The sequence below is a fragment of the Mus musculus genome, chromosome X (assembly GCF_000001635.26).
Source record: "Mus musculus strain C57BL/6J chromosome X, GRCm38.p6 C57BL/6J".
NCBI classification, from domain to species: Eukaryota; Metazoa; Chordata; class Mammalia; order Rodentia; family Muridae; genus Mus; species Mus musculus.
In genome coordinates, this window is record NC_000086.7 from 10,871,429 (window position 1) to 10,943,517 (window position 72,089).

The 72,089-nt window shown below is 40.5% G+C and overlaps 1 long non-coding RNA gene across 2 annotated transcripts; it reads left to right on the forward strand.

Annotated features, from left to right (window-relative positions):
* The first annotated feature begins 12,554 nt into the window (after positions 1–12,554).
* Gm33984 lies at positions 12,555–40,782 on the forward strand. Of its 2 annotated transcripts, XR_001782776.2 has the most exons (3): positions 12,555–12,761; positions 20,310–20,421; positions 40,372–40,782. It is a non-coding gene; the product is annotated as a predicted gene, 33984 (long non-coding RNA). The 2 variants fall into 2 exon arrangements; XR_386891.1 differs by lacking the exons at positions 12,555–12,761; positions 20,310–20,421 and adding an exon at positions 40,146–40,277.
* Positions 40,783–72,089: the final 31,307 nt, after the last annotated feature.

The following is a 72,089-nucleotide window of genomic DNA, read 5'->3' on the forward strand; positions in this document are numbered from 1 at the left end:
TGCTTGGGTTTCATATTCTTGCAAGAGACGTTTTGTATTCAGAACACTTAATACGTTAAGGCCTTTCGTGTCACAAAATGTGTAGCACGGAAGACAAGAACTCCTAGTTTGAAGTCAGAATATGTGAGTTCAAAAGCTCATTCTACCACTTATCAACAATATTTTATCTTGAGGACTGTCTTTCTCCCTTTTATTTCCTCAACCACAGTAAAAGACAATACTGATGATTTTATGAGCTTGTTAGAAGAGATGGAAGAATCCCTGCAAAACAGGTTAACATCATGCCTGACACGTGATAAATGCCTAGCAACAGTTTGATTTCCGCATTTGTATTATGCAACTGTGAGGTCAGCTTCCTTCCTCAACTGGAAAGGTTTCTCGTGCTATGAAGACAAACACTGGTGTCATCTTCCTGCCTGTGTCACTGCCACCCTGCAATCACCAGGCTTCACTCTGGGGAATGACAGGACTAGTCTATCAGGAACACCTTTGCTCCCAGTCATCTCCGTTCCCTGATCCCACAATTTGGAAATCAGTGGGGAGGTTAGGAAAGGTTTTCACTAGTCCATCTCTGTCCACTGATTGGACCAACAATACAATAATCAAGGCATGCAATCTCAACAGAAGCCAGATGAGAGGTCACCCCATTCCTTCTGGGACTTTTAGAGCTGCAAGGAACTCACTGAGATAGTGTCTTGTGCTATCTTAATATCTTTATCCCCCTCATTCCAGTGTTGAAATCCTGCCACTTCAAATGATCGAATTTAGGAGGTGGGAGTCTTAGAAGGATAGTGAGAGCATAAGGGTTAAGGCCTTTATCCATATTATTAATATTTTCAAGAAGCTACTCTATGCAGTTCAACTTGCAAAATATTTGTTCCAGCACAGTTAGGAATGCAGCCCAACAGGTTTGCAAATTGACGCCATATCACAATGACAGAAGGTTGGATAGCAGCAATCTTAGAGAGATCCACTTCCCTCTCCTCACTATGTTTGGATACAGCAAGAAAAGGGCATTTGGGATAGATATTAGGGTACCATCGTGTATCAAAGTGCCAGCATTGATCTTGAGCTTCCTATTCTCTTGAACTGTGAGATGTAAAGTACAGACCACCCAATATATAGGTTTTGTGGAGTCAGTTCCCTCCACCTGCTTTTATGTGTATTCTGGGGATCAAGCTCATTTTGGCAGGTTTGTATAGCCAGCACCTTTACCTGCTCAGCCATCCCACGGGACTTAACGGTTTTTTTTTTTTTTTATCATAACAGCCAGAGAAACTGACACTCAGCCATTGTTGAGGTACTGTTTTGTACACAAATGGAAGAAAGCAGGGGTTAGTGAGAAGTGTGAGGAGAGCTGGAAGGATGACCCCTTCCTAGGTGGACACTAGTGAACATCACCCTGAATCTACAGACCCAGATCTCATATCTACTCTGCTCTTCAGTTGAGGCACAGAGGGTTGTTTGTTTATTTTGTCCCATGTGCGATGTTAGATATACAAGGCAGGGGCAAGTCATGATTAAACACTGTCTCGAGCCCCAACGGGCCAGTGTGACCTAGAGACTAGGACCAACGTCCCTGCAGTGAACCCATGTAAGTAGCTGGAGTAAGCAAAAAGGGCAGGTGCAAAGAGCTCAAGGTGAATTTTATGGATAAAGTCTAGAAAGGAGTAGAAATGAAAAAGAAAATGGAAAATCTATAGTAGCTTATGCTAGCCCAGTCCTTAGACTGATCTAGACACCTGGAGGGATGAGGTGAAAGAGGGCGAGTGATGTGGTTGTTAAGTCACTTAAAGTTTTTGTGCCTCGGCATCGTCATTTCCAGGGTTGCTGGAAGGATCACAGAAGATTAGCTCTTGAGCTTTGCTGGCACTCAAGAAGAACATGCTCCTAGCTCAGAGCTTGCACTAATGTACAAATACTACCCTGCCATGACCTTACCAAGCTGTTGAGATGAAATTTCAGGAGCAAGCATGCCAGGCACTGTCCTTCCCTTTGAAACCTTTACTGAGTTGCTCACCAGAATTGATTAGAGGCCAGGGACCAAAGTAGCAGGTAGGTTCAGGGCATGCTGGAGGAGAAGGGAGACTAGTGCATGGAGGAATGAAGGTGATGGAGTATGAATGCCTCTCCGTTGAGGGGGAAAGAAGCCGAGCTTCACCAACAGGAGGATAGAATCCCCAGTCTTGATCTGGAGGTGAATGTAAAAGGCAATCTACTTTTGTAAGCTATAGTGGAAAGGCAAGTGTGTCAAACCAAAGCAGGCACTTGGCATAATGAATCATATGCCATTTTACGCTTTGAAATAACTTTCTATGACGTTAGTTGTGAGGTTGTTCAACAAACATTGAGTGTGTAGGTTGTGCTAGACACTCATTATGTTGGGTATTTGTCAATAGCACTCTTACCTCAGCTCTCCTCTGGGGATTCTACTTGTCTTTTACTAATGAGAATAATTAGGACTAACCCTAATTTCTTTTTCATTTCAGCCAGCCTTAGGAAACTTCCATTTGCATTCCTTCCCTTCAGTGTTGCCTGACTGGTTAGCTAGTTGTAGAGAGTCAATCCAGTTGGTTAATGGACTGAGCAAAGGGGTTAAGGTCATAGTGTTTATCCCCCGGAGCTGATTTACCTCACTGGTTGTAAACACTGCCTTTCTTTCTCCACCTCCAGTGTGGATGCTCTCTCCTCCCTTAGGGCCTTTGCACATTTTTTTTAAAACTTGACAATATGCCATCTTGCCCCTAGTTACTGAGATTCAATGTCAGTTTTCAGCCAAGCCTTCATCACCTTTACAACCTGGTCAAGCATTTTGCAGCCTGCTGAAACCTTATACTTTTCTAGACTGACACACTTTACTATTCATAATTGTATATTTATTCTTATTACTATTTGATAAGTCTCCTTTGCATTAGTTAAAGTAGGTTTAGGTTACATCTAATAAAATACCTGGCTGATTGCAGTTGAAGTTCAGCATATCTTGGGGCTCTATCCTGAAACACAGGGTTTGTTCTTCTTTTCTATCTCTGTCATCTATAGAAAATATACATAACCCTCATGATTACAAGATAACTTCTACTACTCCAGGTATTGTTTTTATATTCCAGTCAGAAAGAAGGAAGAGTAAAAATTAGTCCCAACTGATTATTGTTTATGTCTTGTTGGCCAGAACTGAGTCATTGGGACATGTCACCATTCCCCGTGGGAAAGGAGTTCAAAAATAAAATTGTTGGTGCTGGGGAGAGGCATGATGCCCAGAGAGGGGCTTCTGCTCTTCATAAAGAAAAGGAAGGTAGAATGGGGGAGGACTTGCATGAGGGGGGTACTGGGAAGGCTAATATTGGTCATAAAGTGAATAAATTTTAAGAAGTAAATAAATAAAATAAAATATTGTTGTTGTTGTTGTTGCTTCTGCCTTGTTATTATTTGAGTTCTATAACTTACATAGGAAAGGTAAGCCTGAGAGAGATGGTAAAGCAACTGAAGTAGACAAGCCCATAGTACTTTCCATATGTTCTTATCACTTCAAAGCCAAAGATGGTAGGAGCCATGTTTGTTTTCTTGACCTTGCACAATGTCTATTTTCTTGTAGGCATATTGTTGAATATAACACAACTAACTGTAAACAAATGAAGAAATGAATTCTTATGGAAAGTATTTTCCGCCTTGGATATGGTTGCACTTTGAGTATAAAGTGCTCTTTGTAGATTCATATGTTTGAATACTGTCTGCAGATGATGGACCTATTTTTGAAATATTATAGAACCCATGAGACATGGGACCTGTATGACAGAATTAGGTCACTATGGGCAGGTCTTAAAGGTAGTATCTGTTTACAGCCTGGTTTCTCTGGTTCTGTGTCCTCCATGACAGAGTGGCCTCTCCAATATATCCTTCTACCCAAGGACCACCAAGTCTACCTGACTATGATGGACTGAAATCCCCCTGAAAGTATGAGGCAAAACACACTGTTCCTTCATCTTGTTTCCGTTAGGTATATTATCCCAGAAAAAAAAAAAGGGAAACGTAACACAGATGTTAAGAGGGACCAGAAGAAAGCAGATAGCAGTGCCAAGAGTTTAATAGATACCACTGGGGACTAAACTAACTGGATATTGGTTTTGCATGAATCATGAGAGGGCACCCTTCCTTAGAACATGTTACTGCCATAGAATAGAAAACTGCCTTAATGAATGTCTAAATTTATAGTGCCTTTTATGTCAGTGATGTCCCTTCACATGCTATTAGGTCATTCACTCAGCATCCTACACAGCCCAATAAAACCACCCTGCTTCACAAGTAAGTTGGGTGGATGTAGCAGTGAAAGAGCTACCATACTTGACTTCCATAGTCTTGAAAGTATAAGTTTCCTAGGTTGTAATGCTAAGAGGGTACATGAGTGATGTACCTTTATAAATAGAGACTTAGTCTGAGGTACTAGGCATGTGCTAAGAAGACCAGACATTGCCTTGGGTCCCCACACTCCATTTGATAGGTGTACTGGCTGGTTTTGTATGTCAACTTGACACACAAGTTGCTGGAGTTAACATAGAGAAAGGAGCCTCCCTTGAGGAAATGCCTCCATGAGATCCAACTGTAAGGCCTTTTCTTAATTAGTGATCAAGTGGTGAGGGCCCATTGTGGGTGGTGCCATCTCTGGGCTGGTAGTCTTGAGTTCTATAAGAAAGCAAACTGAGCAAGCCAGGAGAAGCAAGCCAGTAAGTAACATCCCTCCATGGTCTCTGCATCAACTCTTGCTTCCTGACCTGCTTGAGTTCCAGTCCTGACTTCCTTTGGTGATGAACAACAATGTGGAAGTGTAAGCTGAATAAACCCTTTCTTCCCCAACTTGCTTCTTGGTCATGATGTGCATGAATAGAACACTAAGATAATCAATTAATGCTTCTAAATTTTAGTTTCCTAAGCTTTTAACCAGAAACGAAAGCTCCCGATCCATAGCTGTATTAAGAATGAAATACTTTAATTGTTCATAGTCTGCAGAGCATCAGGAAAGCACATGTGCTATGGTGTATGTGAAATGCTAACAGGAAATAGGTATCCAGTGGCTGATCACATCTTTTCTTTACCATTCTTTAAACATTGGTCTTGCTCATGTTATTTCGTTTCTATGGGGCTGAGTCTATGCAACAATACCTCTTTATACCTGTGCTTCTGACTATCCTTGCCACTGTGACAAAATGCCTGAAGAAACAAGATGAGAGAGGAGGGGTAGGTTCTGCCTCACAATTTTAGGAGGATTTCAGTCTGTCACTGTGAGTAAACCTGGTAGCAATAAGGTGGAAGGAATGTGTAGCTGAGGCTACTTTATCATGAAACACAAGGAAGGCGAGAAAGCATACTGGAAACAGCAAGCATAAACTTTAAGGTCTGCTCATAGTGACCTATTTTGGCAAGGCAGTCTCCATGTCCTACCACCTACTGCTCAGGAAAGCTGAGGAGTAAATGTCACAGTTGGTGTTCAGTGCATGTTAACCAGGAACTTTATAGCAGTTGGCCTCGTACTCTGCCTTTTGTCTTTGGGATTACACCAAAATATGTGTTTAGATCAAAGACATATATAAAACAAAGTGAGAGAAGGGTCTCTGGGTCTTTGTGAAGAGAATGGATAAAGGAAGAATGATTTGGCATATTTTCTTGACTTTCTTGTAACGTCTCTTCCCTTCTCTACCCCGTGTTCCCCTATAAACAGTCTTGGGTGAATTGCATACTTCACCTACAGGTTTCCAGCTGGTTTCTTACCAATTTGCCAAAGAATTGATTTCATAGAAAATCCCCATGATTGACAAGGTAGAAAGGAAGTCAAATGGAAGAAACAGCAAGGTACATTGGCAGATTGGAGTCAAGCAAACAAGAATCTTGGTTTGCACAGACTCTGCTTCTTGGCTCTTCTCCCTTCCTCCTCGGAATTAGGGGTCTGTGAATGCTGGACAAATCTGTTCTGATCCTGTAGCAGTGAGACAGGTGGACAGAGGAGTTAGGTGGAGCAAGCAACAGAATGTTTACTCTAGGGCAGTCTAATTGCCCACTTTCTCATCCACAGTCTCCCAGAGCTGCACTGATGTAACTGAGGAGTATCATTTGGTCCTATCCTTGTCAGCGTGTGCCTCCTCTTCCCTAGCATTGTGCGCCTCGCCTTAATCTCTTTGAGAGTTTTCAGGGAAACAAGATGCCTTTTTGCTTCATTTCTCACATCACATTTCTCTGGAGTAAAGAGCACTTCATTTTCCTTCCTTCGGTCCCACGAAGCCATTTAAGGAAACTGTGCTGAGGGCCCTGCATTGCTGGGCTGGCTCGCTGTGTGCCCGAAGCTGACATCTTTTGTGTGTGCGTCATGGTTTATGGTAGAGTGGTTACAAATCAGCTCCCATTCTGGTAACTAAATTTTATTGACTTTTTCCAGGGCCTGTGGTGGGACTGACATGTCCCCTATTTAATTACTTCCTCCTTCTTGACAGCAGATTGAGTTAAGCAGAGGATACACAGGTGGCTCCAGGGCCAGAGAACTTGGAGTGGCCTTGGCTGGGCCACTGACTGGGGCTGGAGCGAGCGCTGACTGGGGGGATGTAACAACCTGCTGGTGGTTATGCGCTCTGGTTTTATGGCTGCATTGGGGGCAATAACTGAACAGTGGGGCCTTTGGACTAATTTGAGGAATGCTTTGCATACATCCCAGCTGCTCGCCATATGTCTGACCCATGTAGATGGGAGGGGCTTTCCCTGAGCTCATGTTTCCTTCCCTGGAAGTCAAGACTAACGGAGCCTTTAAGTACCCAGCTGGGGGTGTTTTGGAGGAAGAGCATGGGCCACAAACGATTCAACTGATTTAATCATAACCCAAATACATTCTATGTTTTGCCAGATTTTTCCATTCCAATGACATTGTATCATTTTGTTCTAGCAAAACCCCCAATTGTAGGCTGAGGGGAGAATCCTCCATTAACAAGTGAAGAGAGTGAGATCCAGAGAGGCAATAACCAAAATAAAAGCAGATGTTGGGCTACTTCCTATGTATCAAACACTCTTCTAGACATTCGAACCATACTAATTTATATCATACTTTCATCAGTCCAACAAAACAGACACCATTATGATCCCCACTTCATTGTTGAAGATGAGCTCAGAGAAGTTGTTTAACTTGTCTGTGGTCACACAGCTAGTAAGCAGTGAAATAAAGATTCAAAGTCAAGCAGTCTGTCCTCAGAGACTGTGTTTCCTGCCACTATTCCTACTGCTAGCCAAGGTGACATTTATGCAACTGGAATTCACACCAATCACCTGGAATTTTCTCCTTATAGCCTTTTAGATTTGGACTTTTTTCTTCTGATGTGATAAAAGCTTTCATTTAAATTTATTTAATTAGCCCCACTCTCTCTACTCACCATGAAGTCAGAGGCCTTTCCATTCCAAAGGAGCTGTAAAGTCTTTGGAAATTACTCCCAATCCAGGGCTGTGAAAAATATAAGTATCTGTGGGTTAAAAGTTTCTAAATCCTGGCAGTCCAATGCCCAGGACACCTATTTTCTTCCGGCTGTTGCCTGAGAAGAAGGAGAGTGTTTCTCACTGGACTGCTTGCCTCCGTGAGCATGTGTACTCCCAAGTTTCACACATCCAGAGAATGGCCCTCTCCTGACTCTCTTGCCAATTGCAGGGCAACTCTTAGCTAAAGGGAACACTTAGCCTGTGCCAAGTGGAAGTGGATCACGTGAAGGGCAGGGAGCTGGATGAGGGTGAGAGGCTCTTTGGCTGCCCAGAATAAATATCTCACAAGAAACTAGCAAAGGCTTTATTCCACATTCATTGGTGTCCCGATGAAAACCCTTTGGTGTGTATAAATGACGGTCAAATTCAAATTAGAATTTATGATGATGGCCAAAGAACAGGGATATGACTCTCATTTTCTTTGTTTACAAATTAACTCCACAGTCAGGCATTGGGCACCATGAAAGAAGGAACACACTATCAATCTGACAGAGAACCCATAATAAGAATGTATGTATTAGAAGGATTGGGAGTATAAGAACTCTTTACTTGGGCAACTAGTTTTCAAGATTGGATATTCCACAGAAGTAGACCTTGTGTTAAGGATGTGAATGCAAGTAGTATGTTTGAGTGTTGATTCCAAAAATCTTGATACAGCTGTACTTGGAGTATGGCTCAGTGACAGAGTGCCTCCGTAGCACATATAGGCCCTATGTGGCATCCATAGAATCAAATGCATCATTAGAGATTGGATAAGTGACATAGGGAAGAAAAGAAAGTCAATTCATAGACTCTGATATGGGCTAAAATAGCAAGACCACTGTGCTGGGGACCTCAGGTAGGTAGTGTGGGAAATACTTTCAGATTCCCCGTGAGGGATAAAGAATGTAGGCTATCTAACCATTATCTCATTTGTAGTGAGAATTTTGGTTTCTTTAAAAACACAGAAATAGTATAAGAATATTTTAATCCCAGGTGTGGGATATGGGGCTGCTTCAGATTGTCCACAACAGCTGACTGTGATTTGCCTCATGCTCTAGCAGGGACATATTTTGCCAGCAGCAGATGATTTCTGCAATTGTGGGACATTTGGGATTTTGTGGACTTTTCAGGGGATATATAAATGCTAGTGTCATGAGAGGAGTAGGTTGGTGATTGGTGGTTAGTTGTGGTTCATCGTTTCAGAGGGTTGGTAGCTGTTAGCAGTAATGGTCAAAGAAGAAACAAGAAAAATAATTAGTTATCCTGATGGTGAACATCAAGTGTGTCCCAAAGAATTAGAAACCTCTAATCAGCAGAACGTAGTCTAATGATAGCATCACCCCCTTTCCCCTCTATCATTTTTTTTCTCTCCTGTCTAGTGTTATGGGGTTGAAAGGCTGGAAGAAAATGGGTAGAAATTGGTGAAAGAAAGAAGGACCCACATAGTAGCCAAAGTCTGGCCACATTCATTTTAGTCAATGGTTTGATGTTGCCCTTATGTGTCTTAACTTAACAGCACTCAGGTCTCTCCCACTTATTGGCTGAAAGGACTGTAGGGTAATAAGGTATAAAGATACATGGTAACAGTGAGTATCAAAGGTCGACGCACTGGTACCACCTGCTGCACACAGATAAACCAGTTCCTATGGAAGGAAGGAAAGGATGAGGAAAGACAACATTTTATAATTAGAACTCTGAGTTTCAAGTGATAAAATCCCAAATCAACATAGCCTGAAACAGCAAAAGTAATTTATGTGAGTCCCTAAAGAATTTGGGGGGGGGGAGTGGCCTTGGGCATAACTAGCTCTTGTTGGTCCTTAGTTTAGAGTTGCCCTTTATGCGTGTTCAGTCACTAGGACCCTGGCTTCTCCAATCTTCTAGTATAAAATAAATACAGCAAGAATGCTGTTTTGAGGCTCTACCTTCCATATACCTCTCACTCTGCATTCTTCTGTGCTGGTTTCCTTATCTGATGACCAAGAAGAACAGAAAAGATGGCACCTCGAGGCTTATGTGATTCTTAGTCCTTCTCTTCTCAGAGGAGAATAACACCTTCCCTGAGGGATGCTGCTTAAAAATGTTAGAGAACAAACGAAATGAAGGCAGTGTAATGAAGAGATACTCAGTTCTCAGGTTCATCTGAGTCCTGTTCACAATAGTTGGGACATGGAGACAACCTGCATAATAATCATCAGTGGATAAACTGCTAGATGGAAATTACAGTGCAGATGAACGTCACAATGCGATGCAGCTTTACAAAGAAGAAAATGAGTCCATTTCCAACAATCTGAACAGAACTATGGGGCATGAGCTTTAGTGAAAAGAAGTCAGGCACAGGAAGACAAATAGCATGTGATCTCACTTAAGTGTGGAATGTGCAAAGATTGACCTCACAGAGGCAGAGGATGAGAGCAGGAGCTGGCCAAGGAAAGGGCTGAGAAAATATTGGTCAAAAACCACAAAAGTTTTCTAGGAGTAATCAAATCTAAGAGACCTGTTGTAAACAGAGTAGTTACAGTTAATAGCAAGAGGTTCTGAAAACTGGTGAGTGGGTAGGTAGGAAGTATTCTTACAGAAAAAAAGGGACAAGGATGTGAGATAATGAATATGTTAATTAGCTTGATTTCCCTATTTCTATACTGCATGTTGTATATGATATTAAGTGTGCATAATTTAGCATATATATGTATATATATGTATATATGTATATATATTATATCCTGTGCCTTTAAAAAAGACTTTTGACTGTTTTAATGTTGGTCAGACTCTCATCCTTATTCAAACTGATATGACCAGAAAGAGAACTCTAACATGTGTTGTATTGAAGAGGATGGTTAGTCTACTCCAACATCCTACCAAGTAAGCTGAGTATCTACACTGGAAGGAAGATTCTTCTACTCCAACACCTAGTGGATGCCTGAAGCCATGGATAATACTAAACTTGGCTTTCTTTTGTTTGCTCTGTCTGCTCTGCTTTTTCTCAACAGTCTTATTATAAAATTTAAACTTTTTGGCCTTGTTTTTTTTTTCTTTCAAGACAGGGTTTTTCTGTGTAGCCCTGGCTGTCCTTGAACTCGCTTTGCAGACCAGGCTGGCCTCGAACTCAATGATCCATCTGCCTGTCTCTGCCTCCCGAGTGCTGGGATTAAAGGAATGAGCCACCATGCCTGGCTTTAATAAAGTTTAAGTTTTGAATTTGGCCTGGTAAGAGATTGACAACTAATAATAAAGGAGAATGACTGTAACAATATACTGTAGTGAAAGTAATATCTTACCTCACTTCCATATTTTCACTTAAATGAAGCGCTTTCCAGTATTTCTCTTTCCAAGTTAGAAACACCACTGAGATTTGGGGCCATTATTAAGTAAAATGAGGCTCACCATAAGCAGTATGCTACTGTGACAGTTGGCTTGATTACTAAGGTGGCTACTGATGACAGGGCCATGGCATATACTGTATGGTTTATGCTAGACAAAGGGATTGATCACGTCCTGAGTGGTACCTAGATTTTATCATGATATTCAGAATGTTATGCAACTAAAAACTTGTGAATTGTTTATTTGTTGGATTTTCCATGTTGTGTGCTGTGGTTTACTATATATAACAGAATCCATGGAAAGCAAACCTTTGGAGAACACAGAACTACTGTAGTTGCTGGAAAATGAGCTCTCAAAGAAATAAACAAATCAAAGCCCCGATTTGTAGCTTCTTATTTCCATGGTATAGATTTCAAGCAAGCAATGTGATGTCATAAAACATGGAATAAAAGGACATTTGCACATTCATCCCTTGGTAGCCAGGGCAACCTGGCTCCAGCATGCAACTGGCCAATTCTCCATAAAGATTGTCCCCAGGTGGACGGTGTGTATGATCCCTACACTTGGAGAAGAGCACAGTCTATCTTGTATAGCCTGTTCCCATGACGGCTCAGTTTAAGAACTTACAGAATAGGTTGTTTGGTCTGGCTTATAGGATGCTTGCTTGAACTGGTGTATTTACACAGTTATCTACTACCCCCTCCTACCCACTTTGCATGCACCTCTAACAAATACTTAGTTGACTATTTAATGGTGTAAAACGATGTTTAACAACATAGGTTCATCTACTATGTAAGTACTGTCAGGTTAGGGATCTCGCATTCAGTTTGGTGCCTTTTTTCCAGAGGCCAGAGGAGAGGAGAGTGCTTAAGAATATACACAGGCACTTCATACATATATGTGAACACTACTTGGTGTGTGGAATTAGAAGCCCCCCACATTATAAATACACCCATCTTGTAATCAAATCTGCCCCTCTTCTGTGTGATATTTAAGGTGTGAAGAACTCACTTTATAACTCGCCGTTGATGTCAGAGGCTCTCCGAACTTTCCCATGGTAACCCTTGAATGGATTTGTTGGTGATTAATATCTTCAATCCACAGGCTGCTAGGAAAATATAACATTGGGCCTTTTGTCCTGTCGTGGCTACATCATTCTATTGTTCCTTGGTTTCTCTGACTTGACGGTGTTTGTGGTTTTTGGTCAGAAGTGCTATCTCTCTTCACACCCCAGGGCTCAGCTCTTCCTAGGTATGAACAGACAAAGATGGCATCCTTTCATTAAGTCACCAGAGCCTGCTGTAGCTTGTCTGATTAGTTTCCTTACACACCAGTGCAGAGAACTTTCTGCCTTTGCAGTTCCTTTGTTTCAGGATTAAAAAAAAAAAAAAAAAAAAAAAAAAGAGCCCAGCTAGGAAGCTGCAAGGTTGGGAAGTTGTTAAACATACACACACAGTCACACCAAACCAGATTTGCTGATAACAGGAGTATGGGAAGGCCCGAAGCTGAGGGAGCGTTTCAAGGTCACAGGCAAGGAGGGGCCTGCAGTGGTGGCAATGGAAAAGATGAATAGACAACAGTCAAATGCATTATTTAGTGTGTTCCACATCGCAAAGCCAAGAATGGTGCCTTCGCACCAGAAGATTTGATGTATCAGGCTGGCTGGCTCCACAGAGGCCACCCCCCAGTCTCTTCGTGAGTTCATGGAGACATGGTTGTCTAGGTGACAACTGTCAGGCAAGAAGCTGCAAGCTGAAGAATAAAATCGCCTTAGCTAATAGAGCGGCATGCTATTATGTACCTGAAGGTTTAACTGCTATATTAGCCTGAAAGAATCATTTGAAGGGGCGGAAGGAGTTCGCTTTTCCCTGGGCTACATCAGTGAATTCAATTTCTATTGAAGAGAGACTAGCATTTTAAAAACCACTGTGTGTGGAGCTTCGAGTCCTTTTCTTCTTTCGGTGAGAAATGATTTAATAATGAAGTTACAACTGCAGGGCCTCTAGTCAGCTCCTTGGAGCCCTGCAAGAGGGAAGAGGCAGTGTGTAGGGGCTAGGGGCTGGACTGCTGAATCCTGTTCTGTCCTTCCTCAGGCCTGGGCTCTATGAGGTTAGCCCAGAGCAACTTGATTCCAACACATGTAGAGTCTGAGAGATAATTTTTCTCCCTCACAAGATTGCTGGGTGCCCCTAATTAAGGGTTGTGAGTTCCTTAGATGGGGCTGTTATCAGATGGAAAGGGGCTAATTGTACTGGTTACAATAGTTAACCTCTTCCAGAAGAAAGGGGAAGGGTATATGTGTGTGTGTGTGTGTGTGTGTTGTGTGTATGTGTGTATGTGTGTATCTGCACATATGTGCACGCACACATCTTGGTTCTTTCTGTAAATGAGGCAGAAAAGGTTGAGAATCATTGAAATTCTCTGGCATCAAGACACCAGAAAATGAAAGACTATATCCACTGAGACTTTTTCAGCAAGCCGAGTGGCCAGCATTTACTGGACCCTTTTTAGTGCTAAGTTCTTTACAGGTTTCATCATGTTTAACTCTTAGCTCTCCTGAGTCTTAAATGGGATAATTACTAGCCTTGGTCTAGAGACGGGAAGACAAAGGTTAAGTTAGGCAACTTACTTGCTTGAGATGGCATATTATTGGCATATCATTTTTCTTTTAATCTGAGTAAAAACCTTTGAAATTTGAAAGACCTTGCCACTGAGCTCAGAATAAGAAAAGTGACACTTCCTGCATTGAAAGGCAAGACGTAGAAGCTCTTCTGCTCTAATCTCAACAACTTGGCCAGAACTGTTCCATTCTCTGGGTATCAGAACAACATCCTGCCTTAACTTCTGCCACAATTCCTGGATCATCCCTCTGTTTTCGTTGGACCCTTTTTTGAACTACACACAATCTCTGCTCTGTTTTCTCATTACTCAAATAGCTTAAGTCCAAATTGCCTACATACCTTCGGAGGCAACTGGATGAAGATACGCCCATGCTGGGCTTCTTATTATGTCCTGGAATGTGATGGTGTCTGAAGCGACATTGGTTGGTGATATGAAAATACTCCTATGAAGAAATTTGGTATGGAGAGAGAATGAAATCAGCACAACATAATCAAAACTCTAAGGAAAATAGTAATAACTATTTTGAAGTTGTTCTCACGTGACAAGCCTACAACTAAGTGTTGTAAGTAAGTTCATGAAGAATGGACTATGATTATTTTCATTCTAGATATGGTAAAAGAGGAAAGCTAACATAGAGAAGGTTATAGCACCTGACCAAGGTTGTTCAAATAGTAACAGGCAGAGCAGGAATAGGAACTGAAGCAAACCGTCTTGAGCTTCAGTTCCAATGATGCTACTGACCACTATGCTCTATTGACCATATATAGACCAAATAGAAATATGCAAATATTATACTGAAAGCCCAGGTGAAGGGTCTTAAGGGCCTTTCTTTTTTTTTTCCATTTTTTATTAGGTATTTAACTCATTTACATTTCCAATGCTATACCAAAAGTCCCCCATATCCACCGACCCCCACTCCCCTGCCCACCCACTCCCCCTTTTTGGCCCTAGTGTTCCCCTGTACTGGGACATATAAAGTTTGCAAGTCCAATGGGCCTCTCTTTCCAGTGATGGCCGACTAGGCCATCTTTTGATATATATGCAGCTAGAGTCAAGAGCTCCGGGGTACTGGTTAGTTCATAATGTTGTTCCACCTATAGGGTTGCAGATCCCTTTAGCTCCTTGGCTACTTTCTCTAGCTCCTCCATTGGGAGCCCTATGATCCATCCATTAGCTGACTGTGAGCATCCACTTCTGTGTTTGCTAGGCCCCGGCATAGTCTCACAAGAGACAGCTACATCTGGGTCCTTTCGATAAAATCTTGCTAGTGTATGCAATGGTGTCAGCGTTTGGATGCTGATTATGGGGTGGATCCCTGGATATGGCAGTCTCTACATGGTCCATCCTTTCATCTCAGCTCCAAACTTTGTCTCTGTAACTCCTTCCATGGGTGTTTTGTTCCCAAATCTAAGGAGGGGCATAGTGTCCACACTTCAGTCTTCATTCTTCTTGAGTTTCATGTGTTTAGCAAATTATATCTTATATCTTGGGTATCCTAGGTTTGGGGCTAATATCCACTTATCAGTGAATACATATTGTGTGAGTTTCTTTGTGAATGTGTTACCTCACTCAGGATGATGCCCTCCAGGTCCATCCATTTGGCTAGGAATTTCATAAATTCATTCTTTTTAATAGCTGAGTAGTACTCCATTGTGTAAATGTACCACATTTTCTGTATCCATTCCTCTGTTGAGGGGCATCTAGGTTCTTTCCAGCTTCTGGCTATTATAAATAAGGCTGCTATGAACATAGTGGAGCATGTGTCCTTATTACCTGTTGGGGCATCTTCTGGATATATGCCCAGGAGAGGTATTGCTGGATCCTCCGGTAGTACTATGTCCAGTTTTCTGAGGAACCGCTTAAGGGCCTTTCTAAGTAGAGTGTTTCACAGGACTAGAGAGAGTCAAGGCATAAGAGGAGAAGGTTGGAAGTTACAAAACCAGAACATTAAGAATGCAGACTACCTCCCTGGTTTCTGATTTGAACCTTACAGCATATCTTAGATTATACAACCAATGACTTTAAAGCTTCCTGGCTTTCAGTGATACTGATTGTTGCTGACCATCTTTCATGGTTTCTGTAGTCTGGGAATTAAGGTGTGGCCCAGTTTGGTGTTTTGTGACTTGGATTCTCACATGGGATTTCAGTTCCTTGTCAGCTGTGGTTGTAGTCATCCAGTATGACATGCTCACATGATTGGTATGTTGGTGCTCACTATTGGCCAGGGGCTCTTCACAATGTGTACCTCATTCTAGAGGTATGTTTGAGTGTCCTCATATCATGGTAGCTGGTTTACCCAGAACTAAGGGTCCAAGTGATCAAAGGAGAAGATAGAGGATTTTCATGCCTTAAATGGAAAGCACTGTCATGACTTCCACACTCTACTGGACAGACACAGTAAACTCTGATTTAACCTGTGCTCAACCTTCCCATGCATTGAATATGATAAGCTATATAGATTTCCCTTAGGTTTATTTTTTCTAGTAGTAGGATTAAGGATCTTAGTATTTTATGGTATGATTATATGCCTGGACCTGATGATTTAGGTCACTCACTAAGAACACATGACAAGTAAGTATGAGGACTTGAATCCATTTCACTAACAATCATATAATAAGACAGAGTGATTGCATGGACCTGTAACCTCAACACTTGGAGTAGGCAAAGACAGGGAGATCATTTGAACTTCCTGTGAGTGAACCTAGTTCTGCCTTTAGTGAAGAGACTCACTTTCAAAGGAATAAGGTAGAGATTGACAGTGTGTGGTGGTTTGAATGAAAATGGCTGCTCGTATATTTGAATGTTTGGTCTCTGGTTAGTGGCTGTTTGGCGAAGATTAGGAGGTGAAGCCTTGCTGAAGCAAGTATGTCACTGGAGCAGGCTTTGAGGTTTCAAAATACTCAAGCAAATTTGAGTTTGCTGTCTGCTTCCAACTTGTGGATCAAGATGTGAGCTCTCAGCTGCTGCTCCATCTGTCTACCTCCATGCCCTTGCTCCACCATCATAAACTCTAAACCCTTGCAACTGTAAATCCAATTACACTCTTTATTTTGTAAGTTGCCTTGGTCATGATGTTTTATCACAGCAATAGAAAAGTAACTAAGACACAGCAGCATCAAGAAACAACCTCCTTTGGTCTCTGCATGTGTGGACACGGTTGAACAAACCTGTAGACACATGTGAATACAACACAAAAATGAGCTACACGCATATATACATACATGTCCACATACATGCATTCACATACACTTGCATGCATATATGCACACATGCATACATACATGCATACACATACATGTACACACACACACACACACACACACACACACACACGGGATAGTATGTTTGAAATCTTAGAAGTTCTATGGCTCTGTACCAAATAGCAGTTTTGAGGAGGAGGTAAGAAAGAAGAGAAGCTGGAACTGGGGATTCCTTTAAGACTCTTGGTATTTAAACCAAAGTACCAAACACCTTGGGGATCTTTGGCCAGGCATGTGCCTGGCCTGTGAATCATATGGATACCAAATATATCCCACTAGACTTTCTGGCTTCTGGCTCATGAGTAGGCCTGCTGATCACACTCAGAAGGAAGCTGCCAGCATCATTTTCAGCAGATGAACTCTGATCCTTGTACATTTCCTCTTACGTCCTTTCTGCTATGTGCATATGGAATATCAAAGCCAGTGATGAATAAGTTGCTTTTCAATGGCAATTTAAGATGTTTTGGCAGAAATAAGTGTAGATTAAAAAAAAAAACAATATTTTATGGCATCTTAATTTAACTGCATTGGATACCTTGCTAGAAACTGACAGAAAAATTATAAACCAGAGCTACATAGTTCCTGTTGTTACGGTGTTTATAGGAATCAGATATTAATCAAATAATAGTCCAGATTAATACATAATCACAAATTGATATGATTCTCATAGAGGAAAGGATGCAGCATTAGGACAGTAAAAACTGGAAGCAGTGAGGAAGTGGTACTTGGAGATCTGAAAGCTGAACGTCTTTAAAAAACACAAACAAAAGGAGGTATATTCTCAGGAGAGAGAACAGGGTTCTGTATCAGAAGGGACCTTAGGAAACTGAAGCAAAGGAAGGGAATAGTGAAGTATAGAGTGAGAGGAGAGGAGACAGCTTGCCAGCGACAAGATCATACAGTGCTCTATAGCCATATTAAATATGATAGTCATTGTTTTGAACAAGGAAAGGTCTTAGAAAGGTTTTAGAGAAACATGGGCACATCGTCAAACTGCTGCTTTGAAAACATCCACATCAGACATATGGATGCCATATTAGATCAGGAAAGACTCAAGGCAGGAAGCTTATCTAGGTAGGAGGAGGAGTGTTCAGAAGGGAGATGTTGCTTTGGACCACTGTGCTGGTAGTGAAAAAGAGTAAGAAGAGAGCACCCAGGAAATTGTCAAGTTATAATGAGCCTAAGGTAAAAAGCAAGAATCAAATCTCTGGCAGCAGGTAAAGGTGTAAGAAGAAACTCGGGTTTTTTGTTTTTGTTTTTTGTTTTTTTAAATGCAAGGGGGAGAAAATGATATGTGAAACACAGTTTGGGTAGAGGAAGTTAGGAGTCTGTCTTCAGAAGGAAAGCTGGTCAATATGTAGGGTATTTGAGCAGTGGTTGTTACTAAGAGGCATTGACTTTCCTCTGTAAGGTCATGCTGTATCAGGACCTTATGCACTTAACAAGTCTCAGGCAAGTATCCCTAACTCCATTTTATGTAAAAACCAAACAACAGCTCCAGCGATCAGAATTAGAAGTCTGTCAAACAATAACCATAGCATGTCCCTGAGTAAAATAATCCTTCAACCTTAGAAAGTACAGTTTGTAAAACAGTACATTGTGTCAAAGGTGTGTTTCCTCATGGGGACTTTAAGGGTAGCCAGTTCTCAAGAGTAACTCTAGGTTGCATATCTTAAATGCTATTTTCTTTTAAAAAATATATGGGTAGATGTCTGTGTCAGCTCTGGTTCTTATAATAGAATGCTGTGCGCTGAGTGGCTTAACACGGTTTATTTCTCACAGTTCTGGAGGCAAAGATATGAAAGGTCAAGACACTGACAGGTTCAGTTTTCTGACAGGGTCCTCTGCTTGCCTTGTAGACACCTGCTATCTGCCTGTATGCTAGCATTAGCTTGGCTTATTTGTGGTCTCACTGAGAGAGAAAGCTCTGATATCTCTTGTTTACTTATTAAGAGACTAATCCTATGTCAAGGACAGAACTCACCTAATCTGAATTAATCTACCAAAGGCTCTACCTCTTATTACCCCATCACACTGCGGATTTAGGTGTCAATCTATGAATTGGAAGGGGACAAAGACTTTTAGTCATGATTGGAGGTATTTAAATGAGAAGATTCAGGAATCAAATGATAAATCAAATGGATAAAGATTAACACAATAAATATAGGAATTTGGAATGGAATGGTAACATATCAAACTAGTATGGGAAATTATGAAGTCATTAATAAGCATGTTGAGACAACTGATTAGCCCTCTGGATAAAACAGAGATGAATCTAGTCATCATATCATGAAATCGAAAGACACCGAAGTCTTTTTTTTTTCTTTAAGAAGTACAATAAATAAAGTAAAACAACAAGAAATGATAAACTAGAAGAAAAGTTGCCACTCACACCACAAATCACCGGGAAAGAACAATGACTTAATAGACAAATGGACAAAGACCATAAAAGTATAATTTATAGAAAAGGTATAAATGACTCTGAGAGTTCAGCAAAGAATGCTCAACTGTACTTATAACATGAAAAATGTAAACTTCATGTGTCATCTATTTTACTTATCAGATTTACAAAACTACTTACTATCTATTGACAAAAGGAGAAAAAGTAGTCACACATATCTCAGTTGTGGGAATATGTATTTGATATGACTCCTAAGGGTAGAAACATTTTCAGTATTCATCAAAATGACAAGTGTCCATTTTATTTTGCCCAGATATTTAATTATCTGTTGCTTCCATATTTAATATTTAGTAATATTTGTAAAATAAAATAATGGGAGCCAATACTCTTCTCTGTATGACTTTCTATGACCTGCTGTCTATATGCCTAAAATAGATTAGTTCCTAGTATTTGTACCTTCCTGTAGTGATGTTATAAGTAAGATACTCACTCCTATATGATTACGATATAACATGGACTGACCTACACTTGGTGCATGCTAGCTGATGAGACATAAGTGAGCTGTTCAGGCTTCAGTCCTCTTGAAGAGCTCTTGGCTCCTTGTCGTCATACTTCGTTTGGCCAGTAGACAGAACATATTGTTTTTCTAGTTCATGTTAATGCAACTACAGTTTGAAAAGTAGAGACACATTGCATCAACATAAATCCTTGTGAGAGGTGGAAACCTACTGTCAAGGTTGCCATCTATAATCTAGTACACATTCTCTCTGCTCTAGGGAAAAAAAGCACGGAGAGATGCTTAGAAAGGCGCAGAACTGAACTAGGTTCTTGCTTTTTTTCTTTTTACCATTTTCTTTCTTAAAATAAGAAAAGAGATAAGTTCTGAATCAGCTAAGAATTTATTTTAGTGTTAAGAGTAAAAATCAAAAAGTCTAAGCTTTCTTCTCCATGCCCCCACAATCTTTATTAGCCTCCTCCACGTTAAACTCAATTTGCTATTTTTTGGATCTCAACTGTTCTCCAAGGCTCACATATTAGAAGGGTGTTACCATTTAAATCTTGTGTTCCCCAAAGCTCATTTATTAAAGGCTTGGTCCTTGAGTGGTGCTTCTTGGAAGGTGGTAAGAACTCTGGGAAATAGGGTCTAGGAGGGCTTTTAGGTCATTAGGAGTATGCTTTCAAAGCAGACTGTTATTTTGATCTTCCACTCTGTTCTGGACTTCTAGCATCCTTAAGATGAGCAGATTTTTCCTGCCACATACCCACTTTAAGGAGTTATCTTGCTACAGACCTCAAAGCAACAGGGAAAAATATTCACAGAATGGACATTTCAAAACGGTGAGTCAAAATACCCTTTTATATTTACCTCAGGTGTTTACTATAGTAATGGAAAGCTACCATACTAGATATGAAGTTAACAAGAAGCTGTGTAACCTGCAGTACAGAAGGGTTACACCTAGTATTCTGGAAGAATGCACCAAGCATTATTTTAATGTAAAGTAGAACAGGATAAAATCCTAGCAGATCTTCATTTTAGTGAATGAAAAGTTTGCAATGAACTGGAATACCTAGGTTAGGTTCTAGGACTCTGGATTGTAGTTCCTAGGTAAAGCACTGAATTATTTCTGATTACTTGGTCGGTAGCTCTTTCTCTCAGCTGTCCTATCAGAAAAATAGATGTAATCATACACGTTGTTCTTTCTTTAAAGAACTACTGCAAGAAGAAATAGCATAGTGTTTATGAAGACACTTAAGCAAACCTGACAACATGCTACAGATGAATATGAGGCTCCAGTTTACCTCCATTGATAGGAGAATCATGGTTCGTGCTGAGATCATCTGGCAGAGAGTCATCATGCTTCAGCTAGAGGCCTTTTTCCCAACTTCAATGTGTGTTAGGAAACATTTTTGAACAATGACAATTGGCAGAATGGAAAGTGTAGGAGTATCATGCAGTAAAGAAACAGTAACATACAATATACTGTCTGTGTTTCAGCATCCTCACAACTCTCCTTTAGGTAGCAATCACCATTGCTATTCCTGTGTTTTGTATGGAGAATCTAAAGTTTGTAGCTGAGCTCCAACTCCAAAATACATGCTGACTCTATGAATTGATCTCAGCAATGTTTTTCAGAAACCTTAGAAATCTGGGTCTCTCAGCCACTAAGGTAGACCACAGCTAGAAAGAAAAAGCAAAGAGTGAGTGTAGGAACATTTTCTACCTCTAGCAGAGGCTATTAGCACATGTACACTAGGGCATATGGTAACCATATGGAATTGAGGCTACTTATGTTAATGCTGAAATTCATATCAACAACACAATCAGCTCAGGAAGAATTGTAATGCTCTAGTCCCCTAAAAGCTTGCCTCCTGAGAGAATGCCCTTGGCAACCTATGGACTAAGAGGAGCAGTATATTTGTTGGCACACAAAATGAAATGTCAGTTGATGTATGGGGCCATGATACTCCTTGACCTTAATTGTCTTCTGGAACATTGTGTCCTAATCCTCCCATGGATGTCGCTGTTAATGATCTGGCCATGCAAGCTTATATACGCAAAAGGAACATCCCACGGAGGGATCAAAGATGTTTTCATTAATCAGGTGCCCCAAAGGAAGAGTCAAAGAAACAGCTCCAGCTGGTGGCAAGTAGAGCTAGATCAACTGTAGTCCTTGGTGAAATCTGGTTCCTGACCTGCTCTTACAGAGAAAGTTTTGCTGAAACATAGCCATGCTTGCTTGTTCATATATTGTTTGCTTTCGTCCTACAACTGTAAATGGAGTGGTAATGGAACAGACTTTATGGTTTGCAAAGCTGAAAGTATTCATGATAATATTATCTAGTCTTTTACAAAACAAATTTGCTGACCTCTGCTCTAGACAATGGATGCGCAGGTAAGCTTGGCCCTGTGGACACTAATGAAAGCCTTGGCCATGTCCTTTGCTTGTGAGACACAGGGAAAAGGGAGTATTTAGAGATCTCCATGCCCATACAACTGTTTCTACAGGGCCTGGCTCTAATTGAAAGGGAGTAATAGTCCTAAGTATTCAAATAGCAGAAAGTTCTCAAACACTGTGCTCATAGTGTACCATATACTTAAGATCTAAAGAACCTAACAGACCTGACCAAACACTTGCTTAGCTGTCACCTACTACCAATGCATAGCTAGTTGATGAAAAAGCACAAACCTATGGCCATCACTGGAGCTCAGTTTCTCACAAGGGGTAAAAGGGAGGGAGGAAGGCTATGAAAGTGGAAGAGTAGAAAAGGAGTTTCTGTGATGACTAATGTGTGGTTCCTCCATAAACAAATTATAATACCGTCATTGGTATAGGGGCTGGGTCAAGTACACTAGATAAGGAGAAAGAAAAGATACATATCCTAAGAGTATAGCTTGAGATTATAGCTTTACAAAATAAGCCTTCCAGTTCAGAAACAGCCCCCAAAGTTCCAGACACAAAGTATAAACAAAGACAATGCAGGGAAGGGAGAGAATGTGATGTCAAATGCACAGGCTGCTATAACAATGTAAGGGATATTGAAGTAGAGATTCCATATGCTGGCGACATACTAGCTTTCGTAGATTAACTATTGTAGTATAGGAAAGCTCATAGGATTATAGAAAGGTTCACGGGATTCCAGAATGCCAGAGTTATTTATAAAAGCCTAGAAGAAATGAGTATAACTTGGGCTTAGATGATGACAACTACTGCAATAAATATAAAAGAGATAACTGAGTATAAACACAATACACACACACACACACACAGAGTCAAAAAATTTCATGGTAGAAAAACAATCTGCCTAGGAGTTGAAATGGTGGCATAATTGAGAGTATCACACTCTGTTCAGTGAGAACCTACACATACATAAAGAAACATAGCCGGGTGTGGTGGTGCACGCCTTTAATCCCAGCACTTGGGAGGCAGAGGCAGGTGGATTTCTGAGTTCCAGGTCTACAGGGTGAGTTCCAGGACAGCCAGGGCTATACAGAGAAACCCCGTCTCAAAAAGAAAGAAAGAAAGAAAGAAAGAAAGAAAGAAAGAAAGAAAGAAAGAAAGAAAGAAAGAAAGAAAGAAAAAGCCAGTTCAGTAGAAGACCTCCACAGTGTGTCGAACTGAATGGTTTCAAGAAGCACACTACAGAAGACCTTGCTAGTGTTTTGAATGCTCTGCACTGAAGGGAGAGCATGACTGCCAGCTTTGCTCACTACAGATCAGTCTGAAAATTTAGCCACACCTCAAAATCAAAGGCCTTTGAGAAAAGGAACATATATTTTACAAATGATCCTGAATATATTGCTGCTGATAATAACTCTAGTTTATCTTTAACACCTATTCCAATGCAATGGAAAAAAAACCCTAATTATATACTTGTAGACACGGAACTCTTGCAAAGGGTACTGGGAATATGAACCAATATAGAGCCATTTCTATCTAGTCCCATTTTTGCTCAATAGGAAGAAGCAAACACCTAAAATGCTAGGTTGTTAAAAAGTGAACAGAACCCCGCATAGCATATAGGATGTTACAGGACCTGCTGGAAACATGATAATTGGTACTCCAATGTGCTTAGTATGAGGTAGGGAAGGAGCAGGAAAATGGGGGAGAGGAAAGCAGAAAAATAAGAGAAGCAAGAGGTTCAAGAAGCAGAGAGGAGACAGTAGTGTCAAATACAGTAGATGAGCGAACAAGGTTTTAATTGGATCCGGAATAAAGCATTAGGATAAGCCTTTTCTAACCGAAAGCCACGAGCCAGTTTTGAGGACTAATCAGAATTAAAGAACTGGAGATACCAGCATAGATGTTGCCTTCTGAAAGTCTTTAGCCATGAAGAGGAGGAGGGCAAGGACACTGACTAGAGGAAGTAAGAAGGAGATGTGCAGATGTGTGCATTTCGGTATGTGTTCCACTTTTCATTTGGATTTTTATTAGAGGGCTCTTTCTCACACCTACAGGCAAAGAGCAAAATAGTAGGAAGGACAACGACAAAAGGAAAAAGATGATGTCCCATCAGCTTGGGAAGGAGAAACTGGCCTTGAGCAAGAAGGATGATCCATTTTCTCAGATTAGAGAAGGGGTGGAATAAGGAGTGGGTATCAATCTCTTAAGTCTCTAGGTGGGAAAGGGTGACACTGGGAAAGGTTTTAATGATTTCAGCTCTCATTTGTCAGAGGCACAGGTGTCTTCAGTGTCTAGGCAGCAGACACTGGGTGAGAGGTCAGAGGGAAGAAAGAATAGACTTGAAGTGTCTACGAGAAGAAGGGGCAAGAATAAGAAGTAGGGAATAGCTATGTGAAGATTAGAATTCAGGGGGAGGGTATCAAGCACTGTGATACAGAGACTGAACTACTTTGAATATTTCATTTTCTGGGAAGGTTATCCCATGTCTTATTACCCTGCTATTTGTGGCCACATATTTGATTTTGAAGCTACTGACCCATCTTCCTGTGGAAGTAAACACCCCTAAAAGCTTAGAATAAAAGAGAAACCACACAACAAGGGGAAAAGGAGAGATGGGAGGATAATCTTATACCATACAATTGATATTAGGTACCAGAGTGGCCTTGGCATCCTTCAGAATGATTCTGCCCTTCCTCAGAGCAGTGCTTCTCAACCTTACTAATGCTACATGCCTTTAATACAGTTCCTCATGTTGTGGTGACCCCCCTGATCATAAAATTATTATTGTTGCTACTTCATAACTGCAATTTTGGTACTGTTATGAATTGTAATGTAAATATTTTTTGGAGATAGAGGTTTGCCAAAGGGGTCGTGGCCCACAGATTGAGAACATCTGCTCTAGAAGAATGCATGCCAGAGCATACCATAAGCCGAGCCAACAGTCTTGCATGGAGATGTCTTTCCTGCAGCCATTGTTCCCACTGCGACACAGTTGGGTTCTGTCCCTCTCAGCCTGATAGCTCATCAGAGCCCATCACAGCTCTGCCAATCTTGAATGCTGTGACACTGCCAATACAGAGGTCAACCTAACAGCCACATGACCTCAGGCTCACCTATCTCTTGACAGCTTCTCCTAACTCCACTCCTACTAAGCTTTACTTAAATCCAACATAGCCACTGCATATACTTTAATTTTACTGCTCTTAGCATTCCTTATTTACTGTTTTTCTATTGTTTGTTTTTCAAGCTGATGTATATTATTCCCTTCCTTGCCCAGCAACACTCTGACCTTGAAGGCAGAGTGAGATGTTGCACATTTTGTAAGCATTCCCCAGCACCAAACCATACTTGCCGCTTAGCAAACACCAGCTTATTCGGCTGAATGCACAGATAGAGAAGGCCTGAGATATTCTGTCTTAGGGCAAGGATGGGCCTTTTCTGCTTCATAGAATACAAATGATTCCAGAAAATTCCTTCTCTGAATGGAGCCAAGGAAAAAAGTCACCAAGAAATGTGACTCTCTTGTGGCAAAGGGTGGGGATGGCAGCTAACAGCTCTCAGCTGGTACTTTCTGGTTAGTATAAAATGCAGAAGGCAATCTAAAGAAGAGGGTAGAATGGATACCTGCCCCTCTGTGGCTCCTGCCACCTCCTCTTTCATCATGATGTTGTTCCAAACATCATTGCCATAAGCCAGAGCTGCTAGTGGCTTCATCAAGCCAAGGATATAACTACTCAGCACACTGATCGTACTTGCATCAGTCCTTTGTAAAAGGCAAAAACAAGTTCTTAAATTATTTTTCTATCAGACTGAGTGGACAGAACGATCATATAAACAGGAACTCTTCTTCCTTCTCTGGCTGTACTGCTGTGTTCTCACAGTCTGTGCTTCATGAACTTGGGTGTGACCTGACAAATCAATTTTTCCTGTTCACAGGGTTGAACCACAGGGAGTTAAGAGGCTCAACTCCTTCAGCATTGCTCAAAAGAAAGCTCTTTCTTGGATTATTTATGGCAAATAGGCTCCTAGATGAGAAGTGGTCTAGCCTATTCTTATTAGGTAAGAATGCTCTGGATTTGCTCTTGAGACTGGAACAAAGCAAAGGCCATTTCATTGCTTCCAGTGTCATAGGATTTCAAATGGTAGATACTCTAATTCACTTAAGGACACATCATTCAACATTTTAAATCTTGACATTTCTGTGGTTTTTTTTTTTTTTTTTCATTTCTTCAGTTGCTTCTCAAACAAAAAAACCAGGAAACTCATAATAACTGAGTGCCAGAAGCAACATGGTTTTAGGACATTTCATTAGAAACCCTAAAACTCACTGTGTTTCTCACAGTTCTGCGTCACACCATATCTGCAGCACCTGTTAGATCTCTCCTGGAGCAGGCCTCTAAGCCACTCCTTGTAAATCATTACCAATGCCACCAATGCTGAGCACGGGACCACCCGTTTCAAAGAATAAGCAGACAACTGAAATTAGAAATAGTGATGTAGTTGACCTAACCTAACCTGCTATGGTTTGAATGCGCCCAGCAAAGTCCCCAGGGCTGAAAATATTTCCCAGTGCACCAGGGCTGAGAGACAGGACCTTTACATCATAAGGGCTCTGTCCTCAGGAAAGGATTAATGTTGTTATTGCAGGAGTGAACTCCTCTGGAAAGGGTTAATTTGCCCCCTCGTACCTCTCTTATTTGATCTCTCAGCTCGTAATGCTTTCTTACTGTGATGATACAGTTAAAACACCCTTGTTGCCTCTGGAGAGATGGCTCAGCAGTTAAGAGCACTGACTACTCTTCCAATGGTCCTGAGTTCAATTCCCAGCAACCACATAGTGGCTCACAGCCATCTCTATGGAATCTGATGCCCTCTTCTGGTGTGTCTGAAGAGTGACAGTGCACTCACATACTTTAAATAAATAAATTTAAAAGAAAGACACCTTTGTTAATTGCACTCCCTGGATCAGGGCCTTCCCAAGCTTTCAAACTATACAAAACAAATCTCCATTTTTCATACATGTTCCAGTCTAACAGCATCTATTATAGCATCCCCAACTGGACTAAGAAGACAGCAACCTAATTACCCTATTTCTAATATTAAAATGATTTCATACATTAATTTAGTCCTATGATTTTTGGTCCCAAGAATCAAACTCACTTCCTTATCTTCTTAGATTTTCATCAGATTTCTGAGATGCAAATTTACTTTACTTCAGGCTAAATCTTACTTTCTAATTCATTGCGGAATCACATGGTCGAATGAGGTGATTATTATGTCAAATACCCTGCCCTATTGTATTCATGTATTTGTTCATATTTGTCTTGTGCACCATATTTAAAGAGCCATATTTGGCCATCGATAACCAAAGACAGAAACAAAGGAGTATTTTTTATTTGTCAATTCTGCTATCCAGCAGGGCTTCTAAAATTTGAATGCTTCTACAATCTACCTGGGGATCTTATCCAAATACAGATTCAGATTTAGTAGGTCTGGGGAAAGGGACTGAGAGTCTATATTTCTATTAAGCACCGTGAGGACTCATTGACTCAGGCTCCCTTAAGGTAACAATACATTTAACCATAAGAACAAGGCATTATAATTTGATAGACTATAACTATCTGGCTTCTCATCTAGTCTTATAATCCTTTCTCCTTAACTCAGTTCATCTGTTTCTGACCCCAAAGAATGTGAATATTTGGCTTTTAATTCTAAGAGACAAGAACCTTTGGAATTTCTTATTATTAGTGCTTTGTGAATGATGTTTGCTCTTGTTGAAATTGATTATGAATGTCCTTTAAATTGTAGCTTCCAAATGATTCTTGTCAACACAGTGGTAACCAAGTTAGGTCTTGTCTCAGCTCCACTCTATCAGTAGCCTTTCACAAGGCCTTTCATCAGGTTATAGCACTATGTAGTTTCGTATCCGGCTAGTATCTGTATTGTTAATGTACAGTGCATGTTAAAATCTCACTTTCTAATTGCCTATGCCCCCACTTCACACAGTCTGCCCCCAGTTAATCCAAGGAAGAATGATAGTAAGTCAGAGGACACAAGGACTTGCAGAGGCTAGTACCTAAACAAAACACTTGGAAATTTTATTCTTAAACTTATTTTTAGTTCTTTAGTTGGCGTAATAGGCCACTGCACCATGAAGCAGCCACTTTTAAGGTTGTGATACTCTAAATATTTATCAGTATTTTGAGGTTGTATTGTCTTCTAGAATAAAACTTTCTTTTACAATGTGTTTCTTCAATTAAAATCTATTTTTTCTGACTCATTGTTTCTTTCTTCCAAATATAAAGGGTGCATTCCTTTAAGTATTTCTTGTGTGTTGAATCTTTCAGACATCTTGTATTTCTAGTTCTTAGGCTCTGACTTTCTCCATCTTGGTTATGTCTTCTATTCTCAGGTTTTCTCTAGTTTTGTGTAACCGAGCTTGGTTTTGAACATCTACATTGGCAAGCGTATTTTTTGTTTTTGAGTCATATTGAGTCAAGAAGCCCCTGGTGAACTTTTTGAAAATGAATTATGTCTTTCTTACTCATCCAGATGTTTCTATTTATTCCGGTACTTTGCTCTTTCAATCACTACATCTATCTACTTGTGCTTTTGAGTTCTGATTCTGTTCCCTGACACAATCGGGCTTCCTCATGACTTTTTCCTCTACAAATTTGTCAGGCACAGCCATTTTTTTCCTGCATCCTTGTAGATAAAGCTAGGAATGAACAAGACTGAAAACTGGTATCTGTAGACTTTTATTTATATTATGTTTGCATTTCTAAGCCCTCACCTAATATAGTCTGCTTGTTGCCAGGATGATCACATCTTATTTGGTCTTTCTTATCCTATGTATTACCTGGCAGCCTAATGACTCATTTCCTTTACCACCTGATTTCCTTATATACTGAAGGTCAAAACCCTGAGATTTTAATAAGAAGGATTCACAGACTAATAATAACAGATCAACTGTACTGAGATCCACAGTTGAGAGTGGGGGGGGGGAGAGAGAGAGAGAGAGAGAGAGAGAGAGAGGGAGAGGGAGGGGGAGGGGGAGAGGGAGGGGGAGGGGGAGAGGGAGAGGGAGAGGGAGAGGGAGAGGGAGAGGGAGAGGGAGAGAGAGAGAGAGAGAGAGAGAGAGAGAGAGAGAGAGAGAAGTAAAGGAGAGATAGGCAGAGAGAAACAGGAGACAGAGAAAAAGACAGAAAGAGAGACAGAAAGAAGAGACAGAATGACAGAGAGTTTCTGGGAGTAAAGGAGACCTTTGGCACTTTGATTACTTGGAATTTCCAGTATAGCCTCTCAGATGTGGTTAGATACATGGATGCCTATGCAACAGGTGTGCAGAGAAGTCTACCTATGTGAAGAAAGCAGGACTTACTTGTTTGACTTTTTTCAAGGAGGATCATCTTCCCTCAGACCAGGATGCAAACTGAAGCCAATCATTTCTACTCACTGTTAGGTAACATGTTGTCATAGTCAGTCCAAATCGTAACTGAGTAATTAGAGTATCTCATTAAACACATGAAGAGTCAAAACTCCAAGTCTGGCTTAGCATTTAATCTTCCCTGCACAGATCTTTTACACTGAAAAGCTACAGTGGGAAGGGCAAGAGGCCTCTTGTCATTCATCTCCTCCTCCATTTGTTAGCTGCCTTTTGGCTGAAGACACTGTTAAAGCTGGGAGAGGTCAGGAAGCAGACTGCTCCAACTTGATGCGGTGATGACATTGCCCTTTCTGAGCCTGCTTTTCAGACGATTAAAGTTGGAGTCCCAGCTGGCATGGTTCCATGCATGTGGAAAAGGCATAAGCAAACTCTTTCCCTCCTGAGCTGGTCAAAGATGCCCATGGCAAGAGATTGATCTTTCACCACTCTCTTGACCTCTGCCTAACTTGTCTCCATAAAGTATGATAGCTTAAGAAAGTTGTTAGCTCTTCAAATCTTAGTTGAATACTCCTGTCCTAGCTTGTTTTCTGTTTCTGTGATAAATGGCACAACCACAAGCAAGTTATACATTCAGAGTACAGTCCAGTATTGAAGGAAGTCAGGGAAGGAACTCAGGACAGGTACCTGGAGACAGGAACTGAAGCAGAGACCCTTGAAGGGCACTACTTTCAGGCTTGGTCTTTATGACTTGCTCAATTTTCTTTCTGATACAACTCAGGACCACTTGCCCAAAAGATCACCTGGAGTGGTCTGAGCCCTCTCACATCAATCACTACTAATCAAGAAAATGTCCACAGAATTGCCCATGGGCCAATTTGATGAAACCATTTTTTTTTCAACTGAGATATCCTCTTTCAAGATGACTCTAGCCTGTGTCAAGCTGACAAACTAAACGAAACGAAACCAAACCAATCCATCAGCACAATCCTTATTTGCTTTTTGCTGAGATCCCCTGATACTTCAAGGCAGTACCCAAGTCTGTCTGTCTGTCTCTGTCTCTGTCTCTCTCCCTGCCTCCTTCTACTCTCTGTGTGAGTGTGTATGTGGGGAGTCCATTTTTCTATTTACAGACCATACCTGAGCATACTCTTGAAATCCATGGTCAAAAAGGCTTCAGTCTAAGCAGACTTGAGCACTATACCTGCTCCTAGGTAACTCCAGGCTGGAGGCAATCCCAAGCCCACAGCCCACTGTAGCCTTCATGGATAAGAGTGGTATCCTCTGTGGCTTGTATTGTAGAGAATGCATAGCAAAGTATTCTGAGTTCTTCTACCTGGGTGTCAAGTTCAAGAGTAACACTTCAGTATCGACCTTTAGAGCAGAAGATGAGGTGCATATACTCTAGAGACATGGCTTTGTGCCTATTTCTCTACATACCACCCTCTCTGTGCCACACTCTAGCCCCTTTTTTGTTTTCTCAAAGTAGAAGATGGTTTCCAGAGTTCTTGAGTCAAGCCACTTAAGAAGGGACTTTGCTGTTACCATCCAAAATTGAGCATGCACACAAACTCATACACACACACACACACACACACACACACACACACGCACACACACACATACCCTACACAGATATCTAAAAGAAATCCTGACATCCAGTAAAAGTTCTGCCCAGAGAGGTTCATAAAAACACAACTCTCAACCTAGTATTTCCAGGCAAAATCTAGGATTCAGAGTTAAAACATAATTCCTGATAAAGACCAAATTGCTGTTTTTAATATGCCAAAGAGTGCATAAAAATTGAATCCACATATATCCAAAATCCAAATCTGAATAGGCATTCTTATATATTTATTAAATCTGGTCAACTGACCCCAAGTCAAATGTCCATAAAAGGGTCATAGATACTGTTCACATCTTGTTGGGCAGGATAGTAGTAAAAAGAGAAGAAAGGGGACTAGGACCATGTTTAACCTTCAAAAGTATGTACCCAGCGTCCCATGTCCTAAAACTTCCCAGAGCCTTCCAAAGTCGTATTACTCACTAGGGTTCAGATGTTCACTACATGAGCCTATTGTGACATTTCATTTTCAAGCCAAAATAAACAGGGAGAATGTTGGCACTGCAGATGTCTCCCAGAAGACAATAGTTAGAAGAGTGGTGATGTTGGATGTCAGTGGAGAGAGCAGAGAAGGCCAAGGCATGGAAGACTTCTTTGCCGAGAAGTACGGAACTTGTTCTTCAAGATTCAGGGTCAGGAAACAGCAAATGGATTGTGCAAGAGGCTGTTACTATGGATCATCCCCAAATTCTTGTATCAAAACGAGGAACCATTTGGCTCTGCACATACAAATCATTGCTAAGGCAATTGTATATGCTAGAAGGTAGAAAGCTGGCTAGGAAAGTGCCTCAGGATAATTTTGAAGAGTGAGAGGTATTGATTTGATGGGGGTTGGAGGGTGGTAGCAGGAAAGGTTATCTAATTCTCAAAAGGCATTGCCAAGTAAAAGTAAAATCCATTAGTAAAGAAAGACTAGAAGAGCCCTTTGATAGCACCTCTGGATTTGTGTCTTGTCTGTATTAGCCCCACCAATCCTGTAGAATTCCTCCTCTCAATTCATTCTACTCTACTTACCAAAGTCTGCTGTGCACCTCCAAATGCTTGTCGGGTAATATACAATTGGAAATACCAAAAATGAATAAGTTATAGATCGTACTCTTGATGAGATGATAGCCAAGCAGTCGGGCAAACCATCAGCAAACACCCTTTTGTGTGCAAGGTACTATATTATATAGTATATATATTCAGGAATGGGGACAAAGAGATAATTGTGACAACTTGTGTCTGAGATGGATGGCACTTGATCTGGCTTGTAAAGGTTGAATAGAAGTTGGAAAATCAGACAAGATCATGAAAAATAGAACAAAGGCAGAATCACGATGGTGGGGCCCCTAAGGGTACATTGGAGCCAGGCCCAGAACAGTACCTCTAGAACTTGCTGAGGTGTTTAAACTGTGTTCTACATGCCACATTTTTTTAAACAGGGTGGTGCCAGAAGGATAGCTGGGTCTTTAGAATATGTCTACTGGCCACATAAGGAAGCTGGAATGGAGGAGGAGGAAACTGAGTTCACAGAGAACATCCAGAAGGCAGCTGCCAGGTTTCCCATGAGTAATTCTGAACCCAGAAAGACTGTGAGAGTCAGTGATGTAGAATCAGAAAAGACCTATGTTGTGAGGCAGGTAAATCCCCTCCTTATTTGCCACATGGGCTGGCTGTGTATGAAGGATGTTGGTATTTGAGTAGGCCAAAAGAAGGAGGGGATTTGGGAAGGGCCATAGTGACAGGAAGGGTGTTTTCATCATACACCTGCCAAAAGAAGTGCGTGACTCACTGGATGGGATGCCGGATCATCGAGAAGCTTTTACAGTCCCCAGTTAGCCTGGCTCCTATCTACTTCCGCAATTTTACACAGCCTCAGAGGCAGGCCAACTGCCAAGGGGTGGAGTCCACATTGTCTTTTCACAAATGGAAATAGTATCTACACCAGCCATAAGTATATTGAAAGGGAGTGCCTTGGTAGGCGGTACATACTAGGGGAAGACTAATAAAGAGCAGATAATAAAAACCTTTAAAAATTAACTTACAGTAGTCGTACAGAGTAATATCATCTCCAACTAAAATAACCTGGCTTGTGGAAGAATTAAGCTCGAACAGTCCTGAAAAAAATAGCAAGGTAGGTCCTCTATAGAGAGTGGCCACTGTTCAGAGAGCTGGGGTAGATACACAGTTCATGATCTGCTCTGTTCTCCAGAGCAGCCACGTTGAATGACAAATTTCTGCTCCACTCTACAGATGGAAAAGTAAGGCTGAGAGGGTTCTAATGGGCCCATCAACAAATGGAGTCTAGAACGATTCTCCCTACTCAAACTGGCAGTGTCGGACCAGTAGACATGTTTTCTTTTTTAATGACCAGATGGGAAAGATGATCATGCTAGATGAAATGAATGCTTCCCTCTCCTCAACACTAGGAAGCACTTCCCAACAGCACAATCATTCCCAGAGTCATATTTTGTTGCCGGACCTTTAAAAAAAAAACCCAGCCATGGTGGGAACTGTGTTAGTAGGAAGACCAGGGCTGGAACAGCATTTAACAGTGCCTGATATTCTGTTTGCTTCAGCTGATACTTAACAGTCCAGTGGTTAGAGGATGGAAAATAATTATTCAGTCTAGCCCGGAGATTGAGTGATAAAAGGCAACTTTGGGCTGCTGATTAAATTGTTTATTTAAGCACAAGTTCAGCTCTATCTTCAGCATAATGTGATGTAGGAAGAAGATAGGCATCTGTCCTCGAAAAGAGACACTGGCAGGGGCGGCACCATGCCCCACTTCTGCTCACTCCCACTGCTGCTCTGGGACAGCCTGCTGTGTCTTTGTTTCCTGTTTGTCTCTGGATATTGTGAGGCTGGGATTGGATTGAGAGACAGGATTGATGGTGCTCTTTGTCCAAGCTCTGCCCTTTGAGGAAGTACAAGAAGCCGAAGACTATTATTTTGAAGCAATAAGGATGAACGCAGAGAGTGTTCTAGAGTCTGGATCTCTTGATTTTTGGTCGCTTATTCTCTACATTGTTGTGTGTGTGTGTGTGTGTGTGTGTGTGTGTGTGTGTGTGTGTGTATGTCCTTTACAGAACATATTTCGTCTTTAAATGCTTCTTGTTCTTTCTGAATTCTTCTCCAGGCTTATGGAAGAAAAAGACTTTGATTTCTCTCTTCAGTTTTCCTTTATTTTCTTCCTTCTCTGTGTTAGAACATGCAAAGTTATAAGTAATGCACACTTTAAACCCTTAGTTTGTCAATGCTTTGAATCTATGAGAACTAAACTTTCTAGGAAACTTCTAGATCAGTAGTCAGCAAACTATAGTCCTTAGACTATATCTTGGTAAATAAAGTCTTATTGGGACATGGTCATCCGTGTAGCAATAATTTTGGTTGCTTTCAAAACAGAAATATTATGAGACTGTTTTTGTTATAATCCCAGGTGTAGATATATGGGGCTGCTTCAGATTGTCCACAGCAGCTGAGTATGATTTGTCTTGTGTTATGGCAGCGGTGTAATTTGGCCAGCTGCAGGTAGTTTCTGCAAGTGTATGTTTGGAATTCTGGGAACTCTCGAGAGGGTATTTAAATGCTAGTGCCCCGAGAGGGGTGCTGCCAATGCTGCTGGTTGCTGATTGCTATGAGCTGGTTGCTAGCTGCTGGTTGCTGCTGGCCAGTGGCCAGTGGCCAGTGGCCGCTTGCTGATGGTTGGAGATCCTGATGAAGAAGATCAAATTTCCCAAAGGAACTCATTGCCCTAACCAGCACAGAAAATTGTCTAATGATATTGCTGTCTTCCCCCTCCTAGCTTTCTCTCTGTCCTTCCTAGGGTTGGGAGATTGGAAGGGATAAGGATGGAGAAGGATGGTAGGAACCCATAAAGTAGCCAAAACTCTGGCTACTCCCCCCCTTCATTTCCTGTGCTTGCTTTTATGTTTAAATGGCAGGGCTTGCGAGTTGCAACAAGGAATGTACACCCAGCTCACAAAATCAAATATATTTAATAACTGGCCCTTGACAGAAAAACTTTAAGAAACTGTGTGCTAGACACAGATCCTAGAGACTTAATTGTAATTTGGGTCACCATAGCCTCCAAGGGGAACAACAGGGAACTAGAATTCTGTTTACATAAAGCCAGTGGCAGCATGAGAATTCAACAATAATGTCATGGGCTACTTAGTTAGGATTGATTTTCTAAGCTTCTATTTTTTTTTGACATTTTAAACACTAAGAAAACTTGCATTCAGTTGCCTCTACCACTTTCAAATCAGCAATATCCTTCCCTTCTGCTAATATCCATGGTGAATCATCTAGGCGATAGATATACCTGCACCTCCTACTCACTCACCTCTGTACCTGGGGCACTTGTGGCTATAGTCTGGAACATTTTGCTCCAGTGGAGTCATTTCTTGCCTCTAGCTATCTCAGTCTCATTTGGACTTGTGTCAACTCTATCCCACCATAAATGACTATTCTTTCTTCCAAGAAGTACCTGGACTGAAGGTATCGCTTGTGGCACTTTCTTTCCTTGATTTCATTGCACGTGTTGGCATCAGACCCCATAACTCAGCTTCCTTTCCTCAGCAAGGAAGCTGAGACCCATGATTAAGTAGTCTCTACCAATCATTTTCTTTTTCCTCTTTATTTCATTGGCCATAAATAGGTCTTTCTTTGCTTTCTACACAATTTGATTACCACTCCCACCCCCCCCCCCCCCACACACACACACTTCTACATTACCATCTCTTTGTTCCTTTGTGTGTGTTCATTTGCTCTTCTCTCCCACCCAGGACACATAGAAGTAGTCTATTCACAGGTTTTGATGAACTCAGGTCCTCAAACTGGCATTAGAGTTCTCTGGCATCATCTGTAATGTGAATTCCTACTGAAAACTATTTGGGTCTAAGTTGTTAGTTACACTGTGAGGATCCTATACATCTATTTCCCCCTTCACATCCTGGGACTTCTCAGCTTGATTGGTAGAGATGAGCATGGGATTTTGCCATTGTCTGCCATCGAGTCACCCAAGTAAAGCCAGTCCAGCAGCATGCTGGATCCAAGGCTTACAACGTGCAGAGAGAGGTAATGTCTGTCATCCTAGCTAGAATGAGAACAATATTCTCATTCAAATTCATAATCCTAAGGCTACGGAGTTTCTCAGAAAATCAAAGCTAACATGAACTAGTGGACATTTAGAATGCTCTAGCAGTACTGGTGCTTTTAACACCTCACTCTGCAGGGCAGCTTGACCTAGAGAGATGTGCTGCCTTCATTGGTTCATAAATGAGAGACAGAGTGTGTGTGACAGAGGTGGGGAGGGGGGAGAGAGGGAGAGAGAGGGGAAATGATTCGTGTAAGATGGGCACTCCCCACAGATTCCCTTAGGCAAACCCCAGATGTCACAAGATATATAAGCTCAAAGTCAAAAGTCTTGTGGTAACTATGTACCATAGTAGTAAGATCATAACTCTGTTTCCCAGAATTCTTTCTTTTCCTCCTCTGCTTGGGATCGCCCTGAAAAGAAATGGTGTATACTTTGAAGATGAAAGTAAAGGAGAGGCCATGTATCTACAGTGAGAGTCTGCAGGTTACATGTGTGTCTTCACTGATTTGACGCTCACGTAGATGTAGCTGGCAGTCCTGCAGATCCTCAGGTGCCTGCCAGGTCTCCTCCTTGACCTTACTGAAGTCCTAGGGTCTATTGTATGTGCATCTGCAGGGTGGAAGGCAAAAATCTAATCTACAAGTCAACTGCACTGGTGAAGTTGGAGGTGATAAGAAACAGATACATTTCCAATCTGTCCAGGTAGATACTGGTTTGTCTTTTTTTTCCACATCACCTTTTTTCCTTCTCCCCCACCACATATCCTGACTGCCAGTCCTACTATTTTTAGGCCCAAGACCAAATGTGTATCAACTGACATAGAGATTCCTTACTCAACTCCCACAACTACTAAAGGCTCCACCTCTATCAGAAAGCCCTTATTGTAGAACCTCATAATGCTTTTGGTTTCTCTGAATGATGCCATCATACAGTCCTGCTGCAGTACTCAGGTCCCCAGTCTTCAAAGACAACAAGCTTCCTGCTTTCTTTGTCATCTCCACTTAGAGACTATGCCTGCATGACACACTGTGCTAGAGTTGATGAACACTGTCAATCGAATGGGGAAGTTCTGACTAGGAATATCTTTAAGATACTTAGCTGAGAACCTATCATCAGAATGCCCCAGTAACTCCTGAGTCTCTTCTTATGATATGCAGGATAGACATTGTTGTGTTAGAAGCACAGCTCCAGACAGACCACACCAGGCTAAACAGTTCCATGTGAGATTTATTGTAGGAGAGAAAGGAAAAGGTGACAGCGAAGGAGAAAGGGGGTTGGGGGGAGAGAGAGAGGAAGATCAGAGTGGTCCTACTTTTATTTGGATATTGACATAGCCACAGGTTACGGTGGGAGGTGAGCCAAGTGAATTCTGGGAATATGGTGACGGTTGCTTTGACAACATTTGTGCGGGTCCCTGTCACCTAGGTATGGTGTCACTGAGTTAGGAGCCGATCCTGATACCAGCATACATTGTTTGTGAAACTCTAACCCAGGGCCACTGAGTACATGAGTATAACAGACAATGAATCCATCTCAGGTACTTGGGCAAGAAAAGAGTCTAGGAAGCAGTTCCTTCTCTCTAGAGGCATGTCCACTTCTATGTGGTAAAAGGTGATGGTGGCGAGGTTAATACTGAATGCATTTCATTACTTCACTTATGAGGAGCTAGGGGAAATGAGAATGTACTACCTCTGCAGTGAGACTGGGGATATAGTTGGGAGATGCCGTCAAGAGATTCTATTTTCTTTGATACCATCAACCACAAGAGGCTGTACTGAGAGGATGGTGGCAGAGGGTTGTGTAGGAGATCCTGTGGTCTGCAGTGCTTCACAACAGGCACCCCACCAGTGGTGCTCAGAAATGCAAGGGATCTAAGGAACCAGAGGGGCGGGCCATCACCCCTTGCTGCTCCTTAATTAAAGAGTATCACATGAGCAGCACATTAGTTAATGGAGAAGCAGTCCTACAGGCTACAGCAGAACAGGCTGCTTATACAATGGGCTTATCTGCTATAATGCTCTGTGAGTCTCATCCTGCTCCACTGGCTCCCAGGGTGCACTTTGGTTGTGCCAAACATAATCATCCCTTAAGGATATTTGCGTGTAATGCCCTTTTCTATCAGGCTCTCTTGCTCTAGGGAACCTGCTAGAAAGATTTTTGTTTTCACTTCTTCCTGCCATTGCTCGAAAGTCACTTTAAATCAGTGGGGACCTTCTTGACAGTCTTACTGTGTATGTGTTACAGTCTTGACCTCCTCCATCTCATCTGCTCTGAGACAGTCTTGCAATGAGCACAGAACTTGACTAGAGAACTGCTGCCTGTGTTCTTAGAGCCAAATGGTAGCACAGAGTGGGCACTGGGAGCTTTGGATCCCCTGCTGTATGACACCTTCTGGAGTAAAGATCTGAAGACTTCAATGAGAATTGTGAACCCCCCCCTGGAGTTGTGCATCTTGGCATTAGAGAACTCCATATTTCTTGAAAGGTTGCAGGCAGTATTTCCCCTCTGCACCCCTTCTTGATCCATTGGCCTCTCTAAAATCCTTTCAGCAGTTTCCAATTCAAAACCACCTCCTATTCTGAACCTAGCCTGGGTCAGAATGGGGGAAGCCAGCATGAAGAACTAGGGTGACTTTGTTAACAGTTTACCTGGATGGCTTGATTTGCAAACATGTGAGAAAGGAACTTTGTAAGTTGCTTGCCCTGGTTTCAAGGGGTCTATTCCAAACTTCAGGGTATGGTTTGCTTTTTCTTCTTCAGGTAGGCTTGTTTATAAAAGGGAAACATTTGCTTGCTGGGCTCAGCAGATTTGAGACACATGGTGGGAATGGCTGTTTATTTGTCTTTTGATCACAAAGCTTAGAGTTTCGCTCCGGGCTGAAGGTCTTGAGGCTCTTCATATCTTTCCCCTAAGGCTTTAATCTCCCTTCTGACATTGCTTTTGCTCATGTGGTGCCTGGGAGTTGTGAGAAGAGAGTGGGCAGCTGGGAGCACATGCGGGGAGGAGGGTGCGCTTGGGGGCGGTGAATGGGGGGAAGGGTGCTTGCAGTGGACAGAGATTCTCAGGCCTCTTCAGAGTCTGTCCTTTGTGTGACCTTCCACCAGGAACTGTAGTTTCTTTTGAGATCTGGCTCCAACACCTACCCTCTCCCTTCCCTTTGTCCTATAAACATCTAAAAAATGAAGGGGGGGGGTACAAACTGAAAACAAAACAAAACAAACAGCAGGAAACATTTATTCCTAGGAGTGAATCTTTCCTATCTGAAGCCACAGCTAATCATTTGCCTTTCCCGGGACCTGAGAGGTGGGAGTGAGGTGAAGGTGGGTGGGGGTCGGCAACCCCCCTCATCTTATAGATGAGGGCGAGGCCATCTGCAGGCGCTCTGAGGCCTGTCTGAACAGTTTCTCTGTTGCCTGGCCAGTCTCTTCACCCCTTGTCGTGTGACACCCCTCTCAGGTGGTTTTCAGGACACCCCACTGATGTGTGCAATGCTAATTGCCATGCCAAACCCCAGTGGGCAGAGACAAGTGTCTTGGAATCAGCGTTCATGTTGCCCAGTGTTCCCCACAGTGGGACACATGGAGAAAAAAATGAAACCCAAATCACTCCTCTGGTAGGCTTTCCACTCCTTCTCCTGATCGAACACAGTAAAAAACCAATTTTGTAAGTATCAAGAGTGAACTACAGGACCTTCAAGAAGGCCACCCAGGGCCACTTCCTGTTCTCATTCTGGGCCAAGGAGGAGCAGCACCTCCAACTAGGACTTTGATCATTGGCTCCTCTCTTGCCTTTGTAAGGAGTCCAGTAGCCTTTTAGGATATGTGGCTGCACCCATGTTCCACCCCTTCCTTGGCACTTGGCCCAGTGAATACTCGGGTGCTGGGTGACCTCAAGAGACCGTGAACCAGTTTTGAACCTTATCCCTCAAGGCATTCAGCTTCCCGATAGATTTGGTGAAGTCTGTCTTTTAAAGATTAAAAACTAAAAAGTCCTTTGTTCACTGAAGTGATTTTGCTCACGTAGAAAAATATAAAGGTAAAGAACAAAACTCCGAGAGCAAACCTTTGTGCTCTCTGGGTCTCTTGGAGAAAGAGGGCAGGCGGGGCTCAGGCACACAAGGCAGGAGCAGCTTGTGCAGAGATGGAAATTCTCCCTTGCCTTTCCTTCCACACTTAGTTGCTTCATTATATTTTCAGGCGAGTGAGTCATGGGTTCCTGGTGCGCGGTGCTGTCTTTTTCAATTAATGCTTTTCACAGAAGTTCAGGTTTTAACCATCTCCCCCTCTCTCCCCAGGTCTGTTACATTTCCCAGAATGGTTCGCAGCACTGGAGATAATTCCTTTTCGAAGAACCTACATTTCTCACCTGCTGATTGCAATTAGCCACTGCCAGCTGGGGCCTGGTGTGCAGCTGAAAACCTAACAAGAAGTGGGGACCACGCAGAACCCAGATAGGGCATAGGAGGTGCATAAATAAGAAATGGTGCCCTTGTTTACGAGATGCTTCTGTGAATTCAGGGCTTGCCAACCCTTTGCACAGCCCTCCCTTTTCAAGCTCTGGGCTGCCCATCCCTATTCTATTCTTCTTCTTCTTCTTCTTTTTTTAATCTCTCAGTTTGTAGCCTACACTTAACATTACAGTCACGAATTTACTACTAAGTACATTTTGTTAGGTAATAAACAGCCTTGCAAGAAAAAAAATGAAATCCAACTAAGTCTTTTCTTCTAGTGTTTGTGAGCTATGGTAGATTTGGGCATTCCTTACATGCAGGTCTTATGGCTAACCTTAACTATGAGGGTTGATAGTGTCTAAACTTGTCTTAGAGACACTTTGTCTGATTCCCCTATTCTATAGCTGAGGGTATTGTATCCAAGAGGGAGAGATGGCTCATCTAAAGTCTTATAGGACGTTTCAGAGCTGTATAAATTCCCCATCTACTGATTTCTAGCATGGGGTCTAAGCATTGCCTTGCCTCTGGTCTTCGTGGCCCCTGTGCTGTAGAGCTTATGAGGAAAGCATGCAGATGATAGTCCTGGGAGAGATGGCAGAAACCTAAGCAGTGTAGTTACAAACCCACACCAAAACCTCTTGACCATGGATCAGACCTGGCCCCTGGCCCCTGGCCCCTGGCCCAACATCATATCCCTGAGAATCATCCAGGGTTGATTCTGTTTCTATAGCTCACAGCTGGTGGGCCAAATCTACTCTCATAAAAGTAGTGCTCTCAGCCTTTCAGGCAGCCTTGCCTTTGTATAAACGTGAAAACAAACTCCCAAGCAGGGCTAGATGAGTAGCTTGTCCCTGGTAGCTCTGCAGTGTATAAAGGAGTCCACCTATTTACATCTATGACTCCTGGAACAACCACACTTGCGTGGGAGGGTTGAGCCGGATCTTTTCCACCTTTTGCCACTCAGAAAGTAGCGCAGATCCCTGTTGGATCATCATCATCTCCAGAGAGATGGCCTTATATTAGGGTCAAGTAGTAGCTAGGCTTCTACACACCAAGCAGTAATAAAAAGAACCTGGACCTTGGAATCTAATCCCAGCTATTGTATGGGAGGCATGTGTCCTAGCTCTGTTTTTTTTTTTTTTTCATTTATAACATAGATACTTGTAGTGCGTGTTACTCCATTTTCTATTACTATAACAAAATACCCAAGGCTGAGCCTTTTTTTTTAATTCATATATTTGGAGTTCTAAGAGTATAGCACTGACTTCTGCCTAGCTTCATAGTAGATGGCCTCACATATATTGTAGTATGTGTGCAAGGGTATATACTGCAAGACAGGAACAAAAAAAGAGCACGTTTTTGTCTTTTATAACAACCCATTCTCAGGAAAACTATCCCAAAGTCCCATGAGTGCTACATTAATGTCTTCAAAGGTCAAGGATTCCTGTGACTTGCTACTTTCTGTTTGCCCCCACCTCTTAAAGAGTCTGCCGCCTCAGTCCCAGTATAATGGAGAATAAACTTCTAGCTCACAAAACTTTAGGAGACAAGCTACATTTAACATATAGCACAACACACAGTGCACTGGGCTTTCTGAATGAATAAGGAAAAATATACAGGTAAAAGGTTTTTTTTTTTTTTTTTTTTTTAATGAATCTTTCCCTCTACAGCCAACTCCATTTTACTGCTGAGGAAAACTGAGGCCAGGTGAATTAAAGTTATTCTTTCAAGTCTATAGGCTACTTTACTGTTACAACTCAGGCGAAAAACCTCAATGAACTTTACTAATACAAAGTCCAAAGAAATTATGGTCTGCCTGCTGATAAATGTTGAATAATTGGCTAAGTGCTTGGAGGGAAGATGGTGAAGAGAAAGGTCTGATTTTTTTGTCTTAACATCACTTTATATTCCCATACAACTGTAAGAAAGAAGGTCTTTTGAACCATCTCCCCATTTCCCTCCAGTGCCTACGTCTGGCAAAACTGTCCCAGGCAGGATATGGATAGGATAGAATCAAGCAATCTTTGTGTTTTCCTCGTTTGTCTTTGTTTAGTTTCATGTCATTTCATTGCATGTATCCCCGGGCCACTATCACAATCAAGACACAGAACAGTTCCATTAGCACTGCTGAATAAAGGACTGCTCTACTGCCATCTCCTTATCTTGTCCTGTCCTTAAGAAGCTTACAGTCCAGTCTCTAATAGGCTCTCTTCTTCTAAAACTGCACTATTTCAAAAAACCATCATCATATAAAGCAACACAGTCCCATGCAGTTTATATTGTATTTTGGATACAATAATATTCACCCCACACTACCCCCCCCATCTCTTTTCACTGCCTGTAGACCTCTTCGTCTCCAAAAATACATCTTCTTTCTTTCATATCTTTATAATAATAATGCACTGAGTTTAATTGGGATTTCTTGCATGTGTGTGGGTTTGGCTGTGGAATAATTTTATTGGCTCATGGGAAAACCACTGAAAGTAAAAACAAGTCCCCTTTCCCAGAGGCTGTTAACTGCCAATATAGTCCCCTCAGCTGAGGCAGAGCCTTGGGCGCCTCTCTTGCATCAGTGCTAGAATGTCCACAAGCTAGCTCTTGTTCAGATCTTGTGCAGGTAAACACAGCTATTGTGAATTCAGAGTGCATGGCCAAAGCAAACAAACAAACAAACAAAACCAACATTTCACAGCCCCTTTGCCCATTCTCCTCCAGCTCTTATGTTCTTTCTTGTCTTTCTTTTGTGGTGATCCTTAAGCCTTGTGAGTGCAATGGAGTGGTGAAGGCATCCCTTTTAGGGCTTAACACTCAACAGTTGGCTATGAGTCTTGGCATTAACTGCTGCCCACTGCATAAAGAATCTTCACTGAGCAGGGTTGAAAGCAGCAATGGCCTATGTGAATAACCAGTTTAAAGGCTGTTTGACATCATGTCAATTTAGCAAAACAACAGTGGTTGAGTTCACCCCTCCATAGCCACTGGCTTTTGACAGGTTTTTGTAGTACTGGGTATGAAATTTTCTTTTGTGGAGAAGTTCTCAAATCCAATCTAAGAGCAGTTGAATATGACCAACCAGTCATTCTACTATTTCTCCTGTGCTGGGAACGACTGTTGGTGTCTCTTCCACCTTAGCTGTATTCATAGCGCCTTCCATTGCTAGGAAATCCAGCCAGCAGGGAGTAGCTCCCAGTTCAGTTCAAACCTGAATTCTCCATGTTCTATAACCAAAGTCTGAGGTGTCTCGAGCAAGAACGTCTTCCAGTCTAGTTCTGGTAGGGAACTAGGAGTAGTAAAATTACTTTATGTTGTTTGGGGCCAAGGACTCATAAGGAAGTACCCAATGCCTAGAACTAGAATTTTTATTTAATAACCTATAGACACCGGTAGTAGTGTTGGCCACTCATGCAAGGTACCAGATTTCGAATTCCTTTAAATGTTTATACTTTTAAAACTTGCTTGCAAAATAGTAGGCTTGCATTTAGTTTTGTTATACACTCTTAGGTTTGGTTGATCCTCACTCTCACACTGTTCCTTTCTTCCTTCTCCCCACACCCTCCTGATTTAATGCTTTGTGTCCCAGCACACCTCTACTTCATATCACCTGTGTTCTAGTATTCTCTCCTCATGTTAAGGTCTCTTCTCCTCTTCCCTCTCATGGGCCCTTTCTAGCTTTTTGGCCTCTGAAAATACTCCAAACTTATGCAAAATATAAAATAATAATAATAATAATAACAACAATCAGATTTAGAGAGGACATGCATTGGATTTCTTTCTGATGTAAGAAAAGGTTACTATCACTGTGAGCTTATGGGGTTTTGTTTGTCAGATTCCACTGAAATTGTTGCATGCATCAGCAGGTCACTATCTTCCTGTTGGATAGTATTCACTGGTAGAGGTGCACAATGGTTCATTTACTCACTGATGGAAATAGATCCCATGGCTGTATTTACATTTCTTCATCATTTCTGGTTAACGTTTTCATAAGGTATGGGGTTTATGTGAAATTTCTTCACTCCTTCCTTTCTCTTTCTTTCCTCCTTTTGTTTACAGTCCAATCTTTCCCATATTATGTATTGAATAATTATTTCTCTATTAATTTTTACACAATAGTCAAAACACAGTTGGGCATATTTCTGTGAATTTATTTCTGGGTTTTCTATTCTGTCCCATTGATCTGTGTCTATTTTTTCTAACAGTGTGCCTTACATTTCTCACTGTAGAAAATATAACAAAACAATTCTCACAAGGAAGGCAATTAAGAACTATAGGGGAACATTTTATGGAAGTGTATCAAGAAGTTAATATAAATGCTCGGTTAAATTTTTGGTTGTGTCTGTTACATTTTCAACCCCATAATATTAATAATATGATTTCTTTCTAATGCTAAGTAAATATTCATTTTCATACTTAAAAATAATAATCTTCAAACATCATGCTAAATAAAGAAAATCTCACAGCATTTCCATGAGAATCAGGAACAAGATAACAATGTCTACTTTTCCATTCCTTTACAATATGGTGCTTGGAATCTTTCTTAATGAGAGCAATAAGACAACTGAAGGAGATAAAGGAGATAGGAAAAATAGGAAAGAGGGGAATTTAAAGTCTCCTTATTTGAAGATAATACGATTCTATGTATAAAAGACCCCAAAGACCACGAGAAAACTCTAAAAGCTAATAAACATGTCCAGCAAATTAACAAGATATAAAATTAACAAATAAAAATCACTGTCCTTCCTATATACCAGCAACAAGCATACTGATAAAGAGATGAAAACATCCCTATTCACAGTAATCTCAAACAAACAGACCTTGGAATAAACCTTACCCGGGAAGTTAAGGATTTGGACAAATAGACTTAAGGGCTACTCAACAGGAGAGAAATCCTGCCTGGTACTACGAACCTAGCCAGGTTCCTGGGGCCAGCAAGGCCAGAAGTCCTTAGGAAAGAATCTTTTATTGCCATTTTGCTAGACCAGCATAATTCCGTACTGCATTCTAAATCCTATCCTCACATGCACAGACAAGTATAATTACTACTCTTTGTCAAAGAAGTTTCTCTTCACAGAAAATAGAGGGTATCACAGAAAACCACAACCAGACACAATGCAGAAATCAATGGATCATGAGGAGGTCAGCCCCATGGATACATCTGCATCACAGCTCCTGCATCTATTGCACAGGAAACATCACAAAGAAGGCTCGGATAGATTGGAAGAGCCAGAATACTTTGAAGTCCGCTGTGAAGTAGTCTCTCCAGAAATGGCTGTATAAACAAGACTACAATAAAAACAATATCAATGGATATGGTAACATGGAAGGGGGCAATTTTGTGAGGTCTTACCTCAGACAAAAAACTATAGGCAGCTGTTGACTGCTGGAAGAATGAGAATTAGCCTCTCCCAGGTCTGAGCCCTCTTATTGGTTGCTGTAACTTTAATTTTTCAGTCTACTTTTAATGATGGTTCTTAAATGCTTTAAACTCCCTTTTAGCCCACCACCCACCAGAGGTAGTGGAAAAGAAAGGATTTGGGGGAAGTGGACCTGTTTAGAACTGGTTCTTTGGAGCAATTTTCATCTGTGTTCTCTGGAAATCGGCAGTTCAGTTCACAGGTTAGCAGCGGAAGTTCAATCCTCTCACAAACACGTCACAGATCAGCAATGGTGGTGCTATGCAACAGAGACAGCCAGTCCTCAGCCTCGGCACAAGTCAGCAGGAGGGACCCGGATATATGCCAGGAGAAGTTTTTGGCTGTGTCTCTCTCAGCAAAATGAAGATCAGCAAAGACTCAGACCAACAAGTGTTCAGCTATGTAAGCAAGCCTAACTCAGCCTTTGTCACTGTCCATCAAGTCCTATTTATAATACCCTCCAAACAGCAAGCATCCTCCACAGGTCTTGCCTCAACATGTATCTTACCTCAGCATGTGTGTCTGTCTCAGCTGACATCACTCTGCCAATCAGCCTGAGTCCGAGGAAGCAGCAAGACATGGCAGCACACCACCCAATTTTTTGTGGATTTCTCTCTATAGAGTCCCTACAAGTACACAATGTAAGGTAGACCAATACATGAGTCTTGTTAGCTAATTCTTCCTCAAGTGTCCTTTCTAGAGCTTTCGTTAGCAGAACAAACTTTCACCTGTGTCTGCTTCAGTTAAACATTCCTTCATGAGTCTGCCTTAGCCTTTCTTCTGTGTCCACTTCAGAAAAAGACTCCTTCACATGTTTTCCCCAGCAAAACACCATCCAGCAAAACTGACTTTCCAAAGAACCCTTAAGTTTCCACGTCAGGTTGCCTAGTGCAGATGATCATCCTTGAAACCATGTAGACACAAACAACAAGATGGACTCAACATGTTATATTTGTATGCATTTTTTGTACACATGCACACATACACAGAATATGTATATATGTATGTATGTATGTATACACACCCACACACACATTAGTTGAAGCTTACACCATGGCTGCTTCTTTATCTGGTATCAGATCTGCCACTGAGGTTCTTGATCCACTTGGGTTTGAGTTTCGTGCAGCAGGAGAAGGATCAGGTTTCAGTGTTCCACATGTAGCCATCCAATTTGCCCAGCACCGTTTTTGGGAAGATGTTTTCTTTTTTCCAACATGTCATCTATCCATAAGCAGGTGGCTGTATGAGCGTGGGCTTCTATCTGGGTCTTCAATTTTATTTCATTGGTCAATAAATCTGTCCTTATGCCAATACCAGGTAGCATATTTCACTATACCATATGTTATTACTATAGTTCTGTAGTATAACTGGGAATCAGGGATGGTAACATCTCTAGTGGGGATTCTTATTATTCAGAAATGTTTGATTATCATGGGTCATTTATGTTTTCAGACAAATTTGGAGATTATTTCTTCAATTAATGGGGAAAATTGCCTTGGAATTTTTATTGAGATTGTATTGAATCTGCAGATTGCTGTGGGTAGGATAAGCACTTTGACAACATTTAACCACAGGCACAAGAATGTCCTTTCTGAACAGGACCCAGGTAAGTACAGAGCAATAATTAACAAATACTACTGAAGGCATCTAAAAAGCATCTGCATAGCAAAGGACGTCATCACTGGGGTGAAGAGGAAGCATACACAATGGGAAATAGATAAAGTCCGAACCAGACAAACTTTAAACAAACAACAACAAAAAAATCAGAACACCAAGAAAGCAAACAACTCTATTCAAAATCATGGCATGAAACTAAACCAAGTTCTCAAAAGAAGAAATGCAAATGAATGAGAATTTATTTAATGTTCAATATCCTTAGCCATCAGGAAAATGCAAATTAAAGCTACATGGAAATTTCATTGTACCCCGGTCAGAATAGCTAAAATTTAGAAAAACAAGTGACAACCAAAGCTGGCGGGGATGTAGGGGAAAGGGAACACTAATTCATTGTTAGTGGGAGTATAAACTGGTCCAACCACTAGGGATGCCACTGAGGAGGTTCCTCTGAAAGATAGAAATACATTAACCATATGATCATAGTCCCAAAGGCTTCTCCATCCTACTGCAGAGGTACCTGCTCACTCCTGTTCAGTGCTGTTCTATTGACAATAGACAGGAAATGGAAACAGGCTCAATGTCCATCAACTGATGAATGGATAATTAAAATGTGACTCATACACATAATAGAATTTTATCTACTGTAGAGAAAAATAAAATTTGCATGGAAATTGATATAACTCTGTGTGTGTGTGTGTGTGTGTGTGTGTGTGTGTGTGTGTGTGTGTACTAAGTGAGCCAACCCAGTTCCAGAAAGACAAATGTTGCATGTTCTCTCATATGTGGATGCTAGCTTTGAATCTTTGAATATGTGTGTTTAAAATAGAGTACAAACAAGACTCAAGACACCAGTAAGGGGTCATGGGGGGATTTTGAAGGAAAGGGGATATGGCACAGATTTATAAGAATGGGAAAGGTGGAATAATGGAACAAGAAGGGTTAAATGAGGTAGGGGTGCGAAGGAAGGGTGTCGTAACAGGGAAACTTAACTAACATTAAAGACTTTTGAAAATAAGAAGCTCCTGAAGTCTCTCCCCTAGCTGAGGAACTTTTTATCACTGATGGCTACTGGGGGAGGGAGGGTTAATTTTCTTTAGAGATGTGGGCCCTAAAAGCCCACTGATGTTCCAGTAGATGGTTCTACACCCATGAACGTACTGGCAGTGCCAAGTGTACTGAGTGGGCTTCAAACAGAAAAGAGCACAGGATATTGAAAATGAAAACTGGTGGGTGGGATAAGGATGGAGCTGGGAGAGGGATAATGGGTAAGTTTGTTCAAAACACATTATATGCATGTGTGAAATTCCCAAACAATGAAAAAAGGGAGGCATAACATTGGTTTGAAAGATTCCTTCTGTCATTCCTTCTTAAGATTACAGTGGCTACTCTGGGGCTGGTACCTGTCCATATACATTTTAGAATCAGTTTATCTATGTGTACAAAATACTTTGCTAGGATTTTGGTGAAGACTTTTGAAAAGCCACCCAATAGAGGATGTAAATGTAGCCCAGTTGCTAGAGGACTTGCTTAGCATGCTCAGAGCTCTAGTTTCAAGTTTCCAGGATCGCAAAATCTAGGAGTGGGGATGTGTAGCTGTAATCGTAGCACTTAGGAGGTGGTAGCAGGCAGATGAGAAGTTCAAAGTCATTTCTGATTATCTAGTAAGTGCTATATGAGACTGTCTTTCAAAAAGAAACCCATCTCACCTATTAATTTGGTAACAGCAAATAAATTATTACTATGTGGACTTTTTAAATCCACTTATTGAAATGCCTCTGCATTCTTTAGGTCTCCTTTGGCTGATTCATCAGCAGTTTGTAATTTTCAAAATATATGGCCTATAGATGTTTTTCAAGTATATATTGCTTAGGCGTTTCTCACTACACACAGATCTTGTCAGTGTTTTCTAAAGTGCACACCTAAGACTGTAAATATTTAGAGACACTTCGGAGTTATTTATTCTATTGTATTTTAAATTTGAGCTTTTAGCTATTAATTATTAGTGTATAAAATGCATTGAACTTCCACCCTGAGACCTCACTTAGTTTATTAGTATATGCCATTGTTTATAGACCCATGGGGATTTTCTGCTCACACAGTTCCATAATGTGCAAATGAGGAAGTTGTTCTGCTTTCTGCACTCATGCCTTCTTTCTTTTTCTTGCCTGTTGCATTGACTAAAACTTGTTCTATGCTCTGGTGACCAGGAATGGTGAGAATGAGCATCCATACTTTAGGTCAGCCTCAGGGAATAACAGACAGCCTTTCTTTAGTGAATATGGTGTTAACTGAGGACTGCCTGTATATGCTCTTGAGTAGTGTAGCTGTCCTTCATTTTTAATGTACTTGGAGTTTTTAATCAAGAAAATTATGAAATATTCAGATGTTTCCACTGGTACATGGATTGACTTTTTTGACTTGGTAATGTGCTGGGTAGCATTGGTTGATTTTGTTTTTAATGTCATCTTTGCATAGATCCTTGTGATCACGCCATAGAACCATGACTGCATACTTTTTTTAATTTGATTTGGTAATATTTTGTTGACTTTTTTGTTCCTAATCTCATGAGTTCATATTGGGATGACATTTTAAAAATGAAACATTTGAAAAGGTGAAAACTATTGCTTCTTCTTCTATTTTCCTGAAGAAATTGAGTAAAATTATTATCCATTTTTTCAATAGTTAGGAAAATTCTCTATCTGTGCCTGGGCCTTTCTTTTGGAGGAGGCTTCATTTACATTTTCCACTTCTTCATTGGCTGTAGCAGGCTTCTAGTTACCTGTTTCATCTTGATTGTGGCTTCTTAGCTTTAAGAGATTGTTTCATTCAATCAAAGTTGACACAGTTATGAGCAACATAAAGGTTCAGCGTGCTCCTTTATTTTTTTTAATGGCACTGTGATGCACAATGCACTGTCTTTCACTCTTAGTTTTTTATCATGTCACTTTTGCTAAGACTTGGCCAGTTTCTTTTTCTATTATTTTTTCTTTCTTTCTTTCTTTCTTTCTTTCTTTCTTTCTTTCTTTCTTTCTTTCTTTCTTTCTTTCTTTCTTTCTTTCTTTCTTTGCTTTTTGTTGTTGTTTGTTTGTTTTTGTTTTTTGAGACAGGGTTTTTTCTCATGTAGCCCTGGCTCTCCTGGAACTTGCTCTGTAGAGCAGGCTGTCCTTGAACTCACAGAGATCCTCCTGCCTCTGCCTGATTAATGAGTGCTTCGATTAAAGGCATGGGTCATCACTACCCAGCTTTATTGGTTTTTCTTTTCCTCAGGAACCAGCTTTTTTGTTTTTCCTTGGAGCCTCAAGTCTTTACAGGATTAAGTTTTTCTTCTCCCACTGAGGCCGCACAAGGCAGTCCTCTGCTACATATGTGTCTGGAGGTCTCAGACCATCCCGTGTATGCTCTTTGGTTGGTGACTTAGTCTCTGGGAGCTCCCAGGCGTCTGGGTTAGTGACACTGTTGGTCTTCCTATGGTATTGCCATCCTCTTTAGCTCTTTTAATCCTTCCTCTAACTCTTCCATAGGGGTCCCAACCTCAGTGCAATGATTGGCTGTAAGTATCTACATCTGTCTCAGTCAGCTGCTGGTAGAGTTTCTCAGAAAACAGTCATGGCTAGGCTCCTTCTGCAAGCACAATATAGCATCAGTAATAGTGTCAGGGTTTGGTCCCTGCCCATGGGATGAATCTCAAGTTGGGCCAATCACTGGATGACCTTTCCTTCAGTCTTTGCTCCATTTTTGCCCCTGCATTTCCTTTAGACAGGAACAAGTCTGGGTCAAAAAATTTGAAGGAGGGTTGGTGACCCCCATTCCTCCACTGGGTGCCCTATCTACTGGAGGTGGTCTCTTTAGGTTCCATCTTCCCACTGTTGGGCATTTTGGATAAGGTCATCCCCATTGGGTCCTGGGAGCCTCTCACATCCCAGGTCTCTGGGACTTTCTGGAGGTTCCCTCCACTCCATGTTTTCCATTGTTGTAATTTATTTTTCTGCTTTGTTTTTCTCTTCCTTTTCTTTCTGCTGGAGGTGGGAGCTCAGCTTAATGATATGGGAGCATTCTTTCTAACTAATGCTGTACATTTTCCTCTTGGCATCACTTTATTTGCATCCTACAAATGTTGGTTCTATGATTCCATTTTAAGTTGATTCTAAGCATTTTAAAGTTTGATTTGAGACTTTCTTGGGCCAATGCATCGTCCAAGTCCAATTCCCATTAGAGATTTTCTTGTTTTTTGTTAGTGATATCCTCCTTTAGTTCCATTACTTTTGAAAACAATACAGTGCATGATTTCTGTTATTTGAAATATTTACAGATTAGTTTTATGGCCCTGGATTTAATCTGTCTTGCTGAATGTCCCATGGAGAGAAGGCAGGGGTGCATGGGAGGAGGTGGAAGTGTGAGAGAAATGGGTGCAGTGCTCAAGTATTCTTTTAAAAATAAAATAAATGGAAAGAGTAGGCAAAGTTGAATGTAATTCTATCTGGTCCCCAAATTCCATGCTGTGTGTATGTGTGTGTGTGTGTGTGTGTGTGTGTGTGTGTGTATATATATATATATATATATATATATATATATATTTTAATGGGCAAAATAAATAAGTGTCTTCTCTGGGTAATGTGTATATAATTGTTCATTTTATTTTTTTAATTTATTTTTTTAATTAGGTATTTTCTTCATTTACATTTCAAATGCTATCCCAAAAGTTCCCCAGACCCTCCCCCATAATTGTTCATTTTTAAATCATGTGTTTCACATTTCTTTATGTTTCAAATACCCTCTTCCAAATCACTGAATATAAGCTTATTCCAGATAGAGAATAATGTGTCCTTGCATTGTAGTCATTCCTATTTTTATTTATTCATTATATTTATTTTGATCAACAAAATGCATGTTTTGTCAATACTCATAGCTAGAAATGGTTTCAATAACTGGTAGTTTTGGATGAACATTAGACAGAATACATTTAAAATAAGGCAAAGACGGCAACCTACAGACTGGAAAAAAAAACTTTACTAACCCTACATTCTCGATAGAGGGCTAATATCTAAAATATATAAAGAACTCAAGATAGCCTCCAAAAAACCAAACAACCCAATCAAAAAATCGGGTAGAGAGCTAAACAGAGAATTCACAACAGAGGAATCTCAGATGGCTGAGAAGCACTTAAGGAAATGTTCAACATCCTTAGTGATCAGGGAAATGCAAATCAAAATGACCCTGAGATTCCACCTTACACCAATCAGAATGACTAAGATTAAAAGCTCAAGTGACAACACATGTTAGCAAAAATGTGGAGAAAGAGGAACACTTCTCCATTTCTGATGGATTGCAAACTGGTACAACCACTCTGGGAATCAATCTGGAGGTTCCTCAGAAAATTGGAAATAGTTCTACCTTAAGACTCAGCTATACCATTCTTGGGCATATACCCAAAAGATGCCCCACCATGCCACAGGGGCACGTGTTCCACTATGTTCATAGCAGCCTTACTTGTGATAGCCAGAAGCTAGAAACAACCCAGATGTCTCACAACAGAAGAAAGGATACAGAAATGTGGTTTATTTACACAATGGAATACTACTCAGCTATTAATTATGAGGACATCATGAGTTTTGCAGGCAAATAGGTGGAACTAGAAAATATCATCCTAAGTGAGGTAACACAGACAGAAAAGGACATGCATGGTATGTACTCATTAATAAGTAGATATTAGCCCAAAAAAGTACACAATACCTAGGATACAAGCCACAGAACTCAAGCTTAACAAGCCAAAGGGCCCAAGTGAGGACGCTTCAATACTACTTTGGAGAGAAAAGAAAGGATTGATGGGGTGGGGGTGCAGAGGGAGGGTCCTGGCTGGGAGAGGGGACAGGGAGGGAAAAGGGGGAACATGACTGAAGCACTATGGGCCAGCAGAAAGAATGGAAACAGGCGACCTCCAGAGGTAGGAAGTTGGGGGGACCCTCTAGAATGTACCAGAGACTTGGGAAGTAAGAGACTCTCAGAAGTTTTCACCTTAGATGAAATGTCCAACAGTGGGGAGAGGGAACTTGTAGAGACCATCTCCAGCAGAAAGACAGGACATTAAGCAGACGGACGGGGTTGCCATCCCACAGTCAGAAACTCTGACCCAGAATTATTCCTGTCTAAAAGAACTGCAGGGACTAAAATGGAGAAGAACCTGAGGGAAAGGTGGTTCAGTGACAGGCCCGAATTGGGATTCAGCTCAAGGGGAAGCCCCAAGGCCTGACGCTATTACTGATGCTATGGTGTGCTTACAGACAGGAGCCTAGCATGGCTGCCCTCCAAGAGGCCCAACAAGCAGCTGAAAGAGTCTGATGCAGATACTTATAGCCAACCAATGGACAGAAGCCAGGGAACCCTCTGGTTGGTTTAATAAAAGGTTGGAAAAAGCTGAGAAGGGCAACTCCATAGGAAGACCGACAGTCTCAACTAACCTGGACCCCCGAGTTCTCTCAGACACTGAGCCACCAACAAGGCCGCATACACTAGCTGGTCTGAGGCCCCGTACACATATACATCAGAGAACTTCCTGGTATGGCCTCAGTGAGAGAAGATGTATCTAACCCTTGAGAGACTTGAGGTCCTAGGGAGTAGGGAGGTCTGGTAGGGTGGGGGTAGGGGATGGAACATCCTCTTGGAGACAGGGGAGGAGGAATGGGATGAGAAACTTTTGGAGGGTGAACTGGGAGTGGGATAACAACTGGACTGTAAAAAAAAGTTTAGCAGCAGCAGCAGCAGCAGCAGCAGCAGCAGCAGCAGCAGCAGCAGTAGTAGTAGTAGTAGTAGTAGTAGTAGTAGTAGTAATGACACTGGCTGCTCTTCCACAGGATCCAGATGTGGTTGTTTAGGAAGTTCCAGGCCAGCCAGAGCCTTAACAGTGATACCCTGTCTCAAAAAACAAAAAACAAAACAAAAAAAAAACCTCATGAAATAAATAAGGCAAAGAAATATAATGTAAATGTGGTCATTATGCCCGTTGCATGGGCTTCAAAGCTTCAATGGCTACATGTGCTTCAAGCTTGTCCTTCAAGGATCATTCTCTTGTGCTTCATTTTTTATTGAGAATAGATTCTGTTCTCCCATAATATATCCTGACTATGGCTTCCCAGCCTTCTACTGCTCTCAGCTCCTCCCCACCTCCTTTCCCACCTGGATCCACTCCTCTTCTGGCTCTCATTTAAAAAGAGCAGTCTTCTAAGGGATAATAAAAATATGAGAAAGTAAGATATAATTAGATAAAACAAAAAAGAAACCTATCACAATGAAGTTAGACAAGACAAACAAAAGGAAAAGAGCCCACCAGGAATTCAATAAAACCACTAAACTGAAAGCCATAATATACACCCAAAAGACCTGCTAAAGGCCCTGTGAGTTCATATTAGCTTTTCTCATGTTGATTTAGAGAGCCTTGTTTTCTTAATGTTATCCATCCCCTCTTTTTCTTAAACTATTTCCATCTACTTTTCCACAAGGTTCCCTTGTGAGGAGCTCTAAGGATAGGGATTTGATGGAGAAATCCCATTTGTGGTAGTGTATTCCAAGGTCTCTCACTCTCTGCATAATATCTGGCTGTGTGTCTCTGTATTTGTCCCCACCTGCTTATATGATAATGGCTGAGCATGGCTCTGATCTATTAGTATAGCAGAATGTTATTAGGAGTCATTTTATCACTATGTTTGTTTGCTTGCTTTGGCCCGTAGTATTTGGTTTTCCTCTGAGTCCCTGGGTTTTCTAGTCTCAGGCACTTAGTCACCTAAACTACATCCTGGAGTAGGCCTTAAGTTAAATCAGATATCAATTGGTTACTCCCCAAACTTTGTCCCACTGTTTCCCTAGCATATATTGCATATAGGACACTACTGTAGATCAAAGGGTTTGTGGCTTGCTTGGTGCTTATGTTTCTCTTTAAGTAGTATACAGAGTACCATCCTGTACCAAAGACACTAGAGGTAAGGCTGAAGGCTCTATGTAGACCCCAGCTTGACTTTCCCATGTTCAGTGAGTTGTGTAGGTGTTGTCTTCAGCAATGGGAACTTGCTGTCAGTTTGTGGAAAGCAATCTATCATCTTGCCAACAGCCTGGGTTGTGTACAGATTCCCATGGGACCCCTTTGGTCAACAACTGAATTAGATGTAACACCATCCTGGTACTAGAAGCTTCATTTAATGACAAGGAATGCACAGTTAGGTCTCTCTCTTCCCTCCTACTCAGTGATTTCTTTCAGATTGCTTTCATCTATGTATGCTAAGAAGCTTAGACTGTATTAGGTTTCCATACTACCCTTCAAAAAGCACTTAATTTTAGCCTTCTCTCACAATATTCTCTCCTCCATTCTCCACTTGCTCCACCTACTACCTGATCCTCCTGTTCCAGCCCCCACACCAATCTATCCAGAACTCTCTCTTATATTTCCATTTTCTAATGAACTTTACTTGTACTCCTTAGACCCTTTATATACTTACTCACAGTGGTTCTATAGGTTTTATCTCTGCTATCATTGACTTAGCAGCTAATATTTACATATAAATGAATACATGCCATATTTGCCTTTCGAGTCTGGATTACTTCACTAGAAAAGTATTACTTTTTCTACTTTCATCCATATATTTGCAGATTTCATGATCTCATTTTTAGACAATAGAGTGATACTCTATGAGGTAAATGTACCGCATACTCTTTATATACTCTTCTGTTGAGGGAAATGTAGGCTCTTTTCACTTTCTGGCTATTATGAATAGAGCAGCAGTGAACATGGCTGAGCAAGTAGCCCTGTGTCCTTTAGTTACATGCCTAGGAGCAGTATAGCTGGATCTGGAGGTAGATCGATTCCCACTTCCTGAGGAACTAGCACACTGATTTCTATAGCATTAGCTATAGATTCCACAGCATTACCTGTCACTTGTTCTGTTGATCTTAGCAATTCTGATGGATGTAAAATAACATCTCAAAGTAGTTTTGATTTGCAGTTCTCTAATGGCTAAGGATGTTGAGCATTTCTTTAAGTGTTTCTCAGTCATTGAAGAGTTTTCTGTTGAGAATTCTCTGTTTTTTAAATTGGGCTATTTGTTTTCTTACTATGTAGTTTTTGGAGCTTGCTATATATTTTGTATATTAGCCCTTTGTTGGATATGCCATTGGTAAAAATATTTTCCATTTCTCTAAGCTGCCACTTGGTCTGAATGACAGGGTCCTTTGCCTTAGAGAGGCTTCTCAGTGTCATGAGGTTAATTGTTAATTAACAATTTGTTAATTGTTGATGCTAGTACAGGGCTAACAATGTTTGTTCAGAAATTCTTTTCCTGTGCCAGAGTTGAAGGCTATTCCACACTTTCTCTTCTATCAGAACCATGGAATCTAGTTTTATGCTGAGGTCTTTGATTCATTTGGAGTTGAGTTTTGTACAGGATGATAGATGTAGATCTATTAGCATTCTTGTTCATGTAGACATCCATGTCTGGTCATTTGACCAGTATAATTTGTTGAAAATACTGCCTTTTTTTTTCCCCAGTGTGTGTTTCTGGCTTCTCTGGTCAAAAATTTGGTGTCCATCAGTGTGGGGTTTGTGTTGTGGTATTCAATTCAATTCTGTTGATCAATATGTCTGTTTTGTGCCAATGCCATGCTGTTTTTATTACCATACCTCTGTAGTACAACTTGAAATTGAGGGTAGTGATATCTCCAGCAGCTCATTTATTATTTAGGATTGTTTTAGAAAAATATCCTTGGTATTTTGTGTTTTCATATGAAATTTAAAATATCTGTGAAGAATTTTGTTACAATATTGATGGGGTTGCATTAAATTTGTAGGTTTCTTTTGGTAAGATGGTCATTTTCGCCATGTTAATTCTACTGATCCATGACTATGGGAAATCTCTCCATCTTCTGATATCTTCTTCAATTTCTTTCTTCAATGACTTCGAGTTTTTAATCATGTAAGTCTTTCACTTGCTTGGTTATAGTTACCCCAATATATATTTTTATTAGTCAACTCTATTGTAAAAGTTATTATTTCCCTGATTTCCTGCTCACTCCATTTATCATTTGTCTATAAGAAGGCTACCAATTTTTGTGAGTTAATTTGTATCCAGCTACTTTTGTTGAAAGTGTTTATCAGCTGTAGGAGTTTTCCTGTGGAATTTTAAAGATCGCTTATGTATACTATCATATCATCTGCAACTGAATATACTTTGACTTCTTCCTTTCTGATTTTTATTCCCTTGATGTCCTTCAGTGGTCTTATCTCTTTAGCTAAGATTCTATTAACTATATTCAATATCTATGGAGTGGACAACCTTGTCTTGCTCTGAGTTTCTCTTCATTTAAATTGGTGTTAACCAAGGGTTAGCATTAAACTACCTTTATTGTGTTTACTTATACACTTCTATCTTTATTCTCTCCAGGACTTTTACCATAAAAGGTATTAGATTTTGTCAAAGGCCCTTCCTGCATCTAATGAAATGATCATGTGGTTTTTGTTTTTCCCCTTGTTCATATGTCACAGTACAAATATCAGTTTATGTAAGTTGAACCTATTTGATCATGGTGGATGATAGGTTTTATATCTTTGTAGATTTAGTTTGCAAGCATTTTATAGAGATTTTTTGCATCTATGTTTATAAGGGAAAATGGTCTCTAACTCTCCTTCTTTGTTGGGTCTTTATGTGGTTTGTATATCAGGTTAAATGTGGCCTTGTAAAACAAATTGGAGAATGTCCCTTCTGTTTCTATTTTGTGGAACAATGTGAAGAGTATTGGTATTAACTCTTCTTTGAAATTCTGACAGAATTTTGCATTCATACTATCTGGTACTGGAATTTTTGGAGGGTGTGGAGAGACTAATTACTTCTATTTCACTAAGGAATACAGGTCTGTTTAAATTGCCTATGTGATTTGATTTAACTTTGGTGAGTGGTGCACATTGAGAAAATTACCCATTTCTTTTAGATTTTTCAATTTCGTGGAGTACAGATTTTTAAAAGTATTTTATTATGATTCTCAGATTTCCTCAGTGTCTATTTTTATGCCACTGTTTTTATTTCTTATTTTGTTAATTTGGATAGTCTCTCTGTGCGTTTTAATTAATTTGGATAATGGTTTGTCAATACTATTGATTTTTCTCAAAGAACCAACACTTTGTTTCATTGATTCTTTGTATTGTTTGTTTGTTTCTAATTTTATTGACTTTTTAGCTCTAAGTTTGATTGTTTCTTGTTATCTCTACCTCCTGGGTGCAATTTCATCTTGTTCTAGAGCTTTCAGTTTTGCAGTTAAGTTACTAATATGAGATTTCTCTAATTTTGATATGTAGGCACTCAGTGCTATGAACTTGCCTCATTGTGTCACATAAGTTTGGGTATGCTGTATTGAATTCTAGGAAGTCTAAAATTTTTGTTTATTTCTTTTTGATTCAGTAATCACTCAGTAGAGAGTTGCTCAGTTTCCATGAGCTTACAGGCTTTCTGTTGTTTCTATTGTTGAAGTACAACTTTAATAAGTGATGGTCAGATAGGATGCAGGATATTATTTTAGTTTTTGGCATCTGTTGAGACTTGCTTAGTGTCCAAGTATGTGGTCAGTTTTGGAGAAAGTTCCATGAGGTGCTGATTAGATGGTTTATTCTTGTGAAATGTTCTGTACATATCTGTTAGGTTCATTTGGTTTATAATGGTAGTTATTTCCAACATTTTTCTGTTTAGTTTCTGTCTGGATGACTTGTGTATTGGTGAGAATGAGGTATTGAAGTCTCCTACTATGGAGTATGTGATGGTCAATGTGTGATTTAAGCTTTCTTTTACAAACTAGGGTACCCTTGTTTTGGGGGCATAGATGTTAAGAATTGCAATGTCCTCCTGGTACATTTTTTTCTTCTGATGAGTATGTAGTGTCCTTCCCTATCTCTTCTAATTACTTTTGGTTAATAGTTTTTTGGGTTTTTTTTTTTTTTTGTTTGTTTGTTTTTTTTTTTTTTTTTTTTTTTTTTTTTTTTTTTTTTTTTTTAGATATTAAATTGACTACAGCAGCTTGCTTCTAAGGTCCAATTGCTTTGAATATCTTTTTTCATCCTTTTACCTTGAGCTAATGTCTATCCTTGGTGTTGAGGTATGTTTCATGGTTACAGCAGGATGGATCTTTTTTTCACATCAGTTTTGTTAATCTGTGTTTTTATTGGAGAATTGAGATAACGGATAATGAGAGATATCAGGGACCAATAGTTATTGATTCTTGTTACTTTCTTGTTGTTGTTGCTGTTACTGCTGGTGGTGATAGTGTGTGTGTATGTGTGCTTCCTTTCTTTTGATTTTGTTTGTCTGGGATTATTTTCTCATGTTTTCTTGGATGCATAACCTTCAGTAGGACTAGATTTATAGAGATATGCTCTTTAAATATGGTTTTATCATATAATATTTTACTTTTTCCATCTATGGTGATTGAATATTTTTCAGGATATTAGAGTGTGGACTGACATCTGTGGTCTCTTAGAGTATGCAGCACATCTGTCTAGGCCCTTTTTACTTTCAGAGACTCTTTTAAGAGATCAAGTATAATTCCAATAGGTCTGCCTTTACATGTTATTTGGTCTTTTACCCTTGCATCTTTTAAATATTCTTTCTTTGTTTCATACATTTAGCATTTTGATTTTTGGGTGCTGAGGAGACTTTCTTTTCTGATTCATTCTCTTTGGTGTTCTGTATCCTTCTTGTACCTTTGTAGGCATCTCCTTCTTTAGGTTAGGAAAAGTTTCTTTTTTGACTTTGTTGAAACTATGTTCTGGGCCTTTGACCTGGGTTTCCTCTTCTTCCTCTATTACTATTATTCTTAGTTTCAGTCTTTTCTTAGTGTCCCAGATTTCCTGGATGTTTTGTGCAAGGATTTTTTTTTTAGATTTAATATTTTTTGACCCATGTATCCATTTCTTTTATTATGTCTTCAATGTCTGAATTTTCTCTCTCTCATCTCTTGTATTGTCAATAAAGCTTATCTCTGTAGCTCCTATTTGACTCCCTAAACTTTTCATTTCCAGATTTTCTTTAATTTTTTTTTATTGATTCTATTTCCACTTTCCAGTATAAACTGTTTTATTTCTTCCCTTCCACTGTTTGCTGTGTTTTCACAAATTTCTTTAAGGGATTTATTCATTTTCTCTTTGAAGAATTCTATCATATGTGTAAAGGCTGTATTAAGGTCTTTTTCTTGTGCTTCAGCTATGTTGGAATATTTGGGGCCTTCTATGGTAGAATAGCAGGGTTTTAATGGAGACATATTGTCCTGGATGTTATTGATTGTGTTTTTATGATGATGTCTAGGCATCTGGAATTGGGATGGTTATAATTCTAAGGGCTGATATCTGATCTTATCTTTATTGGGGGCGGGGTATTTTGTTCCTTGGGTTGTTTCATCTCTAGCTCTTAAGAGAGTATGGTGTTTGTGTGTGGCTGGGTCAAAAAATTCTCCTGGGGTCCTGATGAGGTGGCTACTGGTGGTTCCTGTAAAATGTTGCTGGTCAAACTGGATGTCTGCATGTAAAGAATGCAAACAAGTCCACACATAACTCCCTGCATAAAACTCAACTCCAAATAGATCAAAAACCTCAATAGAAAATGGGTACACTGAACCTGATAGAGGAGAAATTGGAGAATAGCCTTTAATGCATTGGCATAGGACAACTCTTTCTGAACCGAAAAACATTAATGCAGGGACTAAGAACAAATTAGTAAATGGTACCTCATGAAACTGAAAAGCTTTTGTAAGGCAAAGAACACCATCAGTAGGAAAAATGGCAGCCTACAAAATAGGAAATGTTTTTTACTAACTTTACTTCTGGCTTTAACAGTGGGAGTGGGAAATGTCTCTGACTCTTTTGCTTGCTCTTGGGACCCTTTTCCTGCTTTGTCCAGCCTTGCTATGAGGGTTTGCAACCAGTCGTATTATACCTTGTTATGCCATGTTTAGTTGATATCCCTGGGAGGCATTCTCTGTTTTATTGACTGGAAATGGAGGAGAGGACAGGTGGGAGGGACTTAGAGGTGTAGAGAGAGGGGAAACTATGGTCAGGATAATATGAATGAGAGAATATTTTTTTTTAATATACCCATGGTTACTGAGAAAGTTACTGATGTCAAACATTAGCTATCAGTTTAAATACAATTATTTCATGACGAAAAAAAGATAGCATTTCTTGCTTAATTGGTTTGGTTTTTTTTCATAAAATACTATTCTTTGTATGCACGATTTTACCAAAACTTAAATATTTCAAAGATTTTGAATTTTTTTGAGATTTTACACACAATTATTTTAAATGCCTAGAAAACGACAGCTGCAAAGTTATTAGCTCTCATCACACCACATCAACTGGAAGAGGAATAAAATCTACAATCAAGGTTCTCTCAGTTCTCCACTTCTATCCTCTTCTATCCTTCCTACTGACAGGTACAGGCATTTATCATTCACTTCTGTGTTCAATGAGATTTCCACAAAGATATATATCTGAAAATAATCTATTTTTTCTTTTTTAAAACGTTGAACCAATGGTACTACACTTTATATACCAGTCTGTATTACTAGCATATTTTAGCTTATTTTTATCACAATAGATAGTGGTTCTGCTTTCTCTTTCCAGTGTTCTAATTGATTGAGGAGGAAACCCCCCTTTCTTCATTCTAGTTTGAAAGACATATACTTCTGGTCTGTTTTAGCCACCACACTTATATTTTTTTTTCTTTATTTACATCCCAAATGCTGACCCATCTTGGACCTCCCTCCTAGAATCTCTCTACCGTCTTCTTCTCCTCTAAGAGGGGGGATCCCATAGGTATCCCCTGAATACTGGCACATCAATCTCTGCAGGATTAGGCACCTGCTCTCCCATTGAGGCCAGACAAGGCAGCCCTATCAGGGAATATGTACCACAGTCAAGCTACACCTCCAGGAGCACCTCTACTCCAGTTGCTGTGGTTACCACATGGAGATATCTGCTACCTATGTGATGGGGGCCTTGGTTCATCCCCAAGTATGCTCTTTGGTTCGTGGCTCAGTCTCCAAGATCTCCCAGCAGTCCAGCTTAGTTGACTCAGTTGGTTTTCCTGTGGAGTTCCTTTGGGGCCCACAATCTTTCCCACAGCTCTTCCACAAGAGTTCCCGAGCCCCATCCCATATTTGTCTATGCCACTCTGCATCTGTTTCAGATGGCTCTGAATGGAGCCTCTCAGAGGACAGTTATGTTAGTCTCCTGTCTGCAAGCATAACAGTACCATTACTAGTGTCAGGGATTGGTGCTTGCCCATAGGCTAGGTCTCAAGTTGAGTCGACTATTGGTTCACCATTCCTTCAGTCTCTGTTTCATCTTTGACCCTGAATTTTTTTAGATAGGATAAATTTTGGGTTGAAAATCTTGTGGGCATGTGAGTATTCTTATCACTCCCCTGGGGATCCTGCCTGACTACAGGAGCTGGCCTCTTTAGGATCCATGAAGACATTATTAGGCATCTTAATTAAGGTCACCTGCATTGACTTTTGGAAGTCTCCCCATCCTAGGCCTCTGGGACTTCCCTCACCTCTCCACTCCACCCCGACCTTCCAGCAGCTGCAGATTTCCATTCATTCTCCTGGCCCTCTGGGCCTCTTTCCTGTCTCTCCCTATACCTGTCCTGCCCTCCATTTCGCTCCCCCTCCCCTCTTCCACCCAGGTCCCTCCCTTCCCCTGTCTCCCATGACTATTGTGTTCCCCCTTCTAAGTGAGATTCAAGCTTCCTTTATTGTGCCTTCCTTCTTGTTTAACTTCTTTGAATCTGTGGGGTATGTCATGGATATACTGTGTTTTATGGTTAACATCCACTTATTAGTGACTACATACTCGGGATGATATTTTCTAGTTCCATCCATTTGCCTGCAAACATTCATGATGTCCTCCTTTTTAAAGGCTGAATAGTATTCTATTGTCTAAATGAACCACATTTTTCTGTATCCATTTTTCTGTTGAGGGACATCTGGGTTGTTCTCAGCTTCTGGCTATTACAAATAAGGCTGCTATAAACATAGTATAGCATGTCCTTGTTATATGGTGGGGCATCTTTTGGGTACATGACTAGGAGTAGTGTACCTGGGTCTTCATGTAAAACTATTTCCGGTTTTCTGAGGCACTGTCAAATTGATTTCCAGAGTGGGTGTAGCAGTGTGCAATCCCATCAGCAGTGGAGGAGTGATCCTCTTTCCCCTCATCCTCAACAATGTTATTGTTGTTATTGTGCTGTTATTTGAGTTTTTGATCTTAGCCATTCTGATTGGTGTGAGGTGGGTGGAATCTCAGGGTCATATTGATTTGCATTTCCCTGATGACTAAGGACTTCGAAGACTTCTTTAAGTGCTTCTTGGCCACTTGAGATTCCTTTGTTGAGAATCCACTGTTTAGCTCTGTGACCCATTTAAAACTGGATTATTTGGTTTGTTCTGAGGGTTTGTGTATAGTCTTATTGTAACTTGTTATGCCATGTTCAGTTGATATCCCTGGGGGCCTGCTCTTTTCTGAGAGGAAACAGAGGAGCAGTGGATCTGTGGGAATAGGGAAGACAGTGGTTGAGGGTGGGATCTAAGGGAAGTGGAGGGAGGGGAAACTTTGGTTTGGATGTATTGTATGAGAGAAGAGTAAAGAAAAAGAATAAAGACTAAAACAAAGTGAATACTAGTTCACTTTACCATTTTATATTATATGTATTTCTTTCCTCACTCTTCTGAGTTCTATTACTGAAATATCCCCCTAGTTCATGTATGATTTCTATTTATTTATTTATTTATTTATTTATTTATTTTCGGTTCTTCTAAACACTGTGATCAGAGGAGGAAATGGGGTTGTGTTTCACTCTAGAAGATGGCACATCTAAGATTGAGGTTTTGGAAATGTTCATTTTAGAGAAAGACACAAAAGGCATACTGCTTGATCCATCTGCTAACCGCTCAGGATAGAAAAGAATGGACCTCCACAGTGTTCCTCAGAACAGCGATTCCAATTCACATTACTACTTAAAGTATACAAAAGTTCCCTCTTTCTTAAGTCATTTGGCAATATTTATATTTTTTCTGTTTTGTTATTAATAGACACAAATAGTCAAATTTACTTTACCTAAAGTATCACTAAGTTTAGGGAATAATTCTAATGAGACTATTAGTAATTCCTTACGGCTCACTGTTCTTTTTTTTTAAGGTATTTATTTGATTTACATTTTCAATGCTATCCCAAAAGTCCCCCCACCCAAGCTCCGCCACCCACTCCCCCACCCACCCACTCCCACTTCTTGGCCCTGTCGATCCCCTAAACTGAGGCAGATAAAGTTTGCACAACCAATGGGTCTCTCTTTCCACTGATGGCTGACTAGGCCATCTTTTGATACATATGCAGCTAGAGACACTAGCTCCGGGGTACTGGTTAGTTAATATTGTTGTTCTACCTATAGGGTTGCAGATCCCTTTAGCTCCTTGGTTACTTCCTCTAGCTCCTCCATTGGGGACCCTGTGATTCATCCAATAGCTGACTGTGAGCATCCACTTCTGTGTTTGCTAGGCCCCGGCTTACTCTCACAAGAGACAGCTATATCTGGATACTTTCAGCAAAATCTTGCTAGTGTATGCAATGGTGTCAGCGTTTGGAACCTGATTATGGAATGGATCCGCGGATATGTCAGTCTCTAGATGGTCCATCCTTTCATCTCAGCTCCAAACTGTGTCTCTGTAACTCCTTCCATGGGTGTTTTGTTCCAAATTCTAAGAAGTGGCAAAGTGTCCACACTTTGGTCTTCGTTCTTCTTGAGTTTCATGTGCTTTGTATCTTGTATATTGGATATTCTAAGTTTCTGGGATAATATCTACTTATCAGTGAGTACATATTGTGTGAGTTCTTTTGTGATTGGGTTACCTCACTCAGGATGATGCCCTCCAGGTCCATCCATTTGCCTAGGAATTTCATAAATTCATTCTTTTTAATAGCTGAGTAGTACTCCATTGTGTAAATGTACCACATTTTCTGTGTGCATTCCTCTGTTGAGGGGCATCTGGGTTCTTTCCAGCTTCTGGCTATTATAAATAAGGCTGCTATGAACATAGTGGAGCATGTGTCCTTCTTACCAGTTGGAAAATCGTCTGGATATATGCCAAGGAGAGGTATTGCAGGATCCTCCAGTAGTACTATGTCCAATTTTCTGAGGAATCGTCAGACTGATTTTCAGAGTGGTTGTACAAGCTTGCAATCCCACCAAAAATGGAGAAGTGTTTCTCTTTCTCCACATCCTCGCTAGCATCTGCTGTCACCTGAATTTTTGATCTTAGCCATTCTGACTGGTGTGAGGTGCAATCTCAGGGTTGTTTTGATTTGGATTTCCCTGATGATTAAGGATGTTGAACATTTTTTCAGGTGCTTCTCAGCCATTCGATATTCCTCAGGTGAGAATTCTTTGTTTAGCTCTGAGCCCCATTTTTTAATGGGGTTATTTGATTTTCTTGAGTCCACCTTCTTGAGTTCTTTATATATGTTGGATACTAGTCCCCTATCCAATTTGGGATAGGTAAAGATTCTTTCCCAATCTGTTGGTGGTCTTTTTGTCTTATTGAAGGTGTCTTTTGCCTTGCAGAAGCTTTGCAATTTTATGAGGTCCCATTTGTCAATTCTCAATCTTACAGCACAAGCCATTGCTGTTCTATTCAGGAATTTCCCCCCTGTACCCATATCTTCGAGGCTTTTCCCTACTTTCTCCTCTATAAGTTTCAGTGTCTCTGGTTTTATGTGGAGTTCCTTGATCCACTTAGATTTGACCTTAGTAGAAGGAGATAGGAATGGATCAATTCCCATTCTTCTACATGATAACAACCAGTTGTGCCAGCACCATTTCTTGAAAATGCTGTCTTTTTTCCACTGGATGGTTTTAGCTCCCCTGTCAAAGATCAAGTGACCATAAGTATGTGGGTTCATTTCTGGGTCATCAATTCTATAACATTGGTCTACTTGTCTGTCCTTATACCAGTACCATGAAGTTTTTATCAAAATTGCTCTGTAGGTCAGGCATGGTGCTTTCACCAGAAGTTCTTTTATTGTTGAGAATAGTTTTTGCTATCCTAGATTTTTTTGTTATTCCAGATGAATTTGCAGATTGGCCTTTCTAATTCATTGAAGAATTGAGTTGGAATTTTGATGGGGATTGCATTGAATCTGTAGATTGCTTTTGGCAAGATAGCCATTTTTACTATATTGATCCTGCCAATCCATGAGCATGGGAGATCTTTCCATCTTCTGAAATCTTCTTTAATTTCTTTCTTCAAAGACTTGGAGTTCTTACCATACAGATTTTTCACTTCCTTAGTTAGAGTCACGCCAAGGTATTTTATATTATTTGTGGCTATTGAGAAGGGTGTGTTTTCCCTAATTTCTTTCTCATCCTGTTTATCCTTTGTGTACAGAAAGGCCATTGACTTGTTTGAGTTAATTTTATATCCAGCTACTTCACTGAAGCTGTTTATCAGGTTTAGGAATTCTTTGGTGGAATTTTTAGGGTGACTTATCTATGCTATCATATCATCTGCAAAAAGTGATATTTTGATTTCTTCCTTTCCAATTTGTATCCCCTTGATCTCCTTTTGTTGTCGAATTGCTCTGGCTAGGACATCAAGTACAACATTGAATAGGTAAGGAGAAATTGGGCAGCCTTGTCTAGTCCCTGATTTTAGTGGGATTGCTTCCAGGTTCTCACCATTTACTTTGAAGTTGGCTACTGGTTTGCTGTAGATTGCTTTTATCATGTTTATGTATGGGCTTTGAATTCCTGATCTTTCCAAGATTTTTATCATGAATGGGTGTTGGATTTTATCAAATGCTTTCTCCACATCTAACGAGATGATCATGTGTTTTTTGTCTTTGAGTTTGTTTATATACTAAATTACTTGATGGATTTCCATATATTGAACCATCCCTGCATCCTTGGGATGAAACCTACTTGGTCAGGATGGATGATTGTTTTCATGTGTTCTTGGATTCAGTTAGCTAGAACTTTATTGAGGATTTTTGCATCAATATTCATAAGGGAAATTGGTCTGAAGTTCTCTATATGTGTTGGGTCTTTTTCTGGTTTAGGTATCAGAGTAATTGTGGCTTCATAGAATGAGTTGGGTAGAATACCTTCTGCTTCTATTTTGTGGAATAGTTTGTGAAGAACTGGGATTAGATCTTCTTTGAAGGTCTGATAGAACTCTGCACTAAACCCCTCTGGTCCTGGGCTTTTTTTGGTTGGGAGACTATTAATGACTGCTTCTATTTCTTTGGGGGATATAGGACTGTTTAGATCATTAACCTGATCTTGATTTAACTTTGTTACCTGGTATCTGTCTAGAAATTTGTCCATTTCGTCCAGGTTTTCCAGTTTTGTTGAGTATAGCCTTTTGTAGAAGGATCTGATGGTGTTTTGGATTTCTTCAAGATCTGTTGTTATGTTTCCCTTTTCATTTCTGATTTTGTTAATTAGGATGCTGTCCCTTTGCCCTCTAGTGAGTTTGGCTTAGGGTTTATCTATCTTGTTGATTTTCTCAAAGAACCAGCTCCATGATTGGTTGATTCTTTGAATAGTTCTTCTTGTTTCCACTTGGTTGATTTCGCCCCTGAGTTTGATTATTTCCTGCCTTCTACTCCTCTTGGGTGAATTTGCTTCCTTTTGTTCTAGAGCTTTTGGGTGTATTGTCAAGCTGCTAATGTGTGCTCTCTCTAGTTTTTATCTGGAGGCACTCAGAGCTATGAGTTTTCCTTTTAGAAATGCTTTCATTGTGTCCCATGAGTTTGGGTATTTTGTGGCTTCATTTTCATTAAACTCCAAAAAGTCTTTAATTCATTTCCTTATTCCTTTCTTGTCCAAGGTATCATTGAGAAGAGTGTTGTTCAGTATCAATGTGAATGTTTGCTTTCTATTATTTATTTTGTTATTGAAGATCAGCCTTAGTCCATGGTGATCTGATAGGATGCATGGGACAATTTCAATGTTTTTGTATCTGTAGAGGCTTGTCTTGTGACCAATTATGTGGTCAATTTTGGAGAAGGTACCATGAGGTGCTGAGAAGAAGGTATATCCTTTTGTTTTAGGATAAAATGTTCTGTAGATATCTGTTAGATCCATTTGTTTCATAACTTCTGTTAGTTTCACTGTGTCCCTGTTTAGTTTCTGTTTCCACGATCTCTCCATTGATGAAAGTGGTGTGTTGAAGTCTCCCACTCTTATTGTGTGAGGTGCAATGTGTGCTTTGAGCTTCACTAAAGTTTATTTAATGAATGTGGCTACCCTTGTATTTGGAGCATAGATATTCAGAATTGAGAGTTCCTCTTGGAAGCTTTTACCATTGATGAGTATAAAGTTCCCCTCCTTGTCGTTTTTGATGACTTTGGGTTGGAAGTAGATTTTATTAGATATTAGAATGGCTACTGCGGTTTGTTTCTTCAGACCATTTGCTTGGAAAATTGTTTTCTAGCCTTTTATTCTGAGATAGTGTCTGTCTTTTTCCCTGAGATATGTTTCCTGTAAGCAGCAAAATGTTGGGTCCTGTTTGTGCAGCCAGTCTGTTAGTCTATGTCTTTTTATTGGGGAATTGAGTCCATTGATATTAAGAGATATTAAGGAAAAGTAATTGTTTCTTCCCATTATTTCTGTTGTTAAAGTTGGCATTCTGTTCTTGTGGCTGTCTTCTTTTAGGTTTGTTGAGGGATTACCTTTTTGCTTTTTCTAGGACATGGTTTCTGTCCTTTTATTGTTTTTTTTTCTGTTATTATCCTTTGAAGGACAGGATTCTTGGAAAGATAATATGTGAATTCGGTTCTGTCATGGAATATTGTGTTTCTCCATCTAAGGTAATTGAGAGTTTGGCTGGGTGTAGTAGCCTGGGCTGGCATTTGTGTTCTCTTAGTGTCTGTATAACATCTGTCCAGGCTCTTCTGGCTTTCATAGTCTCTGGTGAAAAATCTGGTGTATTTCTGATAGGCTTGCCTTTATATATTCCTTGTCCTTTTTCCCTTACTGTTTTTAATATTCTATCTTTATTTAGTGCATTTGTTGTTCTGATTATTATGTGTCAGGAGGAATTTATTTTCTGGTCCAGTCTATTTGGAGTTCTGTAGGCTTCTTGTATGTTCATGGGCAAGTCTTTCTTTAGGTTTGGGAAGTTTTCTTCTATAATTCTGTTGAAGATATTTGCTGGCCCTTTGAGTTGAAAATCTTCATTTTCATCTACTCCTATTATCCGTAGGTTTGGTCTTCTCATTGTGTCCTGGATTTCCTGGATGTTTAGAGTTAGGATCTTTTTGCATTTTGCATTTTCTTTGATGGTTGTGTAGATGTTCTCTATGGAATCTTCTGCAGCTGAGATTCTCTCTTCCATATCTTGTATTCTGTTGCTGATGTTCACATCTATGTTTCCAGATTTCTTTCCTAGGGTTTCTATCTCCAACGTTTCCTCACTTTGTGTTTTCTTCATTGTGTCTACTTCCTTTTTTAGGTTTTGGATGGTTTTATTCAATTCCATCACCTGTTTGGTCGTGTTTTTCTGCAATTCTTTAAGGGATTTTTGTGCTTCCTCTTTAAGGTCTTCTACCTGTTTAGCAGTGTTCTCCTGTATTTCTTTAAGTGAGTTATTAAAGTCCTTCTTGATGTCCTCTACCATCATCATGAGATATGCTTTTAAATCCAGGTCTAGCTTTTCGTGTGTTGGGGTGCCTAGGACTGGCAGAGGTGGGAGTGCTGGGTTCTGATGATGGTGAATGGTCTTGGTTTCTGTTAGTAAGATTCTTATGTTTGCCTTTCACCATCTGGTAATCTCTGGAGTTAGTTGTTATAGTTGTCTCTGGTTAGAGATTGTTCCTCTCGTGATTCTGTTAGCCTCTATCAGCAGACCTGGGAGACTAGATCTCTCCTTTGAGTTTCAGTGATCATAGCACTCTCTGCAGGCAAGCTCTCCTCTTACAGGGAAGGTGCACAGATATCTGTTCTTTGGAACTCCTTCCTGGCCAAAGATGAAGGCCTGAAACAGGACCTGTCCCAGAAGCTGTTAGCTTCTGTAGTCCACACTCTCTCCTGCTCAGAGGGATCTTGTAACCAAGATATCTCCCACAGATGCTCAGGCAAAGCCCTCCCGGGCCGGGCAGACACCTATCCTCTGGCAGGGAAGGTGCCCGGATGTCTGGAGCCTGAAAAGAGGGCTGGCTGCCTCAGAAGCTGTGTGGCTCCTGCCTGTCTCAGAAGCTCTTAGCTTCTGTAGTCCACACTTTCACCTGTGCAGACTAGTCTTGGTGGAGTCCCAAAACCAAGATGTCTCCAGCCGATGCTCAGGCAAAATGTAGGTTTTCTTTATTTTTGAAAAAGTCTTTATTTATTTCATGGTGAAATAATATTTTAGCTGAAAATAAAGTTCTAAGTTGAAGTTTTCCTTCTCTTATCAAATTAAAGATCCAGTATCATACAACTATTATAGCTGAAAATACATCATGGCTTTAATTCCTTTTCAAGATAGTCTTGTCTTTCTTATAGCCATTAGCTTTTTCACTTTGTCCTTGATGTCCTGAGGTTTTAGTCCAACCTGGCATTGTTTTTCTTATTGTTAAGAATTTAGCATGACTTTTAATTTAACTTCTTTTCAACTATCCCCAGGATAATTTAGGAAATTCAGCTTTGAATTCCAAGTATATCCTGGCACCTTTAGCCAGTCTTCTCTCCTTGCTTTCTTTGCATCTTTTTGTATCTCTGTGCTATGACTTATATGCTCTACAAGGGTATTTTTTAATTCATTAATTTTCTTTTCAAAAAGTGACTTCTTTCATCAACTGACTCATTTTCATATTTATGTAAATATCTTCAAGACTACTAAATGACTCATTGAGTTCTACTCATCCCTATTTTGTTTGAGCCAGTTTGCTTATTTATGTATCTGCTCTCTCTGTAATTATTCTTTTCTTTATCTTTTTAATAATCACATATTAATATATTAATATTAAGGATACTTTCATATTAGCTGTGCTAGTTTCCTTTTGTTTCTTTCTTTAAAATTGAGATTTCCCAATTCTTCTTAATATTTATTTATTTATGTCTTGGGGGTTTTGACTTTCAAAAGTATGTTGAGAGGAAGTTTGGGACAGGCATCTAATTACTCTATAATTTTGTCACTTTTTCCTGACTAGCAGTTTGGGAATGGCTCCACATGGCTCACTAGAGCCTAGAGGTCTTGCATAGCTTCCTTGAAGCTCCAGTCTTATTATGACATTAGGCTATCACCAGCCCACTAATAAAGACATAGATCACTTCAATCAGGTCCTAGTTAGGAGGCACTCTTAACTAGTTGAATCCTGCCCCCAGACCCAATTAAACCCAATTCTTAATAGCAGTCTACTGGCGACGAAGCCCATAAATTTTGTCTAATTACTACTTTGAGCTTCTGGTTTATTTCTCTTCCCCCTAACTAGAATTTTATTGGTTTTCACTTGCTGTCTTCTAGAATGTTTTAATCTTAAGT